The sequence below is a fragment of the Carcharodon carcharias genome, chromosome 2, assembly GCF_017639515.1.
Source record: "Carcharodon carcharias isolate sCarCar2 chromosome 2, sCarCar2.pri, whole genome shotgun sequence".
In the NCBI taxonomy this organism is placed as follows: Eukaryota; Metazoa; Chordata; class Chondrichthyes; order Lamniformes; family Lamnidae; genus Carcharodon; species Carcharodon carcharias.
This window is the reverse complement of record NC_054468.1, coordinates 133,755,048-133,827,136: the sequence shown is the minus strand read 5'-3', so window position 1 is coordinate 133,827,136 and position 72,089 is coordinate 133,755,048. Positions and strand designations below refer to the sequence as shown.

Below are 72,089 nucleotides of genomic sequence, written 5' to 3'. Positions count from 1 at the left end.
ATCAAACTGGCTTTCCAATGGTAACTCATGGGTTAAGAGTTTTAAAATAACGCTAACTTATGGCAATTTTGCATCTTTTTTGGTGGCTAGCTCAAATGGACCAGAGACGAAGATCTGGTAGCAGAATCTCGCTCTGTCTTTCGATTGGAATGGGGCATGCATTGAAGAAACCCAAGATGGGGATAAATAATCACTAAAAGGTACTAAAGTATATATATGAAAATAACAACTAGCATTTTTCTAACACCCTTAATTTAATAAAAATTTGCAAAGTGCTTCACAGCAAAACAAGCAAATTTGAAACCAACCACACGAGACAATATTAGGATAAGCAACCAAAAGGCTGGTCGAGAGGATAGAATTTAAGGAGAGTTTTGTTGCAAAGGAGAAGAGAGACACATAGGAAGGGAATTGCAGAGCTTATGGTCTGGGCAGCTGGAAGCACATGGATCGATGGAAATCAGGGATATGCAAGAGGTCAGAATTGAAGGAATGCAGATATCTTGGAGATTTGTAGGGCTGGAGGAGCTTACAGAGATAGGGAGGGATGATGTCATGAAAACAAGGAATTGAGGCATTACCAGACCAGGAGCCAGTGTAAGATGAGAAGCACAGGGGTGATAGTTGAATGGGATTCTGTGCAAATTAGGACACAGCTAACAGAATTTTGGATGAGTTAAGATATTCAAGATCAAGAAGAGTGTTGTGATAGCTTACCCAACTAAATGACGTGGAAAATCCATGAATGGAACAATTGAGACAGCTGGGATATTAACTAACTAATTAATTCGCAGCTATTTGAAAACTACAGTCGTGTTTCTATCCCAAATAAATTATACAATGCAGAGTTCTGATATTATCTTTAGGTTGTTCTTTCTTTTTCTGCATGGAGGTAAAGTCTCCTATGATCATTTAAACGGGGGAATCGGCTCAACTGAAGTTTAGTTGAAAGACTAATTTCGGGATGTTATAAAGTGATAACATTGCATGTCTGGTTCATTGCTGCAACACATGACACTGTCTCTGTCAGGTTTTTTTCCTTATTCTTTTTCCTGAACTCCTCTGACTGATTGCTAGAATTTCAATAGTAACTATCAAAAGGAAATTAGATATATACTTGAAAAGGAGAAATTTGAAGGGCTGTGGGCAAGAAGTAGGGGAATAGAACTATTTGGAAAGCCTTTTCAAAGAGTTGGCAAGGGGCAATGGACTAAATGGCCTTCCTCTGTGCTGTATGACTCTATGACTATACATCAAATGCAGCCTAAAGGGCTGGAGAGATGAAGCCCTACTCCTGGACCTTCTTCAATGCCATTCTGAATCATCTTGAACTATTCATTTGCCAAATGTCTGGTTGTCAAAACATGCAGTGGGAACATTGAGCCTCATCCCAAAATCCTCAGCCTGGTATGTTGCCTCACCTTCCTGCAATTTTGAATAATAGCATGTATGTCCACAGCTTTGGGCCATTGTATTGACAAGGCACATAGATACCAGATAGAGTGGGCAGTGCCAATGTTCCAAAACAAAAACAGAATTACCTGGAAAAACTCAGCAGGTCTGGCAGCATCGGCGGAGAAGAAAAGAGTTGACGTTTCGAGTCCTCATGACCCTTCGACAGAACTGGTTCAAGTTCTGTCGAAGGGTCATGAGGACTCGAAACGTCAACTCTTTTCTTCTCCGCCGATGCTGCCAGACCTGCTGAGTTTTTCCAGGTAATTCTGTTTTTGTTTTGGATTTCCAGCATCCGCAGTTTTTTTGTTTTTATCTCTGTGCCAATGTTCCCCCTGACTTAGGATATTCTACTGTGTTGTGTGGTGAAAAATAAATAATTGTTATTGGTAGACAGTTGGATTGTCAGCTGTTCTTTGTCACTTTATGGTAGAACAGAGTAGCTTTTGACTTTGATCCAGAATAGTCAAAGATATTATTTTAATTATTAATTTATTCTCCAACTTTCAATTAGGGAGTTGGGTATTAAATTATCCAGTGAAACTCAATTAGTTTAAATTTAAAACACAGTTATTACTTGAAGGAGTCACATTGAAATATAATAGATAAAATGTGCCAAACTTGTACTTTTACATTAGTTTTTTTTCTGTTCAAATAGTTCACAGCACAATTATTTAGAAAATATTAATTTGCACCTACCAACAATAAATAAACATTTCAATATCACCATACCTTCATTTTTTTTCTCCATTATTGATTTTTTAAATTCTCAACCCAGGCTTCCTTTTGATGGCTCCAAAATGTTCACTGATCATGGAGCTTGGCTAACAAAGGGTGGTTGATTGTCTGTTGTAAGCATCAAGAAGTTCCGATAAACCACCATTCTATGTGAGATGCAAGGTGGCTTTACATGTGCAGTGTTTTGATGTCCCTATAGATAGAATGGAAGCAGCCTAATTAGCAACATTCTTGAAATGTAGATATCTGTGCAAATTGAGCTTGAGCAAGATGTTCATTAAATGGTTAATTAATTTCTATATAATTGTTATAGACTTGATCTTCAGGCAACTTTTTTTAGTGGACACATTTAACTTTATTTACAAGACAGCAGCAGCAAATACATGTGTGCATCAAACTCCATAACTAAAGAAGAACTCTCCCTGTAGAAGTTCCCTGCTCTGCCAGCTCATTGGTTTACACAGACCATGTGATCTTACAACACAGGATTATTCTTAAAGCTACAGTCCAACGTTTCCCAAAACTATAATTACTACATTCCTCCCCCTTTAATTTTTCTGTGCATTTTGTATTTACAAGGATATTTATCTCATGACATTACAATATTTACACAGGTCATGAAATTACAAGTTCAGTCTTTCAGGTGGTTTCCTGATCTACGTGGAACGTCACAGCTCCACAACTTCAGATTCTTTTGAAGGAAACACATTCTCTGAAACCACATTAACGTCAGGTATATCATTAGGCACATGCAGTTCAGTATCTTCCACTCCAACAAAGACATCAGGCATGTCTGTACTTGGCTGAGCAACTTCAACAGGAACCACTGGTTTAGTAATGGTTACAGGTAGAACATCATTTTGTTGGGGGATCTCTCTTTTTCTTAAATGATCCATATGCTTACGGGTGATCCAGCCCTCCGCTTCCACGTGGTATGACAATAGTCCAGTCACAGAACTTACTTTACCAGGTAACCACTTCGGTCCGCCACTGAAATTCTTTATATATACTGCTTCTCCAACAATAAATTGTCGCTCACGACTACGCAAATCATGAGTTGCTTTTTGGTTCCCTTGACTTTTCTCTACCTTCCCCACCAAATTGGGAAGTATTAGGCTTAGCCTTGTCCGAAGACGTGTCTCATCAGTAATTCTGCATCATCTTTTTACGTGTCGTCTTCACTTTACCACAGAATTTTGGCCTTTTTTTTTACTTCACTGTCAGCCGGAATTCTCTCAGATGCAATCTCAACTTGTCTTACATCAGTAGTTGAGCTACCCAAGACTTTATTATCTACTGGCACCTTGGAAAGTTCTACGACTTTTGCTTTCAAAGCCTCTTTAGCTTCAGTTAGCTGATTCTTCAGCTCTTCTGTCTCCTTGTATCTGTTGGCTTCCTCTTGGAAACTTGAACATTGCTGCTTCTTCTCTGCCAATTGATTCTTCAGTTTGTTCAGAGAGATGTTAAATTCTTCCTGTTTCTCTTTGTAATTTTTCGGAGGCACAAACTTTGGCTGGAGGGATCCTTGCACAGTTTATCATTCACTTGCACAGTGACAATAATTGGTTCTATCTTCCCAATTTTCATGTTGAATAATGAATAAATGTCAGAATTGGTTGTTTCTGGCTCTTCTCCACTATACACTTCATTAGACTTTGTTGTTTGGAAACCTGTTTAAATCTCACTTTGCAATGTCTTATTATTTGTCCATTTCTGTGACAAAAATAACACTCTACTTTTTTAAATTGTCAATCGCTATAAGAATGATTGCTTCCATGCTGATGAAAATTACTTTTCGATTTAGTTGCTAAGTCTAATTTTTCGGTTAGTGCGGGTTCTTTCCTACTTCACGGTGGAGTCCCTGCTTTATGCATCCCTTTCGGCTGACTGTTCCTATCCAACTAGGAGAACGGTACCATTTTGCGCCCCTTGAATTGCTTGTGAACCCCTTATAGCACTTTCCAATGTCAGTGCTATTTCTAATGCATTCTTAAACTCAAGATTCAATTCAACCAACAACCTTCGCCGAATAGTATCGTCCTGCATGCTACATACTAAACGATCTCTGAGCATGTCATTCAGGGTTTCACCAAAATCACAATGTTCTGTTAGTTGTTTTAATTTCACCACATAAGTAGCAATTGTCTCCCCCGGGGCTCTATTCCGTGATTTGAACTTGAACCTTTGCATTGTAACTGAGGGCTTGGGTTGAAAATATCCTTTAACAAAGTCTATTAATTCACTTGAAGTCTTTGAATCTGGGGCATTGGAGGCTGACAAGTTTCAAATTAAACTGTAGGTCTTGCTCCCAAACACACTCAGGAGGGTCGCTCTCCTCTTTTCCTCCCCGATGATTTAATTGGCTTGAAAGTAGGACACAAGGCTTTCTATATATTGAGACCAATCGTCTGTGGGTGGCTCAAAGAGATCGATTCTGCTGAACTGTGGCATTTTGGATGAGTATATATTTTTATTTTTAACGAACTTAGATACTCACAATTGCTGGGTGAGGTGCAGCACCAAATCTGATTTATCCTCGTCGCCAGTTTGTTATAGAGTTGATCTTCAGACAACTTTTCTTAGTGAACGCATTTAACTTTATTTACAAGACAGCAGCTGCAACTACACTTATGCATCAAATTCCATGGACAGAATTTTTAGGTTGGTGTGCGGGTGCAATCGGTGGGCCTGGGAGCGGCCGGAGAATGGACTGCTGCCTGCGATCAGCCCCCAACCATGATTTCATGCTGGCTGGCCAACTAATGCCTAGCCAGTGTGAAACCCGCGCTGAAATGCTCAGCGCTGTTGGGTGGGAGTGGGAGGAGGGTGGGCGCTGACGTAAGCACGAGCACTGGGGAGCATGGAATGAAAGCTCCCTGAAGGCAGAGGGCTGCCTCAGGGAGCTGAAGAATTTAAAAGCAACAAATAAAGATTTTAAAATCTGGAAAAAAATGTCCACGTATCAGAATCAGTCACCTAAACATATACATGATGAAAATTCTGTCCATTCATATTTATTTTAGTTTATTTAATAATGGAAACCTCAACCTGCCCTTTGATGAGGTTTCATCAAAAACGCAAAGTCCGCTTGGCAGATTCGCCCATCTGCCAATGTAAGGTTGGACAGACCATGAAAAATCAAGGACAATTGGAACTTTTTAATGGGCTTAATTGCCCTTTTAATTGTTGGTGGGTGCAATTACGACTTATGTGCGCGTCCGCTGACCGAAATATCGCACAAGCGCAGGACGACATTGGGATGCTCGCCCAATGTCATCACACGCTATTTTATGCTCGAGCAGGCCGGGCTAAAAATTCTGCCCCATAACTAAAGAAGACTTCTCCCTCTAGAGGTATCCCATTCTGCTAGCTCATTGGCTTACACAGATCATGTGATCTTACAACAGGATTATTCTTATAGCTTCAGTCCAACATTTCCCAAAACTATAATTACCACAATAATCCAAGGCAAGATTTCAAAGGTGGGACTAAGTAGTATGATTTTTTAAATTTAGGCTTTGTTAACAGCATAAAATGTGTAAACCAAAGATAAAACAATTCATTACAATCTCCATCACTTACACAGTCTGTGCTGAGCTTGAATAGCAGCTATATTGGGCAAATGGCACAAATCATCGTCAGAGCCAATTACAATGGTGCTGCTCATAACATATTAAGGGTGCCAACTATTTTGGGCAATTCAGTAAGTACCTACTCATTTAAAAAGCTCTGCTGAAATCAGCCAAAGTCAGGCCTTCAAGCATGTTCACGTCTTAAAGCAAGTTACATCAGCTGTTCATATCAGGTTAAAGGTTGATTACCTTAGTGACGGGATTCTGAATATAACTGCTAACAATTTGGAGAGGCAGTTGCTAAATGAGATTTCCTCTTTTCAAAAAATGTCATTTATTTAGTTTTTTGGTTTACCGAACACCATCTATAGCAAATTAATTGTGTTAAAACCACAGGCCTGCCATAGCGGTGGGGACTGGACTGGAAATATAATAATGAACACAGATTTATAAAATGGCTGATCAAAATCTCCATGATGAAAGGTGCCTAAATTTATAGGGCAATACTTCTACCTTGGAGGGCGGGCATGCGCCCAACCCGCTCGAGCGTAAAATGACGTGTGTTGACATCAGGCGAGTGTCCCGACATCAGTGTGCAGTCGCATGATATTTTGGTCAGCGGGCGCGCGCTGGAGTTGGCTGCGCACCCGCCGACAATTAAAAGGCCTATTAAGGCCATTAACAAGATAATTAAAATAAATTTTTCGCTACCCGTCCAATCTTACGGTTGGCGGGCAGGTGAAAAGGCCAAGCGGCCTATGCACTTTTTAGGAAACCTCATCCACGGGTAGGATGTGGTTTCCTAAAGTAAATAAAAATAAAATTAAAAATTTTAAATTTAATTAGTAACATGTCCCTACTCATATGACAGTCACATGAGGGGACATGTTTTATAACATTTTTCATTTCTTTATTTTTTTAAAAACCCTCCATTCCCCCCGAGGCAGCTCTGTGCCCCAGGGAGATTATCAAGTGCGCATTCGTGTGCATGTGCAAAGTTTCCTCTCGCCCCGCTCGCCCTCCTCCCTCCACCCGCTGAGCGTTGCCGTTCACGTTTCATGCTGGGCGGGCCTTAATTAGCCCACCAGCGTGAAATCGCCTTCTGGCCTCAATCATGGGCAGCGGTCGGCTTCCCGCCTGCCCCTGCCAAGCCCGCCTAACCAGGGCAAAATTCTGCCCATAGAAAGGTTTGGATAAAGCCTCACAGGATGTGCTACTTTGTAAGTTTAAGGCTGTGGATATCCTGGACAGAATGTTCAGTTGATAAGGAATGGAACTGAACGCAACAGGTACGAGCTATGGGTTGTGATGTGGCACTGGGGAAATTTGCTGTATGAAATGCTGTTTCAAATTTACATAAACATCCTAGCAGTAGATTTTGACTTTCAGGTGATTGATTAGCAGAGACCCCCATCATTATGAAACTCCAGTCTCAACCACATCTGGCAGAGTGCCAAACAGGCATCATGATGCAACTTGCTAGATTCAACACTGAAAATCAGATGAGAGCTTCCGCCAGAAAGGCAAGTTGCAGGGGTGGAGGAAGGAGAGTAGGCCATGATCGTGGAGGATGAGGTTCCTGAAGTGGCAGTGCTTCTCTGGGATCCATTAAGGTAATCGAATAATTACCTCTGGGGTAGAGCCTTTTTATTTCATTGACCATGTGTACTTGTAGCATACAGGCTGTGACTAGTTCTGACCTAAAATGGTAATTGGGGGGTCCTGTTTATGTAATAGGAACTTAATTTACACATTAAAACAGGACCTATTACTTGAAAGAGATGAGTGTTTTGGCTATCCCAGTTTTGGATTCCCCTTTTCAAAATGGAGCCTACCACATCGCAATTGTTAATAGGCTTATTATGCTACTAATCGTATTATTTTTGAGATAGCTACTACACTTTTAAAGCCAAGTGAGGACAGTGAAAATCAACTCATAATCAGAAATACAATAACAATTAATTGATTTTGCAGATGAAGGTGGCGGGCAAAACCAAGCTGGATGAAGTTGAATATGGTTAAGTGCAAGGCAATACACAACCTCAGAAAGAATGGGAAGGAGACTGGGGAACGTTTTTACAAGACAGTTGATAAATTGGTGGGTTGAGACTTCCACCCACACATCTAGTATCTGAACATACCATGAGGAGTTGGGGGCGGGTGGCGGTGATGGGGTATAAAATTGATCTTGTTGAATATGCAGGGTACAATATCAGTGACAATATAGCAACTTAAAGGCTGCAGCAGCAGAAATGGGCACTAGCACAGCATTTCAGCCAGAAGAAGGACAGAGGGAGAGAAAATTGGAGCTACAATTGAACAATAATTAGTGATGGCAGGAGGAGCACTTCGGCCTGCAATGATCAAGACACAAAGATTTTCAGAAGCTTCAACAGAAATGATGCTAGCAGTGAAAAGGGTCAGAAGGCAAGGCCATTTGACATCCAGGGAGCTTTGCCCCAGGAAAGGATGCCGCATGGAGGGTGGTTGCACTGCACTGGTCGCAAAGAACAATGCAGTATTGAAAACATTTTAATGACTTCAGAAGACCAGCCAAGCTATGTGAGGACATGAGGTCCTATTAGAAATGTTGAGAAGAAGCTGGAAGAATGATCACCTTTACACCATACAGAACCACACAGGGCCTAGATGAATGAAACCCTTAGTAGCCACAGGAGCGTCCCACCCTCTTATGGGGACACTTCCTCTGCTACTATCCCACTGGTCATATAACATTTCCTACAATATTTCAATGAGAATTGAAGTAACTTCTGCATTGCCTGCACCCAATGGCATCTTCAGGGGGATGTCTGCAGGTATCTGGGTGAAAACACATTATGAATCAGTCTGTAACTTGTCTCATAAACAAGGAGGCAAAGAACCTAAGTAGATGGAGCAATGGCTAGCATCGGGTTCCTTATTAGACACACAGAGGAAGCTCTACGAATACTGGGCAGGGACACTAAAAAAGTCTGTGGGAGATGGAAAACCTGGAGGACAGCTGTCAGAGTCAGATTGGTAATGGGCAAAGAGAGAACTTGTGCAGCTCTAAATTTTTTTTACCTGTGAACAGTGTGGTGAAAAGCCAATTGTTATTGTTCAGTTAAGCTTTTCTGATTCACAAGTTAGTAGCAACTTCTGAAGATGAATGTCATCTTGTGTCCCTCTCGGAAGCTGAAATAAAAATCTGGTGAATGGTGTAACGCTTGGAGAGGGCTTCTTTCTTCAATTCATGGCACCTTAACTACTCAAGCACCAGCCCAGATTCATCCACTCCAATTTATTCACGGTTGAGGGCATTATTAATAGAGGAGAAATTGCCAAGTGGACCATGATGAACCAGGAGAAGTGAGGAATGAATGAAAAGGAAAGAAATGTGTCTCCCTAAGCTGGGATGGAGGTAAGTGGAAGCAGGCAGAAATGGATACTTAAGGATAGATATTGGCCAGGACACCAGTGAGACCTCCCCTGTTCTTCTTTAAATGGTGCCTTGGGATCTTTCAAGTTCACCTGAGAGGGTAGACAGGGCTTTGGGTTAAAGTCTCATTCAAAAGACAACATCTCTGACATTACAGTACTCAGTTAATACTACACAGGAATGTCAAACCAAACTTTGTGCTCAAATCTCTGGAATGGGGCTTATAATATAAACTTCTGATTCTGAAGTGGGAGTGCCTTCCATTGAGCTGTAGCTGACAGTTAATACAGATATTTTTAACTAGCATTTTTCAAAAATGAAATGATCTGTGCTATTATTGCTACATACGTAGGGAGTTAAATCCATCAGCTAAAATTTAATTACAGATTGTACTCAATGCAGACATTACTTTTAATTATAAATTACCAAAACTGAAAATGACGTGGGTTTTGTTTTGGGTGGATAGGGATTCTTCCTGTTTATAGTTATGCATTTGTAATGGGAGACAACCTTTCTGCAGTTAATTTCTAAATTGTGCTCACTGTTTCCAGTTACCCAATTCCAAAATAATTTTACAATAGTCCTTATAAATTTATGTGACAATCTCAGATCATTGTGAGTTATCAATCTAACGATAAGACAAAACTCCCAAATCAAAGTTGAAGTATAAAAAAGACTGCTATTAACAACCAGTCTCGTGAGTTGCAGCTAAGGAATCATTACACCAATTCATCCAAAGCAATAACAAGAACTTAACAAAAAGAAAAATATTTTAACTGACAAAACCAGGGTTTTTAGTGCCACATATTCGAAATTATTTTGTCAAATGTGTCCATGCATCAAACATTGAAAAGAGGAGTTTGAAAAAATAAAGACTTACAGGCAGTTTGGTTACTTTTTATCCTCATTGAATCTTGCAGTATGTTGCAACGATGAATCTTCTTTCAATGATCTGTTAACAAAAGACTCAGTGTTGAGTAACTGCTGGATGTTTACTGGACCTTGATCATGTCAGAAATTGGTCATGAACTTAAATAGGGAAGTTAGTATCTTCTGTATCATCATTCATGAGTCAGTACGTTGGCTCCAGAAACCAAAATGGCCACTGTAAACAGAGTGCCTTTTGTATCATAACTCTGATGCTGCTGGTCCGAAAGGCTTTAAAAGTCTTTAAAGCAACTAGCAGATCCCCTGTGGCATTGCACGTGTTAAACTAAATGATAGTGTTTTATAGAGAAAGAAAGACTCGCATTTACATAGAATCTTTCACAACCTCAGGAAGTCAGAAGGCACTTTCCAGTTAATTAAGAACTTAGGAAGTATACTGTTAGTTAATATTAGAAGGTAAGATTCCACAAACAGCAATGTGGTAATGACCAGATAATGTGATTTAGTGATGTTGGTTGAGGGATAATTAGTGCCAAGACACTGAGGAGAACTCATTTTCTATTCTTCAAAAGGCCTTGGTTAAATATCAAGGTCACAAAATCAAGCTCTGTAGCACCCATAGCTTCAGAGCTACAGGGGCAGCTTTTTTTTACCAAAATGACATCTGTGCCATGCATGCACACATTTGGCATGACACAAATATCATATTGGGGAGGGCATTAGGAGCTTGTAAGGAGTGGTAGCAGCTTTCATGTGTTGGCTCACACATTCAGTGCTGTAAAAGGATGAATGATCTCCTTCGTTCTGTTAGAGTAAGTCATTGTCCTCATCATTCTCAACTCACACAATCACAAGCCCATCACACATCCAATGGGCCCTCACTCACTGCCAGTTCAAGGGACATCACCATTCACTCTCAAACACACACCTTCATTGTCCTCATCCTGTCCATGGAACCACTCACCACCCACACACGTCAGGCATATTTATCATATGGCCTAGCAGGCATCCTGTTTACACTCTCTCCATCTCTATTCATGCAGGACAAGTTGGCACACAACAACAGGGAGAAGTCGCAGACTGGTGGAAGAATGTCTGAGATCAAGGTTTTCACCGACTTTGAAAACAGAGCCATCTAGCTGGCTGGCAAAGATCTGGACTAGTCCTGTGCTGACGGTGAGGTTGGCGGTGCTCTACCAAGTGAGGGTCCAGTAGTGCAACATACATTAGACAACCACGATGTGAGTAATGTGTCCTGTTTCACAGGCCACTGCCATGCACTAATTATCTCCCCTTGCTTCTGCAGGCACATCTGGGAAACATCAAAGAGAATCCATGGCCCAGGGCCTCCAGTCAAGCCCCAAAGACACCAAGGAAGAGGAATCTGAAGACACTCTCCTTGAAGTCTCATCACAGCGTTCACCCACACCTTCCACCAGCGCAGAGAGACACACCCAACAGTAGGGCCTAGCTTTAGAATAGCCTAAGGATCACAACCTGGTGAGCATATCGCACTGACTGATCCACAGCAGGTGGTGGCAGGGACTTCTCAGGTGTCTGGTACTCGGAGGACTGCTGGAGGCCAGAACATTGCTGAGTCCGAGTCAGATGACGAGCCTCTGGACTTAGTCATGTCACAGTTGCTGGAGCTGCAAAGGCAAGCTTGGGAATGTCAGGAATAGATGTCTGCTGCACATCTCAGATGCAAGGCACAATGGAGGAGTCCGTCCGCCTTCACTCTGAGGTGATAGCACTGGCATGCCAATGCACCAAGATCAACATTGGTAGGATGTCAGCCTCCATGGAGACCTTGGTCCAGGACGTCACTCCTGCACTGCTGCGTGGGCTGAACTCCATCGCTGAGGCCATAGTTGGCCTCCAATAGTATGTACGTGAGAGAGGCGCAGGGCAGCCTAATCTCACTCTAGCTACCCCTTCTCCTCAAGGAGTCAGCCAGGGGTCCTCGGGCACCCGTAGGGATGAGCACATTCCAGGGCCATCCACCCAGGTGACTCTGAGAGTGTCTGGCCCATCCGAATCCCCTCTTCCTGTGATCTCAAAAGATCCACTCCAGAGGCCAAGGGAGATGCCGCTGACACACAGCAGGACCCTGACCGTAGGCTGGGGCCCTCCAAGTCTCAGCCCTCCAGAGGACACCTGCCATGGTCATCACAGACAGGGCATTGCAGTCTGCCTCCACCTCAGCTGTGGACGTCCAGGGAGCACTAAGATGTAGTGGCAGGGTTAGGAAAGTTGAGGAGAATTAGTTGCACTGCCTGGGCACAGATGTTAATCACTTGTACATACTGTTTACTATTGTCCCTGCCTATAGCTCCTTGTATGATGAGCAGTGTTCTTGTCACTCAGATATGAAACCTTTCTGCACAAGATAAAGACAGGTGTCTCAGTCCAGGGCCTCTTCCCTGTGCTTTGTACAGCCTTCAGACCAAAGTGATGGTCTGGCCTCACACTTCCTGGAAACATTACTGATGCCTGCACCGTGGCGGTGCTTGTCATTGCTGCCAGAATGTAGTGGGCAGGCGCCAAAGAGTTCTCTCATTCACTCTATGTGCTCTCAGCAGCTTTAAGGTGGGGCTGGCCCCCATCTCTTCAGCATCTGTGACCACTGATGGTATGCTCCTGAAGGGCTCAGGTATTGAAGGCGGACGAAGGATCAGATGCTTCTAAAGTTTCATGGCTGCGCCTCTATGATATAGATTGAAAGAAGTGGAAATGAAAAAGTTCAATGGGAAAAAGAGGAGCACGAGAAAGAAAAACAAAGAGTGCAAGAAATGGAAATGCAAATGCAAAAGCTTGAGCTTGAATATTAGAGTGAGAAGGAGCTCAGAAAACATAGCCTGCCTAGGGAAAAACTTAGAATGAAGGAAGAAAGGAAAGATAGTGATTCAAATGGTGACTTTGATTTCTTTGAGGAATTTGATTTAACTAAGCATCTTCAGTTGGTGCCTAAGGATGGAGTTGAAAGATATTTCATCTCATTCGAAAAGATAGCTATGAAATTGAATTGGCCAAGAGATACTTGGACTATAATGTTACAAAGTGTTTTGTCAGGTACAGCAATGAATGTGTATGCTAGTTTATCAAAGGAACCTGCAGACTACAAGATAATAAAAAAGGAAATACTAAATGTTACAAGCTTGTCCCTGAAGCTTATCAGTTGAAGTTTAGGACTGTTAGAAAGAGACTTGACATTTGTAGAGTTTGAAAGAGAAAAAGAAAACTCTCTGGGATCAATGGTTTAGGGCATTAAAGTTAGACAAGACTTTTGAAAATGTAAGGGGGATTATGATTATGGAAGAATTTAGAAATAGTATTCCCAGTAACTATTAAGACATATTTAAAAGAAAGACAAAGTAAAAAGATCAGGGAAGCTGCTGCTTTAGCTGATATTTGTGGTATTTCACACAGACAGCTGAGCATAGGAAAAGGGTCAGATGGTGCTCAGCAAGGAGGTGATGATGTAGTGGTATTGTCACTGGACTAGTAATCCAGAGACCCAGGGTAATGCTCTGGGGACCTGGATTTGAATCCTGCCACAGTTACTGGTGGAATTTGAATTCAATAAAAATCTGGAGTTAAAAGTCTGCTGATGACCATGAAACCATTGTTAACTTTTTTAAAAATCCATCTGGTTCACTAAGGCAATCTGCTGTCCTTACCTGGTCTGGCCTACACGTGACTCCCACAGCAATGTGATTAACTCTTAAATGCCCTCTGAAATGGCCTAGCAAGCCACTCAGTTGTGACAAACTGCTGCAAAGTTACAAAAAAGGAATGAAACTGGACAGACCACCTGGCAGGCACCAGAAATGACACTGGCAATCTCAGTCCTGTTGACCCTGCAAAGTCCTCCTTACTAACACCTGGGGCTAGTGCCAATTTGAGAGCTGTCTAGTCAAGCAACATAGTCATCCTCACGGAATCATACCTTACAGATAATGTCCCAGACGCCACCTTCACCATCCAGCAGAGGTGGTGGCACAATGGTATACAGTTGGGAGGGAGTTGCCCTGGGAGTCCTCAACATCAACTCTGGACACATAAAGTCTCATGGCATCAGATCAAACATGGGCAAGGAAACCTCCTGCTGCTTACCATATACTGCCCTCCCTCAGCTGATGAATCAGTGCTCCTCCATGTTGAACACCACTTGGAGGAAGCACTGAGGGTGGCAAGGGCACAGAATTTACACTGGTCTTCAACATCCATCACCAAGAGTGGCTCGGTAGCACCACTACTGACCGAGCTGGCTGGGTTCTAAAAGACATAGCTGGATCTGCGGCAGGTGGTGAGGGAACCAACATGAGGGAAAAAAAAAACTTGACCTCACCCTCACCAACCTGCCTGCACCAGATGCATCTGTCCATGACAGTATCGGTAGGAGTGACCACCATACGAAGTCCAGCCTACACATTGAGGATCTCCTCCATCGTGTTGTATGGCACTACCACAGTGCTAAATGGGTTAGATTTCAAACTGATCTAGCAATTCAAGACTGGGCATCCATGAGGCACTGCGGACCATCAGCTGCAGCAGCACTGTACTCGAACACAATCTGTAACCTCATGGCCCGGCATATCCCCCATTACCATGAAGCCAGGGATCAACCCTGGTTCAATGAAGAGCGCAGGAGGGCATGCCAGGAGCAGCACCAGGCATACTTAAAAATGAGGTGTCAACCTGGTGAAGCCATAACACAGGACTACTTGCATACCAAACAGCATAAGCAGCAAGTGATAGACAGGGCTAAGCAATTCCACAATCAACACATCAGATCTAAGCTCTTCAGTCCTGTCACATCCAATCGTGAATGGTTTTGGACAATTAAACAACTCACTGGAGGAGAAGGCTCCACAAATATCCCCATCCTCAATGATGGAGGAGCCCAGCACATCAGTGCAAAAGCATTTGCCACAATCTTCAGCCAGAAGTGCCAAATGGAATAATCCATCTTGGCCTTCTCCGGCGGTCCCCAGCATCACAGATCCAAGTCTTCAGCCAATTCGATTCACTCCACATGATATCAAGAAACAGCTGAAGGCACTGGATGGTGCAAAGGCTAAAGGCCCTGACAATATTCTGGCAATAGTATATGGACACTTGTATTCCTGAACTTGCTGCACCCCTAGCCAAGCTGTTCCAGTACAGCTACAACACTGACATCTATCCAGCTATGTGAAAAATTGCCCGGGTATGCCCTGTACATAAAAAGCAGGACAAATCCAACCCGGCCAATTACTGCCCCATCAGTCTACTATCGATCATCAGTAAAATAATGGAAGGGGTCATCAACAGTGCTATCAAGCGGCACTTGCTTAGCAATAACCTGCTCACTGAAGCCCGATTTGGGTTCTGTCACAGCCACTCAATTCCTGACCTCATTACAGCCTTGGTTCAAACATGGACAAAAGACCTAAACTGTCGAGGTGAGAGTGACTGCCCTTGACATCAAGGCAGCATTTGACAGTGTGGCATCAAGGAGCCCAAGCAAAACTGGAGTCAATGGGATTCAGGGGAACACTCTGCACTGGTTGGAGCCATACCTAGAACAAAGGAAGATGGTTGTGGTTGTTACAGGTCAGTCATCTCAGTTCCAGGACATCACTGCAGGAGTTCCTCAGGGTAGTGCCCTCAGCCTAATCATCTTCAGCTGCTTCATCAATGACCTTCCTTCCATCATAAGATCAGAAGTGGAGATGTTCGCTGATGATTGCATGATGTTCACTGTCGCTGGGTCAAAATCCTGGAACTCACTTTCTAATAGCAGTGTGTGTGTACCTACACCACATGGACTGCAGTGGTTCAAGAAGGCAGCTCACCAACACCTCCTCAAGGGCAATTAGGGATGGGCAATAAATGCTGGCCCAGCCATATCCCATGAATGAATAGAAAAAAGGAAATTGGAGGCATATAAAACCTAGTGATGGTAAAAACATTAGTAACAAGGAGCCAGTTGAAGGATGCCAGTCTATTAAAGATGGAAAGTTAGAAGAAAGAGGTACTATGTTACCATTTAACAAGGCTGGAAATACAAGATCAAATTGTTGGAGGTTAAATGGGAAACTGATTCCAGTGATAGGAACTCAGATGAGTTCTATAAGTAAAAGTGCTGTGGGCTCTGAGACCCAAGTACATGTCAGACCAGTAGTCTTTGTACAGGTGAGAAAGGAAAAATCATTATTAATTGAGAGGTGGGAATGTGTTCACAATCTACCCAATAAGGTTCTGAAGGGCAAGTTACAAAGACATTTAAAGATTTTATATGTGAAGGGAAAGTATATTTATGTGTTCTGGGAAGAACGGAAAGCCTGTTAAGATCTTAAGAGATACAGGAACTAGGCAGTCATTAATGTGATGGGATAGTGCCATCTGCTGTCCAAAAGGATTATTAAAGGAGAATGTGTTAGTTAGTGGAACTCATGGGGAAGGGTTCAAGCCTATTTCATTATATTAACTAAATCTAAAAAGTGATTTGAAAACAGGAGAGATGATTTTTGGAGTGGTGGAGAAATTGCCTTTTGCAGGGTTTCAGTTTATTCTAGGAAATGATATAACTGGATTGCTAATATTGACTATGCCTGCTATTGTAGAGGAACCTGTTGCAATGCAATAACAGAGGTTTTACAGAAGAAGCATGTTGGATTATTCCACATTGTGTGGTAACAAGGTCACAGAAACACAACATCAAACAGGAAGAGGGAGAATCTAAAAGACTGGGGGAGGATATTGAACCTCAGTTGGCTGGATCAATTTTTGAAAAGATTACTTAAGAGAAGGTTGGACAGGATGAGGCTGAGGTGTTTAGTTCCTTGAAGTTAGTGGAGTTACGGCAGCAGAATCCAGACTTAAAGCAGTTATACCAGACAGCTTATTCTGAAACAGAAGCAGAATATATTCCAGAATATTATTACCTTAAAATCAATTGGTTAATGAGGAAATGGAGACCACCTCACGTTCCAGAAGATGAAAAGTAGGCAATAGTGCACCAAGTAGTGATACATCTGGGTACCAGAATGAAATTTTGAGAGTGGCTCCTAAAATTCCAATGGCTGGACATTTTGGGAATTAGGAAAACTCAAGCTAAGGTACAAAAATAAGTCTATTGGCTTAGACTACATAAAGATGTAGTTACATTCTGTCAAACACACCACACATGTCAAGTGATAAGAAAACCTTAAGCAGTGATTAAACCTGCCCCTTTAATTCCAATTTTAGCATTTGAGGAACCTTTTAACAGGGTCCTGATTAATTGTGTAGGACCCCTCCCTAACACTAAAAATAGAAATTAGTATTTACTGACAATCATAGATGTGTACACGAGATTTCCAGAAGCAATACCTCTAAGGAAAATCACAGCAAAGGTGATTGCAGAGGAGTTGACCAAATTCTTTATGAAATATGGATTGTCAAAGGAATACAGTCAGCACAGGGTTTGAATTTCATGTCACAGATGTTTAAAGAAGTAATGAACAACCTAGGAATTAAGAAATTTAGGTCATCAGCCTATCACCCTGAATCACAAGATACCTTAGAAAGTTGGTATCAAACTTTAAAGATTATGATTAGGCTACACGGTCAAGACTACCCACATGATTGGGATTGAGGGATTTCATTCTTGTTGTTTGCTATGAGGGATGCCCCTAATGAGTCAACAGGGTTTTGAGTTAATTTATAGTCATGAAGCAAGGGGACCATTCAAATTGATTCAGGAGAAATTAGTGAGTCAAAGTTCTGAAACTACTCCCCTGGACTATGTGACAAAATTCAGAGAAAGATTGAGTAGGGCATGTGAGCATGAGTAGGGCATGAGTAGGGAACATTTAAAGATATCACAACAAGTGATTAAGGCAAATGCGGATAAAAGGGCAAAGGCTCATAGCTTTGTGGCTGTGGAAAAACTTAGTATTGTTGTCAGCGTCACGAAAACAGTTAAAGGCAATGTTTAGTGGGCTTTACCAGATCGAAAAGAGACTGAGTAAATTAAACTATGTGGTGAATACCCCATGTAGAAGAAAGTCCCAGCGAGTGTGCCATGTAAACTTGCCAGAAAGGTACTTTGACAGAGAGGATAAACAGAAGGAGATACTGTAGTGGTAGTAAGGGGGAAGAAACAGAAATTGAAGATTTTGAGATTGAGCTTCCTCTGATTAAATTGGACAATGAGGAAATACTTGAGAATCTAAAAGTGATATTAAGTTACTTTCCAGGAAACTCTTGAAGTGATTCACATGAGCTGTTGCAGTCACAGAAAGCAATTTGTGGAAATAGACCAGGGGAAAAAAATTGGCTTTGCATGATGTTGATGTGAGGTGTTTAGTTTCAATAAGGCAACACTCATATAGATTAAATCTAGTAAAATTGACTCAAGTGTAGGAAGGAATTGAATTTATGCTCGAAAATGACATCATAAAGACCAGTCAAGGTAATTGGAGTTCACCCATTGTAATTTTGCCAAAACTGGATAAATCACAAAGACTATGTATTGATTACTACAAAGTAAAAGCAGTAACAAAGGCGGATTCATATCCTATTCATGATTGGTGGATTGTATCGAGAGAGTGGAACAGTGAGCATTTATCACAAAAATTTACTTGCTGCGAGGATACTAGCAAGTTCCTTTATCGGAAAGGGTAAAAGAGATATCAGCTTTTGTGACACTGGATGATTTATATCAATGCAAAGTAATGCTGCTTGGTATGAAAAATGCACCAGCAACATTTCAGAGACTAACAAACAAAGTGATTGAAGGACTGAGCAATTGTGTTGTCTGTATTGATGACTTAGTGGTATTCAGTAAAACCTGGAAGGAATGTCTTGCAACATTTAAAGAAAATGTTTGACTAATTACAGGAAGCCACTTCGGTGATAAATTTGGCTAAAAGTGAATTTGTAAAAGAGTAAGTCACATATTTAGGCCACACTATTGGACATGGTCAAGTGGTCCCATGAGATGCAAAAGGAAAAGCTGTTGTAGAGTTTCCAGTTCCTACAACAAAATGGGAAATGTTGAGATTTCTGGGCATGAGTGGATTTTATTGGAATTTCGAGCTAAATTTCAGCAGTGCGACTGCTCCACTGGCTGGATTATTGAAAAAGGGCAGGAGATTCCAATGGACACAGGAATTTCAGGCTGCATTTGACAGCTTGAAAGCTGTACTTACCACTACACCTGTTCTAGCAGCACCTGATTATACAAAGCAGTTTAAAATGGCTGTTGATGCTAGTGATGTGGGTTTTGTGCTGTGTTGCTGCAGGAAGATGAACTGGGACTTGACAAACCAATGGGGTATTTCTCATGGAAGTTGAATGTCCATCAGAAGAAATATTCAACAATAGAAAAAGACACTTTAAAGTTTGATTTTGGTGTTGCAGCATTTTGACATGTGTGTTGCAAACAATTCTTCAGAGACATTTGTATATATGGACCACAACGCTTTAAAGTTTCTGGAAAGGTTTCAAGATAAAAATGCCAGACTGTTCCGGTGGAGTTTATTATTGCAGTCTTTCAATTTCAAAATCATACATGTAGCTGGACAAGAGAATCTAATTGTAGGTGCACCGTCAAGACTTAAAAATTTAAAAGGACTTAGATGTTGGGAAATTGTGAATTGACTGAAATTAACCTTATTCTGACAAAAGAATTGTATATATTTTCATGGTTGATGCATGTACACCATAGTGCAATAGTTTTTTTGATATGTATAATAAGTAATACAAAAAGGATACAAAATATGCCGCTTCATTTTTTTCCATTGAGGGAGGTATGAAGATGGGTGTTATTTTTAAAAATATTTTTGGGAACATGGTGGTGTTCTGTAAAGAAGGCTGTGAATGGAGTGTGTGTGTTTGTGTGTGTGTGTGTATGTAATTAAACTGTGGGAAGGTTAGTAAAGGCAGCTTGTCTGTGGGAGCAGTGAAATGAAAGGTAAAGGGTTTAAATGCATGCATTTGTAATGAGAGGTTTTGGTGAAGTTGAATGTACAAGTAAATAGGTTTGAGTTTTAAAATTTGCATTAGGCGATAGGTAAGGGCTTGACTTTTCAGTTGTTAAATTTCAAAGGGAGTTTAGAAGTGATTAAGGACTTCTACAAATTACAAAGATTTCATAGGTAAACAAGGGAAGGTTATTAAATTTTATTTGACCCAAAAGTGGAGGCAATAGGAAGGCATAAAAGATTTTTATATTTTGGAAAAATTGAGTTCAAAGAGGTTCTTAGAACAATGGAGTCTAAGATCAAAGAAGAAAAGGATATCTAAAGAAAGATGTTTAGTTGAGTTGTGTTGGCTGTGTGTGGGAGATGCCCTGAGACCACCTCTGTGCTGAGAAAAGTTGCGAACTTGAAGCAGCCATCCAGTTCCAAGCCAGGGAAGTCAGTCTTCAGAAAGCAGTCTGTTCCTGATCTTATTTTGTATTTTTTTAACATCAAAGTGGAAGGGAGGGCGAGGTTGTGTGGTATACTTGATTAAAGTAGCAGCAAGTTTTGCCTTGGGTAATATTACTGGATTGTTATGGTTCAAAATCCATACCAGAGCTGTTGCCAAGGAGTTTACTTGTGTGTTTTAACCAAGTGGGTTTTTTGGCGGAAATATTTTGTATGGCTGTTTAACTATGTAATTTTAATCTAGTGTGCTTACATTTTTTTTCTTCTTGTTAATAAATCTTCTAATTTTAAAATCCCAAAACTGTTACTGTGAGTCTATGCTTCTGGAATTCGTAGTTTTCCCCTCGTTTTCAGAATACAAAAAAAAGTTATGATTAGTAAGATAAGTTTCCCTCTGGGATTTGGCTTGCACAGCAAATAACATCAGCTGTGACTGTAACACCAGTCATTAATGGAGTTAACAAAGCTATGTGCAAGCACCAACCATCTCCGGCATGTTCTATAGAGCAATAGTCCTGCCCACTCTGCTCTATGCATGTGAGACCTGGACTGTGTACCAGCGTCATGCCAAGAGCATAACTACTTTCACCTGATTTGGCTTTGGAAACTTCTGTAGATCAGATGGTAGGACAAAATACCAGACAAAAACCCAGTGTGGTTTCAGAAAAGATTGAGGAACCACTGATATGGTGCTTGCAGTTAGACAGCTCCAAGGGAAATATCAAGAACATTGACCTCTCCAACATGGTTGCTGATCTGACCAAGGCCTTTGACACAGTCAGGTCTTTGAAGCACTGAGGTACTCACTCGGGCTGGCATGCCAAGCAACCACACCATATTGAGACAGTAACAACTGAGTTTGGCTGGTCATGTGTCGAGGATGCCTGAAACACACTTACAAAAGCAAATCTTCTATGGAAAGCTTAAGTCTGGCGTGCACTTTCATGACAGTCAAAGGAAGCACTACAAGGATTCTGAAGGCATCACTTAGGAATTTTGATATCATCATTATGTCCAGGGAGAAGTTTGCCCAGGATCACTGCACCTGGCACAACCAAATAGAAGATGGTGAGGCCTCCTTTGAAAACAACTGCATTTCATGAAACAGAGAAAATGCAAGAAGAGGAATCTCGAACCAGTAACTCATCCAAGACTCAATCTTGGATCCTGTCTGGTTTGCAGCAGAACCTTCCAGATGCAGATCGCCCTTAGCAGTCATCATCCACCCGAACCCTATCAAATATCCCAGGTGATGAACTTAGTTATTTTCAACTCAAAGGACGAACAAAAAGAAGAACTTGCACCAGAAACAAGCAGAATAGGCAAATTTATTTTTAATTCATTCATGGGATGTGGCCTTCACTGGCTGAGCCAGCATTTATTGCCCATCCCTAGTTACCCTTGAGAAGGTGGTGATGAGCTGCCTTCTTGGACCACTGCAGTCCATGTAGGTACACCCACAGTGCTGTTAGGAAGTGAGTTCCAGGATTTTGACCCAGCGACAGGGAAGGAACGGCAATATATTTCCAAGTCAGGATGGTGAGTGAGTTGGAGGGGAACTTCCAGATGGTGGTGTAGCAAATACTTCAGCCTTATCTTTTGCACTGATGTGTTGGGCTCAACAAATCATTGAGGATGGGGATATTTGTGGAGCCTCCTCCCCTAGTGAGTTGTTTAATTGTCCACCACCATTCCTGACTGGATGTGACAGGACTGAAGAGCTTAGATCTGATCCGTTGGTTGTGGGATCGCTTAGCTCTGTCTACCACTTGCTGCTTACGCTGTTTAGCATGCGAGTAGTCCCATGTTACAGCTTCACCAGGTTGACAACTCATTTTTAGGTATGCCTGGTGGTGGCATACTGCACTCTTCATTGAACCAGGGTTGATCCCCTGGCTTGATGGTAATGGTAGAGTGGGGATATGCCAGGCCATGAGGTTACAGATTGTGTTTGAGTACAATTTTGCTGCTGCTGATGGCCCACAGTGCCTCATGGATGCCCAGTCTTAAGTTGCTAGATCTGTTTGAAATCTATCCCATTTAGCACGGTGATAGTGCCACAGAATACAATGGAGGGTATCCTCAAGGTGAAGGCTGAACTTAGTCTCCAGAACGACTGTGCGGTCACTCCTACCGATACTGTCATGGACAGATGCATTTGCGGCTGGCAGGTTGGTGAGGGTGAGGTCAAGTATGTTTTTCCCTCATGTTGGTTCCCTCACCACCTGTCGCAGACCCAGTCGAAGAGCTATGTCTTTTAGGACCCAGCCAGCTTGGCCAGTAGTGGTGCTACCAAGCCACTTTTGGTGATGGACATTGAAGTCCCCCACCCAGAGTACATTCTGTGCCCTTGCCACCTTCAGTGCTTTCTCCAAGTGGTGTTTCTCCAAGAGGAGCACTGATTTATCAGCTGAGGGAGGGCAGTACGTGGTAATCAGTAAGAGGTTTCCTTGCCCATTTTTGGCCTGATGCCATGAGACTTCATGGGGTCCAGAGTTGATGTTAAGGACTCCCAGGGTAACTTCTTCCCGACTGTATACTAGCTCTGCTGGGTCTGTCCTGCCGGTGGGACATATCCGGGGATAGTGATGGTGGTGTCTGGGACATTATCTGTGAGTTATAATTTCGCGAGTATGACTATGTCAGACTGTTGCTTGACTAGTCTGTGAGACAACTGTCCCAATTTTAGCCCAAGTGATAGCAAGGAGGACTTTGCAGTGTCAACAGGGCTGATTGCCGTTGTCGTTTCCGCTGTGTAGGTCTGTCCGTTTTCATTCCATTTTTGAGATTTTGTAGCGGTTTGATACAATTGAGTGGTTTGCTAGGCCAGTTCAAAGAGCATTTACGAGTACTGTGGGTCTGGAGTCACATGTAGGCCAGACCATGTGAGGATGGCAGATTTCCATCCCTAAAGGACATGAATGAACCTGATGGGTTGTTACAACAATTGAAATTAGACTTTTAATTCCAGACTTTTTTTTATTGAATTCAAATTCCAACAGCTGCCATGGTGGGATTGTCCTCAGAGCATTACTCTGGGTCGCTGGTCCGGAACCACACCACTATGCCATCACCTCCCCATAATTCATCATGTAATGCTGGTTTAATGCCAATGTAGCCACTTTGGACCTTGTTCCTTTAGGTAACACCCTCTCTTAACTTTGCATAGCTGAACATGCATTCAGCAACTGGGAAGATCCTCCACCAGTGCTATTTAAAGGGATCATCAACGGGTTAGTTGCTGGTTACTTTCTACTGACCTTGTTTGAGTTTGTGGAACTGCAGGGTGGATTGAGGAGTTGTTTATAGTTGGTGAGGTCTTTAGGAAGTTTTGTCACATGTAGAGAAGGCATTGGTTGGGCCTGTATGGGTTCTCTACTCACTCTTGCTCCCAGTCATATAGTTGCAATTTGTCTTGGGCAGCAACATGAGAGAGAGAGATGGAGCAGAGGCAACAAAGGGGTCAAGCTGCTCACAGAGAGGAGGTAGAGGCAGATAAGCAGAAGCAGATAGCCTTATCCATCTAGGATCTTCTGGCAGCATTTCTCTTGCCTCCACTTAAGCCAGGAGTAGTGTGTACATTGCCCGCCCTTAACAAAGGTGATGTTCACAGAATTCTACCATTTACTGCAATCAAACCTGCAACCTAAGAGCAGGATATGGATGGTATTGCCAGTGGCTTTGAATGTGGCAGTGGCTCTCAATTTCTTTGTGTTAGTGTTGGGATCCTTTCAGGCTGGAACAGGTTACATATTTAATTTCCCCAGTTGGCCTTCCACTGCTGCATTAGAGAGGTAACAGATGCTCTTTATGCCAGGAGATGGGAGTTCATTGTGTTCTCTCAGAAGAGAGAGAAGCAGGTGGACCATGCACACGGCTTTGCCAAGATAACCGATTTCTCCATGGTGCATGATGACATTGACTGAACACACGTGGCTTTGTGTACACCGCATCTCAACATGGAATTATACTGCAACTGCAAAGGTTACCACTCTCTGAATGTGCAGTTGGCTTGTGACAATGGTCAGCACATTATGCTGGTGAATGCCCACTATCCTGGCAACAATCACAATGCTTTCTTTCTCAGCCAGCCCACTGTTCCCTCAGTCTTTGAACCACCATGTCAAACCAGAAGGTGGCTGCTGGATGACAAGAGCTATGCACTCAACTCTTGGCTCATGACTCTGCTCCACAACCAAGCATATGTGACTAGCATACATATAATTAGACCATTGCTGCTAGGAGGTGCATTGTTGAGCCGATCATTGGGGTGCTGAAGCAATAGGTCCGCTGCTTCAGCTGCTCTGGAGAAACCCTCCATTACTCACAGGAGTGTATGTCCTGATTTGTGGTGGTCTGCTGTATTCTGTACAACCCAGCCATCATTAGGGTATGGCTCTTGCCACTAGAGATATAGGGAGGAGGAGGAAGAGGGGAAGGAAGGGAGGAATCAGCTGGCACACCCACATTCCAGCTGGGCCTTCCATGATTTTTTTGTTCATATGTAATAGTTGTCTGGCTCTCAACCAAGCATACATAATGAGGCTTGGCTGCGAGCCTAGACATCCATTAAGCTTGTTTGAAACAGCTGTGCCCCAGAGAAAACATAGTTTGATTGACAGTTCAGGCTATCTGATCTTTGCTGTCAATTTCATGATGTTTGTTTACACAATGTTAAGTGGTTTCAAGGGTTTGTGATTTTTGTTATTGATACTTTAAAGGGTTTGGATGATTTGCACTTTATTAGCTTGTAGTGAAATGACATTTTTAAAACTTAGGAGACAGTTATGAATGAATTACTTTTCTTCAAAGTTGTTTATTTACACATTCTACCATCACTAAAGGGTTCTTTGATTCTAGACAGTGTAGAGTGAGTCAATAAGTGTGCAAGTGCCATAGCTTGGCATGGAGTGCAGGAAGGGCCATATAGGGTGGGTGGAAGGGCAGAGTTTAGCATAGAGTCATGAGGGGCCATAGGGGATGGGTGGGAGGCTTGAGGTGGCATGGGTGGGAATATTTGTTTAATTTGTTCTGAAATTTTGGTTGTACATATAGGGCAGAATTTTGAAAGCCAACCAGAGAACAGAGGTGGATGGGCTTGGAACATCCTGCCACCGGCTGTCATGCCAGTTTGCCCACACGGTCTCATCTCTGGGCTATTTTTAAGGAGGTTGGGTCAGGGACAAGGCAACTACCCACCTACAAGTGGACAACTGAGGCCATTAAAGCCACTTGCGTTGACTAGAAACTGAAACAAAAGGGGGCAGTTTCACAGAGGCAAACCTGGGAGCCCGCACTCCTAAAGAACTTTAAAACTCCTTTCCCACTGCAGTAAAATGGCCCTCCACAAAGGCAGCTTTGGCTATTGTTATTCTCAAAGATTTTAAAAATTCAGTGGGCCCCTCCATTTTGAGGCATCCTCTCTCTCTCAGCAGGCTGTAACTTTCTCACTGCTGGAAGGCCTCCCATTGGCCCTACAGCATTGAGAGCCCACCTGCTATCCTTAATTGAATGTCGAGTGCACCTTCTAGCCATTTATTGGTCGGTCCAACTAAAATTGGGTTGGACATATCACACCTTGTGGCGTCAGGGCCGGCATTTGGTCCCATCTTTAAAACAAAAATCCTGCCAATAATCCCTGATTTTTATTTAAAGGCAGAGAAGGAAATCTATTAATTATACATTAATTGTGTTTGATTGTAGGTAGGTGCTCTGATAAATACAGACAGACTGCAACTGCAGTGATTGGGATAAAGTGCAAATAAATGTTTATAAAAGATTGTTTCCAGTTCTAACCTTTACCAACTGGCTTTCTTTGGTATAACACTGGTACTCTCCCTGTGTTATGCAGTGTGTGCTGGCATCGTCACAATATTAAGTATGTGACCTAATCTTTCATTTACAGCATGAGGTCATCCAACAGCACTATCAACATACATTAACCAGGGTAAGTGGTCCCAACACAACGCCATACCTACAACACATTGTGAACACCATTATTTGATCAGGGTACAACAGGAGATAATCAGAATATTCTAGTTAATGTTTTATTGTTTTATTTTTTTAATTCAAGTAAATATTTTAGAACTATCCAATTGGATGTTTTAGTGTAAACTAAACAGAATGTGTATAATGCGGATTATAATGAAAGAAAACTGTATTTCCACTCTAATATTTTAGTTGCACAAAAACACTGTGGTGATGTTTAAAAGAAAATGTCATTAAGATTACATGACAATGTTCCAAGAATCAGTCCCATCCAGATACGGATTACATATCCAGTTTCAACTTCAGCCCCGGTGCAGCTCTGTAATGAAATGTGCCAACCCATTCATATTCTTCTGCATCTATGAACTTGCCTTCCCCTTCCAATCTGCAAAGGAACAACTTATGAAGAAGTGTATCATTGAAGTAACATTTATATGTTCTTTTATTTAATTTTTACATTAAAACATATTACCTAAATAGGATGGAATGAACATTGCATAAAATAGATAAGCTTCATATGGTTTCTTAAAAGCTTGGCTATCTGCTAATTTGCTTGTTAATGAATTCTCAAAGGAATCAGTTCACTGAGATGAAACAAAATCTAATATCTGAATTCCAGTGAACGAATTTGGTGAAGTATTGGGTCACATAAAAAAATGTATTTCTTTAAATATGATGGTACTCTGCATCGAGAAAATAAGGAAATAATGAAAGCATTGCCTTTGATAGACTGGCTAGTGAAGACAGTGAGCTGCTGAGCCACACAGAATCAGATAATACAGCACAGGAAAAGACCATTCTGTCCATTGTGTCTGTGCCCACTCTTTGAAAGAGCTATCCAATTAGTTCCACTCCACTGCCCTTTCCCCATAGCCCTGCAAATTTTTCCCCTTCAGTATTTTATGCAATTCACTTTTGAAAATTAATATTAAATGTGTTTCCACCACCTTTAAGGCAGTGTATTCCAGATTATCATTGCTCATTATGTTAAAAAAAAACCTCTCCTCATCTTTGGTTCTTTTGCTTAAATCTCTGTCCTTTGGTTACTGACTCTTCTGCATTGGAAATAGTTTCTCCTTATTGACTCCATCAAAGCTCTTCATTATTTTAAACAATTCTGTTAAATTTCCTTTTAATTTTCTCTGCTCTAAGAAGCAAACCTAGCTTCTCTAGTGTCTCTAAGTAACTGAAGTTCCTCATCCCTGGTACCATTTTTATAAATCTCCCCTGCTCCCTCCTTGATGTCTTGACATCTCCCTTAAGTGTGGTGCCCAGAATTGGGCACAATGGTCAGAATCTCCCATTCTGGAGTTCAATGGCATGTGCAGAAGTGGAAGTGATTCCTGCTGGGGGGGAGGGGTGGAAACAGGAGGGCGAGACAGCTGGCCATGTGTGATCTTGCACTGTTCAGCTCATTAACTATGCATCTTCGAGGAGCTTGTTGAATCTTGCGGTGGGATGGCAGAAAGTTGCCATCCTCACCGTTACCTCATGAGGTTAAAGGTCCAGGCGCCATAGTTAAAGGGCACCTAGGCAGCCATTCATTCATTGCAGGTCAGGAGCTTCAGTCGGGCCACCCTTCAAGACTTTATCAATAAGAATGTCCCAGACAATGTGTTCAGCAAGGCCTCCCTGGAGATTCTCCTCCAGGCCATAAAGCAAAGGCAGCTGCTGTTTCCCAGATATGGCAGCACGAGGCCCTCCTGCCTGACCACGGCAGCCTGAATGGAGTTGCAGCAGAGGTTAGTGCCCGTGGGGCCCACCAAAGGAACGCCCATGCAGGAAAAGAATAAATGATCTGCTGTGCTCTGCCAGGGTAAGTGGCATTAGCTACTCACTGAAAACTGACACTCATGAGGGCATCAGACAGTCTAAATGTGCAAGTGCACAAGGATCTCACACAGGAGTTTGGGTTGCAGCACTCACTAGCAGCTAGGACATGTGCTCTGAACGTGTATCAGCCACTTCATGCCTTCACTCTTCTATCAGTTTCAGAACATCCTGCTTGTTAATCACTTACTGGGGAGAACACTGTAGCTGCCACGGGTATATATGCTCCTGAACTGCTCATGCAACCACTGGGATGACAATAAATCTTTCCGTCTTTCTACAGAATGCCCACAATAAACAGGAGTGGTCCAAGACCAAATGCAGCGTTCCAGGCACTAGAGTCCTCACCCCGTATGAGGAGCAGGCCACAGAGATAGCCCTGTGCTGAAGGGGAGATAGGACTCCCTGAGGAAGCCAGTGAGGATGCCTCCAATCTGCAGTTGTCAGCTGCACCCACAGAGTAACACTTTGGTTTCATTAAGGAGCCTGCTTGGGCACTCACTAAATATTTCTTCTCTCTATTCCAGCTACCTGCAAAAAAGAAGGGGAAGGCCCACAATGCAGGCCACACACAGAACCAGCCACAACCCTACCTCTGAGGAGGATGCCTCAGAAAGCTCAGAGGATGCACTGTTACAGTGTTCACCTGCACCCTCCACTAGCACAAATGCAGTCAACTCAGTGGATCCACGATCTAGAGTAAGCTTGGAGTCATAATCTGGTGAGCACATTACTGGCATGGAGTCCAAGCTGGTGGAGGAAGTGACAGCTGAGATCTCTGACATTTGGAGAACTGTTGGAGACAAGGCCCCTCCTCAGCCCTAAGCAGATGACAAACCTCTGGACTCAGCCTTAAGAGACCGGTTGGAGATTCAGGGACAGGCAGGGGAACATCAGTCAGAGATGCCGGAGGCCATGTGCAGACTGGACCGAAGGCTGGGGCAGTCCATCCACATTCTGTCTGTTGTCATGGCTGCAGCAGGCGAGAGCTTGGCTGTCTCCATAGAAAAGGTGGCAGCTGCCTTGGAGACCCAGGTCCAGCAGAACACACAATGACTGTCAGATATGCACTCGAACCTGCACTCCATTGCTCTAGCCATTGGTACAGTACAGTAGTGGTAAGGTAAGAGTGGGATGGGACACCTCAACCTCTCTCCAGATGCCCCTTCCCCTTATGGAGTCAGGGAGGTGCCACCAGACACTCCAGGGGTTTCATCCCAGGTCACTTCAAGGGTGCCCTGCCACTCTATGGGCTCAATTTTAAGTCCTGGGAGCAGGTGCACACCCAACCCGATCCGGCATAAAATCATGCGAGAAGATGTCAAGTAAGCGTCCCCACATCATCATGCACCCGCACGATATTTCGCTCGGCAGGCGTATGCAAAAGTCAGAAGTGCACCCCCCAAAAATTAGGAAGGCAATTAAGCCCATTAATGGTGCAATTGTCTCCGATTTTTCGTGGCCCATCCAACCTTATGGTTGGCGGATGGGTGAATCGGCCAGGCGGCCTTTACACTTTCCATCAAACCTCACCTAAGGGTGGGATGAAATTTCTGTTATGAAATAAAATAAAAATAAATCTCTGTGGACAGCATTTTTATCAGCTATATTTTCAGGTGCCTGATTGTGATGCATGAATCTTTTTTAGTTTTTTAAACTTTTATTTGATGATTTTCAGGTCTGCAGCTCCCTGAGGCAGCTGTCTACCTACAGGGAGTTTTCTCGCAGGGCTCACCTGTGCCCATGGAAATGTCATCGCCCACCCCCACCCCAGCAGCGCTGAGCTTTTCAGTGCGCGCTTCACGCTGGTTGGGCATAAGTTGGAAAGGAGGGAGGTTGAGGTATCCCGTCCCCCTCTCACCTTGCCACTGCTGTATTGTACCAATGGCTAGAGTGATGGAGTGCAGGTTCAAATGCATATCTGACAGTCGCTGTGCGTTCTGCTGGACCTGGGTCTCAAAGGCAGCGACCATCCTTTCTATGGAGGCAACCAAGCTCTCACCTGCTGTAGCTAGGACAGCAGACAATGTGGATGGATTGCTCCCGCCTTTGGTCCAATCTGCACATGGCTTCTGGCATCTCTGCCTGATATTCTCCTGCCCATTAGTTGGCTAGCCAGCATGAAATCCCGGTCAGTGGTTTCTTAACTGCTCCTGGGCCCACCGATCACGCACACCTGCCAAAGGTAAAATTCAGGCCTACGTCTCCTCTGTCAGTGATCCCATCATCTTCAGTAGGTTGAGGAGGGTGCACCTGCACCTGAGCAGGAGACCCTTGGCAGGCAGGGCCCTTTAGGCCTCAGGCCACCAGAGCATGACTGTCAAAGTCACCGTAGTCAACAGGGCATAGCAGTCAGCAGGCAGCCTCCACCTCAGCAGCAGATGCCAGGGTTGTACCTAGACATAGTGGTAGGCAAAGAAAGATTAATAAGTTTAGAAGGAACACAAGGTGCCATAGGTGTACAACCATTGTATATAGTTTTGGCACTTATAAATATATGTTCACTTGCACTGTTTGGAAATTTCCTGGATTCCATCTTGCAGCTAGTTGCTTCAATGGTCGCAGGCATTTAGAGGTTTGGAATTTGGACCCCCATCAGAGTCTGATAATGAACTCGTAAAGACTCAATAGGCTCAAATTATCAACTTGGTGATTACCAATAATCCCACAATTGCAGGATTAAGCACTAGCCATCATTTGTGAGTGTGCAGTCTGGCCATCCATCATTTAAGCCATTACTTGCAGCTCGCCATTTTCTGACCTCTGAAAATGTGATCAGCAAGGTCACTGCAGCTCCTGCTGTCAGATGTGGGAGGATGCCACGAGTACTCAAGGAGAGTAAAACCTGCTATGTGATTGGCAGGGAACACTATAGATACAGTTTCAGGGCTGAGAGAGTGAAGCTCTACACTAGTCTTTTTAACAGTAAAAAACCAGAGGCTGCTCTAAATGTCTGGAGAAAGCTGTAGTGGGCACATCCAATCGTTAATGGCCTTCCTTGGTGATATGTCATTTTGAGCTGACATGCAGATGAAGGAGGTGCAAGTAAGGAGGTAAAGGGCAAGTTCGCCTTGACTGCAAGAGGGATTTGAATGTAGGATTTAAGGGGTGTCTGTGCAGTTCATTGAAGCCTTTGTCAGGCCCCACATGGAGATTTGTTTGGCCTGCTTGTTTCCTTCTCAAGGGTTGCAGTCAGGGCCCGGGAGAGGGAGGGTGCCGACAGTGCCAAACACATGGATCCAGGGCTGGGGCTGGGGGTGGGGCTCAATGTTTTAAATAGAGTTCTCAAGTCATCCAGCCAGAGCTTCAGACCTTAAAGACCAGCTTAGAAAATTTGGAACTGTCGGTTCCAATTTTTTACATCTGGTCTGTCAGTGTCAGTGTCAATTTCATTGAGTTGCTGAGCAGCTTCAGGCAGCTTCAGGATTCTGATATTTTTTTTGAAAAGCCCACCAGAAAACCACAAAACTTCCCAAAGGTCAGCAACAGCAGTACAGGAACGGTCAAGAGAGTGTTCTCTGTTCAAAAATTGTAAATGAAATCCCTGCAAATGTTATACACAATTGTTTGGTGTATGCGTGTGTGTATGGGGCGGTGGGGAGGAGGTTGGAGAGGAGGTGGGGGGAAATTGGTGGTGTTGGGGGTGTGGGAGTTTGAAGGGATGTGTTAGGGGGTGGGTTGTGGTGAAGAGGTTGGAGGGTGGGGATGTTGGAGAAGGTTGAGGGAGGTTGGAGGGGGTGGGGGGGAGACTGGGTGGAGGTTGATATGGGGGGGGCCTTTGGAGGGGCTTGGAGGAATTTGGTGGAGGGCCGGGATGGGGAAGAGATTGGGGGTTGAAGGGAGATGGGGGAGGTTGGTGGGGGGGGGGGGCGTTGGGTGTGAGATTGGGTCGGGTGGGGGGATTGGTGGGTGAGGGGAGGTTGGATGGAGGTGAGGGGAGTGGGCAGGAGGCTGGAGGAGGTGAGGGGAGGTTGGAGGACTGGAGGATGTTTGGGGGCAGGGGGAGGTTGGAGGGGGTTGCGTGGAGGTTGGTGAGGGAGCTTGAGGGAGTTTGGAGGGGTGGATCACTTTTAAAGTTTAGTACTACAAAACTAAATACTGTAAACTTTTCAAAATTCTCTTTTGAATTTAAACTAGCATGTAAATAGCAGTCTAAATTTGTATTATGCCTTAAAAGTAGACACAATTCTGATGACATTTTGTGTTGATGACTTGAAAATCTTGGGCCTCATCAAAATAAACATAAGGCAGTGATGCATTACCCGTTTTATTGCTTTTGCAAAGTCTGGGAAAAAAATCCCTATTTGTCACTAAGAGATTGCTTAAGGAAGGTTTTGCAAATCTCTAGTCCATTCTCGGTTCATCCCACCCTGCACCATCCTAAAATCTAGCAAAAGGTGGGACTAAAATTCCTCTTGTGGGGGGGGTGGATTCCTGATTATCCATTGTAGTTATGGAAAAAAAATCCATTGAAATCCCAGAGAAACTGCAAAAACACCATTAAGGGTCTTTATAGAAACCCAATCCTATGACTTAAGTGCTTCTAGAAATGATTTTTCTCCGGATTTTGTTCACACTCTTTCTTTGTTGTTGGAGTTTCCTGTTTATTACTTACATTTTTCTACTTCATTTGTCTGTTTCTCTCATACCTCAAACAACAATTAGAATTAAAAAAAAATACTATTTGCACATTTATTTAGTACAAGTGTAATGTAACATCATGAGGAACCTGTAGATAGGCTGTAAATTCAGTGTACAACACAATTGTACCACACTGGGTTGGTACCAGATAAGTCAGAATGGTAAAGCTGCATTAGCTACAGAGTTGAATTGTTTTGTAAATGTAGTGATTTCTTTGTAGCCACTTTCACAGCATCAGTTGATTACTATGTGATTAATTATCCTTAGAGACTCAGTATTGGGCCTCCAATTTCACCATTGCTATTGTCACTCTGCCTACTGCATGCAGGTGTAATGAAAGATAAGACCTGTCTTTATACAGCACCTTTCACGATGTCCCAAATCACTTCACAGCCAAATAAGTTCTTTTGAGTTGTAGTCACTGATATAAGGCAATGTTATCAAATGGTGGCGCAAGCTCAAGGGGCTGACTGGCCTACTCCTGGTCCTAATATGTATGTCATTCTAGATGGATGAAGTGAGTTGGGCTAAATGGCCTTTGTCATCCATAATCATCTTGTGAACATAGGGTGGAGTCATGGATGAAGCTCTGTTTATTTTATTGCTAATGAAAGTTTAATGTGAGCAGACTTTGTGAGGTGAAATTATCAGGACAGGAGTGCATATGGGCTCATGTCTACTTACCTATTATCCCACTCTATCTTGGTGCTTTTTATGAGTTTTTTGAGGTATTGAAATATCGTGATAAAGTTTTGTTGCATAGTAGCTATTGAAAATATATTGTAGTGAGAAGCAGCAATTAGCAGAGTCTCTAGCCTTGCTGATCAAAAAAATACATACAATTGTGAACCATTCAGTCTTTGTCCTCTGGCTTCTCAAAACAACTTGTGTCATAAAGAGACACCTGAGGGCTCTAACGTTTCTCACTAACAGTGAAGACCTATGTTGTTTCATCATTCCACTTTGTTGCTCAGGAGTCATTTGATCTTTCTACCCTGTGAGATTACTGATAAAATAGAATCCAAATAGAATCCTTATATGAAATAATTATATTGAATAATATCATCCACCCAGGCAGGAGAAAGTCTTCTACGTCTACAGAAAGGAAAGATCTTGTGCAGTTTATTTGGGTTGCAAGTAATGAATCTTTCCCCAAATATAAATTTACTGTCACCATATCGAGTTAGTGCAATGTGCAGAACATGTTAATGAGGGCTGAGGCAGTCACCGAAATCAATGTTATCGTCTGCAAAATGTTATAAATAACTAAGTGGATATTTTCCTGCCAAATTAACAATATTGTACAATGCTATTAAAGTTAAATTTGTATTCTCTGGTTTGTTTAATAGTTGCAGTAGGATCAGCTATAGGCTGCACACAAACTAACACTGTATTGTATTGTCACTGCTCTTAATATTAATGACATATGCTGCATATATATAGGATGATTTTTGTAACCAGATGTCAACAATGGGTGTTATCACTTTACTATGACCTTTCTGTGATTGTTCGGTGAATCTTGAAAGTGGAAAAAATATTGACTGAGGGCAAGCGTTAAAGTGGGGAGGGGGGAATACACGAGACAGGACTCACACCAGGGCCCATGGTTTCTCTCTCTGGCACTGGTTGCAATAGACGTCACATAAAGGGCGGGATTTTCCACACCTGCCCGCCGCCGGGATCTTTCGGTCCCGCTGCAAGTCAATGGACTTCTGGCTGGGGCGCCACCTAACCCACGGCGGGTCCTGCCTGCAACAGGGCTGTAAAATCCCAGCCAAAGGGTCTGTAAACAAAGTGCATCATCCATAATTGACAGATCGAGGTCTTAGTCCATGAGGTGAGAAGGAGTTGAATGGACCAGTGTACTAGACTGTGCTGAGGACTGTGAGGCTATCCACCTGAAGCATCAGCAGCTCTAACAGGACATGGCAGGGTCCATACAGGAAAGATTTTATCTTGGCCGGAGTGTCCACAATGAGGGATCAAAGTCTCGCACTAATAATAAGGCTATCTAGGACTGAGACTTGTAGGAATCTCTGCGACTTTTGGGTCTGGAGCGGTTACTACTCAGTAACCCATAGTGCAGGTGAGGCATTCTCAGTGAGTGGACTCCAAAGTAGCCTCAAAACCTTCCGGCATGATAAAGATGTCAAGGGATATGGATTTATTATGGGCAAGTGCCAATCAAGGGCAGGAACACGATCTTCCTGGATCAATCTGCATGAAGCAGCGATCTCAAGGAGCCAATTGGTGTTCTCATGCTGGTCCTCCCTGTGGACCCATCTATCTGGTTCTGCCTGAAAGAGCTCTCTGTCCTTCGGGAACAGGTATGAGGGTGACATGAGTGAATCCTTGCGAGGTTAGATTTGATTTTGCTTCCAAATTGCCATGGACGCAGAACTTGTGAGGGCATGGGGAAAATCGCAATTCTACTTACAGGTGCCAGAGGCCACAAGGAACAGAGTGCTGTGCCAGTTCTAATTCTTGCATTTAGAGCCAGGGTTGTCTCTTTGCACGGTTTGGGCTATGCAAAGGATCAAACCACTGGCAGGGCAAATCATTTTAATTCAGCTATCATAAATCAAGGTGCATTAGAGCAAAGTATAATATCTGTAAACAAAAATGAGCTGAGGCATTCCAGCCAGCATAAGTTAGAAAATCAAAAACTAAAGGAAACGCCTCAGCAACTTACTCTGCCTGGAATCTGTTAGCTATCAGACTATCACGGGCCTGTCTGCCTAGTCGTACCCCTGCTATGGCCTCCACATATGGCTCAGCGACATCCTCCTTCATCAGCTCCATTCCTTTCATTGTCCTCATTATTGGAGGAGACATCTCAGTCCTCCATTTCTCCCTCAGGAAAGAACATCCCCTCTTTGTAGCACGAGGTTATGCTGGGCACAATAGACATCGATGATCCGGGTTACTGTGGTGAGTATTGGAGAGCTCTACTTCAGTGGTCCAAATATCTGGACTTCATCTTTAGGAGGTCTGCTGTCTGCTCATCATGGACCTGGCGGAGGCATGTGTGGTATTGTAGCTCTCCCTAGCAGCACTCTGCAGATGGCAAACTAGTGTCATCAGCCAGATCTTCTGGGGATATCCTGAAATCGCTGAGGTCCTTCAAAAACCTTTCGCACCTGGGAGTGGGTCAGAATGTAGGCATCTTGAAAGCTCCTTGGGAACCAAGTACTAACATGCAGGATTTGCCTTCTATGATCACATATCAACTACTTGTTCAAAGGGTAGAAGCCTTTGTTATTGATGAATGTGACTGACTATTGCCAGGGAACTCTCAAGGCCTTTTGCAGCCTGGCTTTTGGGATCCAGTCAGAATTGGACAAATTGGTGCACTCTCCTGAACAGGACATCTGTCACCTCCCAGTTGCATTTGTGCATCGCTGACTTGGAGATGCCGCACAAGTACCCAGTGGAGCCCTGGAAGGAGCCACTGGCAATGAAGTTTATGCAGTGGTGACTTTGAATGCCACCAGCATGGGATTGCCTCAAAGGCCTTGCAGCTGCAGGTTCTCATGGAGAAGCTGACAGATGTGTGCAATCCCGGGACAATCTAAGGGTTTCCAGCATTGCTTTTCATTCATCTGTAGATAGGTGCACCACCTAAGATACACCCATGGCCAGGCCAATGTTCGCCATTGCAGTGGATCCTGCTTACCAGCATTCTGACTTTCTTGAGGCTCCGCTGCCTCTTGCTGCTTAGGCTGTTGCTCCTCCTGGCTCTATACCAACCTGCAATGGGCCCTCCTTCTCCTCATCTGGATGAGAGGCAGTAGAAAGGCAGGTATGTCTGGAGCCTGCATCAATGTGTCTGTGAATGAATTGAAGTAATCAATCTAGTGAGCATTGTCTTTACAGGTTTGCCTCCATCTCAGAGCCACAAAACCAATGCTAAGCTCTGTGCTTGGCTTCTGTTCAGACATGGCATCCCCACCCCATCCCTTCCAGGTGAAGAATATTCTGGAGGATCAGAGATTGGTATTCCTCCCTTTCACACATGATTGCGCATGGACATTGTTCTATGACCAGGGTGATGAGAGCCATGTGCGAAACCCTCCCTTCTGATGCTATTCAGCTTGCCTCCACTATTCTTGAGGCGCTATAGAAAGACCATTGTCTTGGCAGCATGGAAAGACTAACACAGGAACCCTTGTCGGCCATGACCATTCACCCAGGAGCATGGGGGTTTGGAGTCGTGAGTTTGCTGTTGTCCACCAGCCATGTCCCTTGGAGGCATCCACCTTCCTCACTCCCTTCATCCTGCCTCTGACAGCAGCAGGTGGCAAATCGGACAACATGGAATGGCAGCTCTAGACCTTGCTGGGATCTCGATGTAATGAGAGCCATGAATTAGGAACAAACCTGCTGCGGTGTGGGCTTCACCATAGAGAGGAGAACGTAACTGAGCATGGTTGTCATCCAGTTGCCTCATGATTATTAGGGTGTCCCTTTAGTCAGCCAATTGTGCTGACCATGAACTCCACCCACTCAAAAGACCCTCCTCCCAGTTCGAGATATCGCAGTTTTATGTTGATTGTTTTGTATTGGTGAGAATCGTGAAATGGTGCACGTTGCATCTGAGACTCGCTCCACAACCTCTACCCTCTCCCATCACATTCCCCTCCACAATCACCCTTGACCCACCCAATATAACCATTGCTCTCCCCTCTGTAAACCACGAACCAACCCCCCCCACCCATTACCCCTGCACATATTACCATCCACTTCCCTCCACTCTGAGCCTACACCCGTTACCATCCCTGTCAGGAAGATATAATATTTCTCATAATGTTATTGGAATTTATTGTAAAATAGTGGTTTCCGTGTGTGTGTGCGTGTAAGTGACTTAAATGGATTAAAGGCAGCTGGTCTGAAGGCTTTGATGCAAACTTGGGGGAAGCTTAGAATGTAAGATGTAAAAGGACATTTGCATTTTTAAATAAACCAGACTAGATTGTTTTCAAAGGAGGGGTCAAATGTGTCACCTAGCCAGGTGAAGTTTAGAAACAGTGTGTTTATTTTTCCCAAAGCTACTGGTAAAACTTAGTGCTGAGAGGTTTTTATTATCAGAAAGGTAAAGTCCAAAGACAGTGTGAAACAATGGGAATTTGCATTCAAAGAGAAAAATATGTATTAAAGGGGCGAAGGTTGTGTATAAGGGTAGGCATTTTTAAGTGTGAAAAAGCCTTTAGCATCTATGCCTCAAGCTGCTGTTTTCAAAGAACTGAAGTTAAGAAAACTCACTTTGAATTCGACTGGTTCGGGGTATTGTGTATCACGTTGCCTGGGTCTTCTAAAATCTGTGTGTCTTATTGTTGCCTTAACGAAAGTGTAACTGGTTGTCAGATTAAGTAGGGGATTTAGGAGTTATCATAGTAGCAACTTGTAGATCTATGTATGTGGCATGTGTTTAAAATAATTTCTTTATTAATAAATGTTTAATCTAGTTTTGTCAAAACCTATAAGACTTGATGGTCTTACTACTACTGAATTCAAGGCATACATCTCAACATTTATACAAATTGCAAAATAAATTGTGGCGGTTGTTTCAAGTTTCCCTTTGGGATTTGAACAACTCAGCATTTACCATTGGCTGTGCCAAAACAATCCCTAACCTCACCCTGACCCTGACCTCTCCCTTTATCTGAGCCACCTGTTTTATCCATTTTCATGACCCCCACCCCATGAAACCTTCACCTATCTGATTATCACCCTGGACCTGCCACCTCCTGCATCCCATTTCCCCCTCTCAATGTGACTGCTCATTCCACTGCCTAGGATGCTCAGTTCAAAACCCAGGACCTAACCATCGATAGAACTGACCCTGCCCTCTAGGACTATCTCTCTCCCACCATCCCTGCCTGGAAACCCCCTCCCCATCCAGCCACAGGACCCCCTGATCCAACAATAAAGGCCCTTTCCTCCACCTCATGTTGCTGCACCCTTGCATTCCTTTGATGCCTCCCTCCCATCCCACTCTGTCCTCCTTCCCTGGACAGCCTCTCCCCATTCCATGCTTCACCTGCCTCCAATGTACAGCCTTCACTCCACCCTTCCACCCTACCCACTCCTTCCACATTTCCACCCTTTGCCTGCCTCCCAAGTCAAGCCTTCACTCCATCCTTCCACCCTAATCTCCCCCTTTCCACCCTTCGCCTGCCTCCTGTGTCCAGCCTTCACTTCACCCTTCCATCCTTCGCTTGCCTCCTGTGTCCAGCCTTTGCTCCAACCTTCCACCCTAACCTACTTTCCATCCTTTGTGCCCTCGCCTGCCTCCTGTGTCCAGCCTCCAATCCACCCTGCCCTTCCTCCTTCCGTATCCAGCTTGTTCCACCAACACCTGATATGAGTCAAGATTTAAATGATCCCAAAAAGGCCAAAGCAGCATCTACTAACCTCAAAGTCATGGAAGAAGTCAAGCTTGCCAGATGCACGCCACTTATACACAGTCATAAATGTGAATGTTATATTTTCTCATTGGTGGAGAACTTAATTCGGAGAGGAACTTAATTCCTGCGAGGTGACCTTTTAATGAGCACACATTACATGCTAATACATGCAAAAAAGCTTCCCGGCATTGTTTGTCGGGAAGCTTAACCCACCTTTAAAGTCCCATTGCTAAAGTTCATACAGTCGTCTGAAAACTGATTTTTGGCCTGCCGCCAAATTAAGTTCCTCTGCCAGCCAAGCTTCCCGTTGCTGGAACCGGAAGATTCTGCCCAATGCTTCAGCTGAAGGAATACAACCCTAGTTCATGCACTCTCTTGTAATTAGAGTCTGGGTATCATTTGAGTAAACCTATGCTGCACTTCTTTCAAGATCCCTTTATCCTTCCTAAGGTGTACTATCCAGAACTGAACACAGTTCTCCAGAAAAGCTGAATATTTTTCAAAAGGAGAGAAACTTGTAAGTGTTGATATTCAAAGTGTGCTTGTACAAGGAACGCAAAAAGTTAGCATACAGGTGCAGCAAGCAATTAGGAAGGCAAATGGCATGCTGGCCTTTATTGCAAGAGGATTGGAGTAAGGGAATAAAGAAATCGTGCTAGAGTTGTACAGGGTTTTGATGAAACTACATCTGGAGTACTGTGTGCAGTTTTGGTTTTTACATCTAAGAAAAGATACACTTGCTTTGGGGGCAGTACAGGTGAAGGTTCACTAAATTGGTCTCTGGGATGAGGGGGTTATCCTATGGTGAGAGGCTGAGCAAATTGGGTCTATTTTCTCTGGAGTTTAAAAGAATGACAGTTGACCTCTTTGAAACATACAAGATTCTGAAGGGGCTGAATAGATTAGACGCTGAGTGATTGTTTCCACTGGTCAGGAAATCTAAAACATGGGACACGGTCTCAGGCTAAGTAGCCGATCATTATGGACTGAGATGAGGAGAAATGATTTCACTCAAAGGGTTGTGAATCTTTGGAATTCTCTGTCCCAGAGGGTTGTGGATGCTCCATTATTGAATACATTTAAGGTGGGGTTAGACAGATTTTTGGTCTCTCAGGGATTTAAGGGATATGGGGAACAAGCAGTAAAGTGGAGTTGAAGCCCAAGATCAACCATGATCACATTTAGTGGCAGAGTAGGCTTGACGGGCCATATGGTCTACTCCTGCTCCTACTTCTTGTGTTCTTGTGTCTTTGCATTGTCTAACAAGGGAATTGTATAGCTGCAGCATAACTTCTAATTATTTAAGACTTATCCCTAATCATAGAGTTACAGAGCCACTTACAACAGATGGAGGTCATTCAGCACATCGAGAGCATGATGGCTCCCCATGGAACAATCCAGTCAGTCTCACTCCGCTGCTCAATACCCGTAGCCTTGTAAGTTTATTTCCTTCAAACGATTTTTCTTTACTCTTTCATGAGACATGGGCATCACTGGAAAGGTCACCATTTGTTGCCCTCTGACTGCCTTTGAACTGAGGGCAGTTAAGAGTCAACCACATTGCTGTGGGTCTGAAGTCACATGTAGGCCAGACCAGGATAGCAGATTTCCTCCCCTAAAAGTCATTAGTGAACCAGATGGGTTTTTGCAACAATCGATGATAGTTGTCACGGTCAGCATTACTGAGACTAGCTTTATATTCCAGATTTCTTAAATGTCCTTCCAATTTTAATTTGAAATCATAGATTGCTTCCGCTTCCACCACCTCGTGGGCAGTGAGTTCCAGGTCATTACCAATCACTGTGTAAAAAAGTTCTTTCTCACATTCCCCCTATATCTCTTGCCCAAAATCTTAAATCTGCCTTCTCTAGTCCTTGCACCATTAGCTAATGGGAAGAGATTTTCCTTGTTTACCTTATCTAAGACTGTCATAATATTGTATACATCTATCACATCTCCCTTACTCCAAGGTGAACAACACCAGCCTTTCCAAACCAGCCTTGTAACTAAAACCCCACGGAATCAATTTTTCTTATTTTAAAATCATTCGATACAGTGATGGTGGACTAAAGGGTCGCTCTGAAAGTACAATCTAGGGTAGATTGAACCCTTGTTCAAGGCAATATATCAGAGGTCCTTATGGAATTATACACCATTCAATTAGTTGCATTCTGCAGCTCTTCCCCATAGCCCTGTATTTTCTTTCTCTTCAAGTATTTTTCCAATTCCCTTTTGAAAATTACTATTAAATCTGCTTCACTTTCCGGCTGTGCATTTCAGATCACAACTCGCTGTGTAAAAAATCATGTTGCCTCCAATTCTTTTGCCAATCACCATAAATCTGTGTGCTCTGGTTACAAACCTTCTGCCACTGGAAACAATTTCTCCTTGCTTACTCTATTAAAATCATTAATGATTTTTTATGTTTTAGGTTATCTGCTTCACTTTGTCCAGTGAACATGAGCTGCGCCCTTGATATTAACACATTAGTTGGTGCTTGAAACAATATAGGCAGAGAGACTGATTAACTGACAAACACTGGTGGTTTATTGGAACTAAGAACAGGACACTACCACTAAGAATGTGTGCTTCTTCAATTACCTCCAGCTCTCGATTTACAGTTACCCAAGTAGCCCCTGCTGTATAGTGATACAGTCACGTGGTCAGTTAACTACATTCTCTTAAGGGTACAAAGCACTTCGCTTTACCAGATGCTTATGAAGGGCTTTTCTTCCCCTTTCATCAATCAGTCTTGGTTTTCACCGCAATTGCTGAAAAAGTGAGAAATCAAATTCCTCCTCTCTTGAAGATCATTAGATTAAAAAAACAAAAACACTATACACCAGCGAAATAATTTAAAAGTAGTGCTCTTGATATACAGGCCAACATTCCATTCGTCTGTTTGGTTATTATCTGTACCTGTTCATGACATTTTAATGATTGATGTACATGGACTCCTTAGTCTCTTAGGAGCTCCACTGTTTCTGATTTTTCTCCATTTAGGGAGTACTCTGATATATCCTTTTGGGTCCAAGGTGGACAATCTCACTCTTGCTTTTTTTGAAATCTATTTGCCACAGTTTTGCCCATTCACTTAATCTATTAATATCTCATTGTAAATGTATACTCCCATCAAGCATGCAATACCATCTATCCTTTGTGTCATCTGCAAACTTGGATGTGTGGTTCTTTATCCAATCATTTAAGCCATTATTAAAAAGAGAGTAGTTGAGGCCCCAACACAGACCCTTGTGGGACAGAAGTAGTTACATCCTGCTAATTAGAGTATTTGCCCTCCCTATACTCTGGGTGGGATTTTCAAGTCTTACCTGCTGTTGGGATCATCCGGTTCCGCCGAAAGTCAATGGACTTACAGCTAGCCCGCCACATCCCCCGCAGTGGGTCCCTCCACGGTAGGGCTAGAAAATCCCAGTCTCTGTCTTTGGCTGCTCAACGAATCTCCTAACCAACTCAATAATTTGCACTTAATTCCATAAGCTTCAGCTTAAATGCAACCGTCTTCAATGAGAGACTTTATTGAATGCCTTCTGGAAGTCCATATGAACAAATAAATTAATTAAAGAGAGACTGTGTTTATAGAGAATCCTTCCTGACTTCAGGGCATTCCAAGGTGCTTTACAGCCAATGAAGTACTATTGAAGTATAGTCACTGTTGTAATTTAAGAAATCTGACAGCAAGTGGACAGGATGCTATCACAAAAAGCAATGTGATAAATGACCAGATAATCTTTTTTAGTGATGTTGATTAAGGGAAATCATCTAGTCCTAGGAGTTTGTCACTTGAGCGCCATTATTTTCTTTATTACAGTTAATTTGCTTACACTAATTTTGGTGAAATCCTATCCCAAATTCAATATTTGTTTTTCGGAATGTCCGGCATACTATCCTCTTCCTCTACTGTAAATACTGGTGCAAAGTAACTAAAATTTCTATCATTTCCCTATTTTCATTTAGAATATCACCAATGTGAATTTTTAAGGAGATCACCTGAAGCAAAGAATCCCGTATGCTTTTTTTGTTAAAATAGCCTTCTCAGCTTGTTGTGTCATCTTCAAAGATTTGTGTACATATACCCCCAGGTCCCTGGGAGGAATTTTTCATGCCCACTGACATCGGGTGTGTTTGACGGTATGAGCAGACAATATGGTGAGAAGGCCAAATATTGGTTTCATGATATTGTGAAATCAGTTTGCAATTGTCTGCTCTGCCTGTCAATGGCGGGCTGCACTTCCTACCGTTGGACGTCGGGAACCTCATTGTAATACATCTACATACTATAAGCCCAGCCCACCAGAATCAACCCCCACGCTGGATTATCCGAGCATTATGCTGACATATATAATGCCTGCACTTCGAGGGGAACTCAGAGGTTAGTGCATAGTAATGTTGCACAGCGTCGCCAGGGTTGCCTGTTTGGCTTCAAGGTTGAGGCATTCAGAAGGGAGCACAGGCAAGTTGTTCTTTTCCGACCAACTAACAGTGTGTTGCTGGGGCGAGGGCTGCCCTGAGGTTGATGCGAGATGGGGGGGCAAAGGCTGCACTGTGGTTAAGGAAACTTGGGGCAAGTGGACAAGTGTTGCACTGCGGTTGATGGTAGTGCACAAGCATGTGCTGGAAGGCGGGGGAGAGATGTGGCCATTCATTAGGGGAACCTTGTACAAAGTGACCATTCCTCCACAGCGACCGTTCAGATGTAGCCACATTGACATGCTTGCAGTTGGGCCTCTAGCTTATCTGACCACTTAAGCAACAGAAAGGCATGAAATTGTCACCAAATGCTCTTGAGCTTTTCACCCCTCGGGCACAGACTTCAAAGTAATGAGCGTTTTAGTGGACTGCAGAACGGTTGGACGACTGGGCACGTTGTACAATCTCCTTGCAAAAGCTGGCCTTGGAACAGTCACTGGTGGTGGTGCTCACAGCCCCTTGCAATGTCATCATTCAGGTTTGGATCAGTCTTCCACACGATTCAAGCTAATAACGCAACCTTGCAGTGTGGGTTAGGAGAATGTCTGAGCTGACAGCACAGCTTGCAGTCCAGCGGGTGAAGCTGCCACCAATCAGTCAGGTGGTGCGGGGCAGAGATTGGTGGGGTCTGGGGCAGCCATACAGCGCACTAAACTCTGGCCATCCAAGTGGTGGCCAGAACTGTCCCGGATGTGTTAAGGGGCCTTCAAGAACCAAGAGAGGTTCTTAGAACACCCAAGCTAATCCACGCTTCTCTCTCTTTCATCCTGCAGGAGGAGTACATCAAGAGCATGAAGCCTGGTGATCTAGCTGTATGCCTCGTGGCATACAGAGAGTGGAGACGATGGAGAAAAGAGCAATGGAGGAGCTTGGCTGGATCAGGACCCTTAGAAAGAAGGGGCGACTGGGGCACCTGCACACGCCGAAGAGACACAGCGAGCCAGCACGGTTCGGTGCCTAGCTAGACCCAGGGTATATAGATACCGTCTTTCATTCCTGCAGTTGAAGGAGAACCAGTGTTGCTGAAGACCGTGCATGTCTAGAGAATTGTTCGGTCACGTCTGCCAGCTGCTGCATGATTTGGTGCCACGGGCAAATGAAGGGTATTCACTGCCTATGGCCGTGAAAGTGGCCGTGGCGCTCAATGTTTACACTAGTGGCTCCTTTTAGGGCTCCACAGGTGACCTCTGTGGGATATCACAAGTCTCCACTCACATGCATCCATGAGGTCACGGGAGCCAACTATACAAAGGCACAGAACTTTGTGCATTCCACCTGGGACCAGGATGCAAGAGCAATTGGATTTGCCCAAATCTTGGGTTTCCCACAGGTGCAGGGTGCCATCGACTGCACTCCTGTGGCGCTCAGATCTCCGTCGCAACAAGTGGTCAACTATGTCAACCGCAAGGGCTTCCATTCGCTGAATGTGTAGCTGGTGTGCAACCACCACAAACGCATCCTGCAGGTCTGCGCACGGTTTCCAGGGAGTGAGCATGACTCCTAAATTCTCAGTTGGCCTCAGATCCCTGACGCCTTCCAGGGTCCACAGAGGCTGCAGGGGTGGCCCCTCAGGGACAAGGGCTACCCGCAGAGGCTGTGGCTGATGACACCCTTGTGGCGGCCTCAGACTGCAGCAGAGTGAAGATATAATGAGTTTCCATGCTGCAACTCGCACCTTGGTAGAATAAACCATTGGGATGCTGAAAATGAGGTTCTGGTGCCTGGACCGGTCTGGTGGAGCTCTGCAATATAGTCCACAGAGGGCGTCATGCATCATTGTCACCTGCTATGCCCTTTACAACCTGGTGGTGCAACGGGGAGAAGAACTGGCTGAGAAGGAGATGGAGGACCTGGATGTCTCCTCCAACGAGGAGGACGTCGATGGGGATGAGGGTGAGGAAGTCCTCGAAGGCGACGATGATGGCGATGATGTCATCACACTGGCCAGATGAGGCAGGCGCACCCGGGAGGCCCTTATAGCTGTTAGATTTGTGAAGGATGATGATGACATGTAGAGAGGAGACACCATAGATCCTCAAATTGCATCTGTGAATGTTTGACTCCAGTCTGGCTGATGGCAGCGCACAGTCCTTCTGTGATAAGGCTTCTATCATGGAGACGCATTGGAGGCCCTAATAGTCACTCAATTCCAGGAAAATGATGACGACAAGCAGTTAGGACATTCCATAGATCTTCTGACTCCTGCCTGGCCAAAGACAGCTTGCTTGCGGTTTGTGATCAGTGTCATATTGTGGAGATGGAGCCATGAAACTTTAATGCACCTGTTCCTTTATCAGCCTTCAGCACCTGACACTTTCAGGAGCACAGCGTCACTGGTCACAGATGCTGACAAGATAGGGGCCAGTCCCACCTTAAAGATGCTGAGAGTACACAGAGGGAACGACAGAACACCATGACTCCTGCCATTACATTCTGGCAGCAATAACAAGCACCATCGAGGTGCAGGCATCAGTAATGTGTCCAGTGAATGTGAGGCCAGACTATCACTTTGGTCTGAAGGCTGTACAAAGCACAGGGAAGAGGCCCAGGATTGAGACACCTGCCTTTATCTTGTGCAGAATGGTTTCACATCTGGGTGACAAGAACACTGCTCATCAGAACAAGGAGCCAGATGCAGGGAGACACTCTTGGAAGTTTATTTACAATAGTGAACATTGCGTACAAATGATTAACACCCATGCCCAGGCCGTGCAACTACATCTTCTTAACTTTCCTAATCCTGCTGCTACGTCTTGGTGCTCCCCTAACATCCACAGCGGAGGTGGAGGCAGCCTGCTGACTGTTATGCCCTGTCTGTGATGGCCTTGGCGGGTGTCATCTGGAGGACCAAGCCCTGGAGGGCCCTGGCCTGCTTTTGGGGTCCTGCTGTGTGGCAGTAGCACCCTCCTCGGCCTGTGGAGCTGGAGCTGCTGGTGTCACAGGAAGAGGGGATTCAAATGGACTGGTCACTCCTGGGGTCACCTGGGTCGATGGCCCTGGGGTGTGCACCTGCTGATCCTCATCCCTATGGGTGCCCAAGGGCCCCTGGCTGACTCCTTGAGGAGGAGGAGTAGCTGAAGTGAGATCGAGCTGCCCCGCACTCCTCTCATGTACATGCTGTTGCAGGCCAACTATGGTGTTAGTGATGGAGTTCAGTCTGCGCAGTGGTGCAGGACCAATGTCCTGGACCAAGGTCACCATGGCAGCCGCCAGCCTACCAGTGTTGACCTTGGTGCATTGGCATGCCGATGCTCTCACCCCAGCCTGAAGGCAGACGGGGTCCTGCATCATGCCTTGCAATCTGAGGAGTGCAGCGTATATCCCTTCTTGATGTTCCTGAGCTTACCTTTGCAGCTCCAGCAACTGAGACATGACCAAGTCCAGAAGTTCACCATCTGACTCAGACTCGGCAAATTTCTGGCCTCCATCAGTCCTCCGAGTGCCAGAGACCTGGGAAGACCCTGCCGTCACCTGCTGTAGATCAGACAGTGCAATGTGCTCACCAGAATGTGATCCCGAGGCTACTCTAAAGCTGGGTCCCATTGAAATGTGTGTCTCTGTGTTGGTGGTGGCTGTGAGTGAGTGCTGTGATGGGTCTTCAATTAAGGTGCCTTCAAGTTCCTCTTCAGAGGTTTCTTCAGGGCTTGATTGGAGGCCCTGGATCATAGATTCTGTCGGCTGTTTCCCAGATATGCCTGTTGAAAGCAAGGGGAAATAATTAGTACATGGCAGGGGACTGCAGGACAGGACACATCACTCACAGCATGGTTGTCTGATGGATGTTGCACTGCTGGATCCTCACTTGGCAGAGCATTGCCGAACTCATGGTCAGCACAGGAATGGACCAGATCCTCGCAAGCCAGCTGGATGGCTCTATTTTCAAAGTCTGTAAGGACCTTGACTTCAGGCATTCCTCCACCAGTCCGCAACCTCTCCCTGTTGTTGTGTGTCAGTTTACCTTGCATGAATAGAGTTGGAGATAGTGTAAGCAAGACGCCTGCCAGGCCAGGTGATAAGTATGCCTGGCATGTGTGGGTGGTGAGTGGTTCCATGGATGGGATGAAGACAATGAAGGTGTGTGTGAGAGAGTGAATGGTAATGTCCCTTGAACTGGCAGTGAGTGAGATCCCTATGACTGTGTGATGGGTTTGAGAGTGTGTGAGTTGAGAGTGATGAGAAGAGCAACTTACTGTAGCGGAACAGAGGAGATCATTCATCCTTTTTGGCCTTCTTTTGAAGGATATTATGCTGATCACCACTGCCACCAACTCTCATGTTGGATTGGTGATGTTGTTGCCCCTCCTGCGGCCAGAGTGGGGTAGAGAGCATCACGGCTGGCCTCCACTGCATCCAAAAGGTACTCAAGGGACGCGTCATTAAACCGGGGTGCAGCAGTCTTATTGCCTTTTGAGACCATGTCTTCTTTGCAGCTGTCCTTGTCTGGGAGCACTGAGGTGTGTGCGTGTGGCTGCACAATATGACGCCAGGCATGATGAAGCGGCGAGGTGATGGCGTGGTGGGCAAATGAGAGCCTGCCCACCATTGTTAAGGCGTGTTTCCCAGGAATATATTATTAATGAGGCAGGATTGGGATGATATGGCTTAAAAAGCCACCATTGCAGCTGGTGGGTAAAATGTCCTTTTCCCTTCCCGCTACTGCACTTAGTGCAAATCTGGGACAATTCCACCCTCTATTTCTATATCTCCTTTGAAAGCATACCGTTTACATTGCCTCTCCACATCCTTCCTACGAAAGTGTATCACTTGATACTTCTCCTCATTGAATTTCATCTGCCATGAGCAGAATTTAATGCTCTACTTGTGATATTTGGTGGCAGGGGCATTTAATATGGCAGGAGGGTGGAGGCTGAGGACCCTGCTGCCTTCCCACCTCCATCCTGATTAAGTCCATGGTAAGAAGGCTTGTGGATGACCTTCCCTCCCCACCACAAATTGAGGCCCTTAAGTGGACATTAATGCCTACTTACGGGCCTCATCACTCCACCTCTGGGATTCAGCCAGTGGTGGCGCAGAGTAGTTGCCATGTGGAGAGCACAACAAACAAACCCGTATGGGTTGCTTGCAGGAAGCAGGGGGAAGTCCCTCATTTAAAGGTACTTGTGGCTGATCAAGGGGCTCGGCATCGGGAAGTGGAAGGTGCCCCTGCCCTTGCTACCAAATCCTCATCGTGGTACCCCGCCATTCCCCCTCCCCCTACTCTTGCTTGTGGTCTGGGATCCAGCGATGATACTAGAACTTAGGTGGATGTCATACCAGCAGCAGCCACTGCCTGTCTCGTGACGCTGCCATTCAATAGAGCTGCCAACCTCTAATTGGCCAGCAGCTTAGCAGGTGGGACTTCCTACCCCAAGGCTCTTGATGCTGAGGAAGGCCCACCACTGTCCAGTTAAGTGCCTTAATGGTACACGATGTGGCGGGCCTTCCTGAAAAGAGGCAATGCAGGATTCTTGCCTGTTCTCTCACCAGCGGGTGAGATCGTCATCGCCTCCGTTAAATCCAGCTTCATGTATCTGCTCATTTCACTAGTCTGTCCATAACCCCCTGAAGTTTGTAAAGAAAAGGCTATTTGGATGGTTTTTGATTGTCAGTCAATTGGGTAACAAAGAGTCTGTTTGTTTTCCAGTTGGCCCAAGAAGGTGTGGCACCATGACAATGGCATATTGGATGACCAATGGAGAGAGCATGGAGGGCATCCAACCTGAGTTGGCAACTTGCACGCATCTCTGTAAATCCATTTACACATATCTTCTACTCAAACTAAATAACAAAGTTATTAAAACTAAATTTTAATGTTTAGAGTCACTCACCTGTTCTCATTGAAGCTTCCAATGTATTTTAACCTATTTGGCCATGTATAGGTCCCTGTACCATGGAATTTGTTGTCTTTAAATTCTCCTTCATATATTGCACCTGATGGATGTTCCAGTTTTCCAGTGCCGTTTATCTTTGAGAAAGAAACACAAAACTGCCACGAAGGTAATGTGCTGTATTAAGTATTAAATTATAAAATTGTTATTGAATTATTTATTGAAGGAACATAGGAACAGTAGTAGGCCAATCAGCTCTTTGAGTCCTGCTAATCAAATAGCTTATGGCTAATCTGTACTTTGACTTCACTGAACCAGCCTGGTTCTTTGCCTAACAAAAATCAATCTTAATTTTGAAATTTTCAATTGGGCCAGCCTCAACTATCCTTTGGGGGAGGAGTTCCAGATTTCTAGTTCCCTTTGCATGAAGACATGCTTCCTGACATTATCAACCCATTCAATCATGTCAAACACTCTGAGCATAGAGGGTATCTCAATCATCACAAACAGAAAAAAAGGACAAATGATATAGATCAGAAAATAAATGAACTAAATTGCAAAACAAATGGTCCTTTTAATACAATTCTATGAATTAGTTGAATCCTTTGCTGCATCAGCTCCCAAACCATATGGGAGGAGGTGGCATAGCTGTATTGTCTCTGGACTAGTATTCCAGGGTCCCAAGGTAATGCAGAAGGTAAAATTTGAATTCAACAAAAATCTGGAATTTAAAGTCTGATGTGTCATAAAAACCCATCTGATTCACAAATGCCCTTTAGAGAAGGAAATCTGCTGTCCTTACTTGGTCTGGCCTACATGTAACTCCAGACCCAGAACAGTGTGATTGATTCTTAACCGGGATGGGCAATAAATGGGTTGCAATGCTCACATCCCATAAATGAATTTTAAAAAATTGAGAATGTGCATTTCTGATAACTGACTGGCAATCTTGGGGGGTGGTAGCATAGTAATATGACTGGACTAGTAATCCAGAGGCCTGGACTAATGGCCTAAAGACATGAGTTCAAATCCCACCACAGCAGCTGGGAAAATTAAATTAAATTAATAAATCTGGAATTAAAAACTAGTACCAGTAATAATGACCATGAAACTACTGGATTGTAAAAACCCAGTACTCTTTAGGGAAGGAAATCTGCAGTCCTTAATTAGTCTGGATGTGACTCCTGCATGTGACTCCAGACCCATACCAATATGATTGACTTTTAATTGCTCTCTGAAATGGCCTAGCAAGCCACTCAGTTGTAGGTGGCTCACCATCTCAAGAGCATCAAGGATGGACAATAAGCGCTGGTCTTGCCAGCGATGCCAGCATCCTCAGAATGAATGTAAGAAAAAAAATCTGGTGATTCCAGTACAGTTTATTGATTGATAAATATTATACAATTTGTACCTGTTGCTGTGTTTTACCATATTAATAAGAGCTTAGATACTATCGAAAGGCAGTTAGGGATGAACAATAAATGCTGGCCTTGCCAGTGACACTCACAATATAAGAACAAATTTTAAAAAAAAACAATCATGCTTGGGAAAATTACGAAGTGGAAACAGTACAGTTATGTAAAAGATTAATTTGCATGACCTCAATTCCAAAATAATGCTTTAAAGTTAGCAAAGTAAATAAAATTTTACTTAATGGTTTATTTGAAGGGGAACACAAGTCAAAAGGAATTCAAGGTACTCTTCCATTTTATAGGGAAAAATTATGCTGTCTCAACATTCTTTCAAAGTTTTAAAAACATACATTTTCTTATCCTTTGAGGAAATACGCAAAGCCTGGCTTCTCTCTCTGCACCATGTCATCAGCAGCAGTGAATGTCCCAGGGATGTTCCTTTGTAAACAGCATAAGCTACAATTTCAGACAGCCTGAGTAACACTCTAGAGCCACAGGACTCCTGGAAACTTAACCATCTGGGACACACAACTCCAGATCAGATCTTAGGCCTGTCAAAATCACAATAGAATAACTCCATGATGCAGGAAAATGCTTTCTATTTCAGAACCAAACTAGAAAGAAGATCCAACCTTGCATTCTACTTACCAGCTAAGGTCAACCTTTTGTTTTAAGAAAAAAACAAAATTTTAGTCAGTACACTAATTTTCTCTATAACATGGGAGTACTAGCCTTTCCCATTAACTTGAATTTAAAGCTTGTCATATGAGAAGAATCCCTAATTATTCAAAGTGAGAGTTGATAAATCAGAAGTTTAGCATTGTTACACTTACATTAACATAGCAACCATCATCTTTTCAATCTATTGTATCAGCTTATCAGTGTTTTACAAGAGAAATGGCTGTTTTTTTTTATTGGCATTGAAAGTTGTCAATATCAACCAATCATTATTTGGGATAAAAACAGAAAATGCAGAAAAAACTCAGCAGGTCTGCATCTATGGGAAGTGAAACAGAGTTAATGTTTCAAGTCTGTGATTGGGGCCGACACTGCTAAACTTGCTGAGTATTTCCAGCATTTTCTGTTTTTATTTCAGAATTCCAGTATCAGCAGTATTTCGCTTTTATATCATTTGGGAGGTGGGTCTCGAAGCAACCAGAACCAAACTGATGTCAGACTCACTCTCCAGTTTGAGATTTCACTTTCTCCCATTGTTGAACACAAACTTGAGCGAATTCCACCTTCTAACTACTCTAATTAAAGAAATTCTCTATTAAACTTATTTGTATTTATCTTATATTTTAGGCCCCAAGTTCTGGTTTCCCTGACAAGTACTTTATGTATACTTTATTAAACCTTTTCATATTGAGGCCTATCAGGTTACTCTAGAGGAGGGGTTCCCAGGTTGTTCAATCTTTAGTTATGACCTCTCAGTTCTGGCATCATTCCGGCAAATCTTTTTTGCACCTTCTATTGGCAGAATTTTGACCTCATCAGGTGGGCTTCGGTGGGGCCAAGCAGTGGTGGTCGGGAAGCCAACCGCCGCCTGTGATGAAATCGCTGGTTTCATGCTGGTGGACCAGTTAAGGCCCGCCCAGGGTGAAAACCGGCTGGAGAACCTCTGAGAAGGGGCGGGCAGGGGGCCTGTTGTCTGCCGGGTCCAATGGTGACCTGGCAGCTGGTTCAAAAGTGGCGCAGGCAGCGTCAGAGTTGCAACAGCAACATGGCTGCAGCCCAGGAAGGTGAACCCATGTGGGAGATGATGTTGGCAGGGAAATCGGCCTCGCGTTTCTCCAACAAGTGCCTCACTGCCCTCCTGGAGGACGTGGCTGCCAAGGAACCCTTGTCCCCAGAGTTGGGAGGAGGAGGCCACTGTACCTCACAAAGAAGGCACAGGAGGAAGTGGCAGCCAGGGTGAGCAGCCATGACGTGGTGCGATGCACCTGGTTCCAGTACTGGAAGCGCTTCAATGACCTGCTGCACTCAGGAAGGGTGAGTACTGTGTTGGCATGGGTCAGTGTGCTGAAGTGTTTTGGGCTGGCCATTCCCCGTGGACCTCAGGGTTGTCACAGTCTGAATGCCAACTGTCAATGACGCCACAGTTGGCCAAGGGGGTGAGACCTGGCTGCTTGGATTGAGTGCCTTGGGGCTCGAGGGCCACGACTCGGATGTGCCCTGTGAGGCGTTCCTCAGGTGGGGTTGGCCAGGCTTCAATGGCGCTGCAGGTAGAGAGTGGACTAATGAATGCTCCTCTGTCCTTTCAGGAGAAGACCCCTTAACAGTATGGAGAAGTCGTGGACTGGCAGCCGATCCCCACACCACCTCATCCTTTCCCATTATGAACAGGAACCCTTGGAGCTCGAGAAGTGCCAGGCAACTCTATCAACCGGCCACAGTGAGGTTGGCGTGTCAGACGAAGGTAAGAGAGTGAAGTGCATGGAGGGGAGAATTTCAGCTTGTGCAACCAATTTAGTGTACTCTCTTCATTGATGCAAGCCTCGAACCTGCAGTCCCCACTGATAATCGAAAGATGAGGGCACCATAATGCAGATCTCCGTTGTATCACCAGGGTGCCTGGCATGCACAGTGACAGTGTGGTGGCTTTAACTAATGATACGTTGTTTTTCTCCCTTTTAGGTTCGCTAGCAGACATTCGCACTCTGGAGCCTGAAAGGCCACTCCTGACCCCAGAGGACCATCATGCTCCCCATGCACCTGCGTCAAACCTGCTCTCTGAAACAGGCACTAGCACAGATACCAGCACCTTGGTGGGCATTAGATCGCCGTCTAGTATCTCAACGCACATTGGTGAGGGCACTTCACACTCGCTTGAGGTTCAGGCGGAGGTAAAGAGTGCCCAGGATGCCGGCAGTCGGAGGACTGTTGATGACCAGATGAAGGCTGATGATGGGCCTCTGGATGTCAGGATGCTGGACGTCCAGCAGGGTGGGCGGGAGGATCTGGCGGATATCCATGAAGGTATGCATGCCAGGGTCTCCATTTTGGCGCAGTCCCTGTGGACCATGAGCATTGCGTTGACCGTCATGGCAGAGCACACTGTCTCCTCCATGGAGAGAATGGCGACTTTCATGGAGAGGCTACTCCAGGAACAGAATCAGAAGTCCCTAGGGTTGCACTGGACCTGTAAGCCCACACAGGCAATGACTGGTCAGTGTCCATGTGTGAGATGGGTGGGGCATCCAGTATCCCAGCTAAGTGCCCATCCATCAATCCAGCAGGGAGGTCCAGAGCAACCTCACGTTGGTGCACAAGCTGCCTGTTGTCTCTGTAGGCTCCTCTCAGGGCGCTCTGGATGACAGCAGCAGCTCCTCCACCCCTCTGCCAGTGACCATGGCATCTGATAAGGCTGTGGTGACTGGGGAGATGCCAGCCGTGGCACTGGCCACTCCCTCCCAGGTGGGGCCAGCATGGGCTCCACTGGCCAGAGGATGACCATCAAGGCCAAAAAGACAGCAGAGTCAGCAGGCTGTCTCCAATGCCGATGCCAGCGAAAGGGGAGCACCTAGATGTAGCACCCAAAACCCTGTGTTTAGGCACCTTATGCACAATAAGCACTGGTCACGGGTGATCTCTTGTTCCCCTATTTAGCTTTCCATTTTTTAATGGTGTGTCGACCAAGACCGGATATTGTTTAGTTCAAGAATCTGAGAGTTCCAACATTAAATGACATTTGGATTTTGTCTTATTGGCCTGAGTATGCTTCATTTGTTCTGCAGGGTAGGCCAGTATTTAATGCTGGACATGGGTCTCTTGAAACTTTATTGCATAGGCACTGAGTGTATCTTGGGAGCCAAGGAAAGAGTCGTTTTTGGGATCTAGGATGGAGGCGGCAGCCTTGGCATGAGGTCATAGTTCTTTTTGGTAGCCTAGCTCAAGGAGCATTGGATCAATGCGAGCCTGGTGTCCCTGCCTCCCTGGAGGTTACCGAAGTCTGGCTCCATGCCTTCAGCGTTCTCCTCGCTGTGCTCATCTTTGGGCTCACTACTGGGCTCATCAACTGTTGCCTGTGGAGCTGTGTCAACATCCTCTTCCTCCACTGGATCCCCCCTTGCAAGTGCTAGATTGTGGAGAACACAGCATGCAACCACCATCAGTGACACCTGCTCTGGGGTGGTATTGCAGTGTGCCCTCTGAACGGTCCAGGCATGGGAAGCGCATCTTGAGAAGACCAATGGTCCTCTCTACCACCGCCCTTGTGGAGGTGTGACTCCTGTTGTACTGCTGCTCTTCCTCTTCTTGGGTGGCAGACAGATGTCATGAGCCACCTTTTCTCAGGATAATCCTTGTCACCCAGCAGCCATCCATCCAGTCGGGCTGGAGCACTGAAGAGCCTCGGCACCTGGGACTGTCTCGGGATGTACGCGTCATGTGAGCTGCCAGGGTACCTTGCACAGACTTGCAGAATCTGCATCTTGTGCTCACACAGTATCTGCATGTTCAAGGAGTGGAATCCTGTCCTGTTGACGAAGGCACTCAGCTCACCTACTGCGCCTTCATGGTCATGTGTGCTGTCAATGGCACCCTGGATGCGGGGGAACGCAGCAATTGCCGCAAAGCCTCTGGTTCTCTCAGCCTGGTTGGCCTCGTCCATGCGGAAATGAATGAAAATCAATCCACGCCTGAACAGAGCTTCTGTCACCAGCTTGTCACAACTGTGGACAGCTGATTGGGGGATCTGTGTGGATTCTCCCAATGAGCCCTGGAAAGAGCCAGAGGCATAGAAGTTGAGGGCCGCTGTGACCTTCAGAGCCACTGGGATGGGGAGTCCACCCACACAGTCAGAGCTGATCTCAGGCCCAATCATCTGACAAATGGAGTTCACGGTCTCCTTGGAGAGGCAGAGCCTCCTTCGGCATTGCACCTCAGACATATTGAGGGAGCTGGCGGCAGGATAGTGTCATCTTCTGCGGCCCTTTCTGCCCTGGGCTGTCAGCTGGCCCTGTGGCCCTTGTGCCTTCGCCTCTCCTCCCACAGGCCCCTCCCCAGAAGCTGCATTGGGACATCTGGCCTCCTCTCCCTTCTGACCCTCTCTTCCTCCTCAGAGGAGGTGCCATCAGCAGAGACCACAATCCCCATTACTAGGGTAAGGGAAGGCCGAATTATATCTGGAAGGGCCCACACAGTCTGAATCCTCCAGGAGCCTGGAAGACACCAACGAGCCCTGGAACAAAGCCTAGAAATGCTCAGAATGAAGCTCAGAACTGAGATGAAGATGTCCAGTTCAAATAAGCAACCAGCAGCACACTACCTCCAAAACTCCTCATTACTCACATTGACAATGCTGTTGACCCTTCTCATCTCACCCGTGGATGAGCTCTTGCAAATTGTAGGCTGCCTGCCTGCCCATGCAACGGGTGAGAAATCGCATAGGCAACGTTAAATTGCCGACAATTGGGTTGTCAAGGGCCTTAACTAGCCTCTTAATTAATGGCAGGCACGGCTCCAACTCCTGCACACACCCACCTATCGAAATATTGCGCATGCTTGCGTTGATGTTGGATGCTCGCCTGACATCAACACGCATCATTTTACGCTTGAGCGGGTCGGGTGCACGCCCACCTGCCGAGGTAAAAATTCTGCCCTATTTTTTTTATAATATGGAGAACGGTTAACAGTACTCTAAATGTGGTCTAACCAAGGTTTTAAACAAGCTATTTTTAAAAAAAATTCTTTCATGGGATGTGAGTGTCGCCGGCAAGGCCAGCATTTGTTGCTCTCGTCGTATGAGAACTAGTATATTTGTGGAGCTTCCTCCTTCAATAGTTGTTTAATTGTCCATCACCATTCACAGCTGGAAGTGGCAGGAATGATCCACTGGTTGTGGGATTGCATAGCTCTATCTATCGCATGCTGCTTCCATTGTTTGGCATGTTGTTGTAGCTTCTCCAGGTTGACATCTTATTTTTAGGCATGCCTGTTGCTGTTCTTGGCATGCCCTCCTGCACTCTTCATTGAATCAGAATGATCCCCAGCTTGGTGGTAATGGATTGGCGATATGCCGAGCCATGAAGTTACAGACAATTCTATTGCTGCTGTCTGTCCACAGCGTCTCAAGGATGTCGGGTTTTGAGTTGCTAGGTCTGTTCAAAATCTATCCCATGAAATGAAACAAGTCATTTGGGAAAACAAATTAAATCTTGAAAAAAGTGTTTTGAAGTCATTGACATGAAGTGACTACTGAAGTGGAGATTCAAATATATTTTAAAATTTAAACTTTTTCCTACGGCTATTGGTTTCCACCAACAGTGTGTTTAATTATTCCTGAAATTTCTGTTACTTAATTAAAGTTGCTATGTTCCAATTTAGCAGTGATTCTTCCATGGTAAAATAATCAACTGATGTTCCTGCATTGAACAAGGGCTGCCTGCAGTTCAAGGTCTGTTTTGTTCTGTTATGACTGTGTGAATTAGATAATATGTCTTTATTGAGGCTCAGGATTAGGATCTGATGGCTAGTTTACATTTGGGCCATGCAATGCCAGATTAATTGAGTCAATAGTCCCCAGAAGCCTGAGGCATCTAGCAGTTCTGAAAATGTGATGGTTTGCTCAGTCAGCTGTCTGGGAGTGCTGTTAAGTTATATAAAATGAGCTGTCCTGGCAAAGAAGTAACTTGACTTTGCTTATAGAGGAGCTCACAGTAAATTGGCTGATCTTTTAAAAAGTCCTCTGTGGTTCTCCAGAATGAGTTTGTGGCATAAATGTTGAGGGCTATTGTTAGGAAAAAGAGATGGTTTAAGTAAGTTATATTGGTATTTGTAAGTATTAATTTTTTAGTTTTAGCTTTAAAGTTTAAGTTTGATTTGTATTTCTGTATGTGTGTGTTAAGAAAGGTCAAATTGAGTTTTAGTTTTTTTTTACAACTGTTGCAGCTGGATTAAACAAACAAGAATTTGGCTGTTGCCTAGCAACAATAGTACAAAGAGGCAGGTCCCTCCCACAGACACACACAGAAAAACTAAAGAAACAGCAGTTTTAAGTTCAGTTTGAAGCCAGACTCCAGAGAGACTGAACACTTGGAGAGGGAGATGCAGATTTCCCAAAAGAACCAAAAGGTCTCAAGGCCAAAGGAGTGAGACACAAACAGGGGAAAGTCCCAAGAAGAACTTCTAGTCAAAGGAAGGACAGGAACCTGGAAAAGGTCCTGTTAAGTGAAGTTAAGAGTGAGGGGCAGAGAGAAAGGCTCCAAACTTGAGATTTAAAGAGACAAAAGCTGTAGAAAGCAGATTTAAAGCAAGAACAGCTTGCAAGAGGGTGGAAGGTCCAAAGAGTCTATAACTCTGCTATGGGCATGTGAAGCATTGGTACTGTTGACGGCTGAGTCGGTGAGAGACAGAGAGTGTGTAAGACAGCTTAAATGCATGTAGTGACCCTGGGGAGAGGAAAATTAGGAGAGCTCAAAACCCTGGAGGTGAACTCTTGCAGAAGGCATCTGAGAGAAAGTTTTGGTTTGGGAGGAGATTCCAAAGCAAGGTCTTAGAGAGTGGAGATTAGAAACCCTCGTGTGAAGGATGGAGTGCAGTGACACCAGTTGGCTCACGGTGTGACAAGCGTCCGGGGGAGTTGCATCTGGTTGAAGTGGCATCTGTCACTTGGTTTCAGTGTGGTGAGTCTGACCACAGGGTGCCACAGATTTACATGGACTGTGTACTTACTGTGAACATTAAAGTATAAGATAGCTTTTGTAACTTGTGTTAGCCTTACAAATCTGTATATATCTGTAAAGGTATAGTTGTGGATAAAGGAGTATTGTAATATAGTTCATCTTTTCTTGTTTAATAAATGTTTTCTTCTTTTGTCAAAAGTTCATCAGCTGACTTCTGTGCCTCTGTTCAGTTGCTACTCTCCACGTATTTAAACAAACAAATAAAAGTTAGGATCTATCAAGCTGGGTTTCATCCTGGAATCAGGCTTGTCCAGGGGTAACCTCAGCTGAGATCATAATACTATGATCATTTTCTCTGTGCTTTAATAACTGTCCATGCTGTGGCCCTGGTTGCAGATCCAGCTGCAGAAACCTCCAAAGTTTCATGGCTGGAGTCTAGCCTTCTAGCGTCTGGATAAGGTCTTAGAAAGTGTGCCTGAATGTTATATATATCCCACTAGATGGGGTGGTACTGTAATGGTCTATCACTCCTTTGGTACTACCTAACTTAGCCTCCCTTAGAGTTTCCTGGCTCCTCTTCTTCCCCCTGCATTTATGTCATGCAAAGTGTGATTCCCACTGGGAAGCCTATTGTTCAGTCCTCAAGTATGAGCTCAGCAACTGTGTCAAAGTACTGTACTCTCCAAAGATATTGCAAAATATAGGGGAAGGCTTCCTCAGTACAACAATAAACATTTCAGTATCTGCAGTAAGTCCCAAGATATGGCCAAAAGTATCGACAAGCAATTTAAGTGTGTCTTTAGCTATATGGTTCTGCCCTGGTGAACAGGCCCTGACAAACTGCGACTTTTAAACTGTGGTTTAAAGGGCACTTGGGAAAGCAGATGTAACAAGATTTAAAACGTGTGATGTCATCCCAGCCTTATTCTGTTGTTCACACATGGCTGGGTGGACCTTCAGTCTCGCTGAAACTCTGTGGAATTTATGCCATGCCAAGGCACTTCAGCAGCAGGAACCTCAGCGTACATTAGCCTGGTCAGAGATTTTGGATTAGATCGGGATGCAATACTGGCCTCATCCACTCTCAGATTATTTGCAATTTCCAAATAGGGTGGCAATAAGGTGTAGAAACACTAGCAGATTTTTGTTGAGCTTGAGGTACTGAGGCCAACTTAAGTAGTCCAATCGTAAGCCCCATGAAGAATAACTAATTCACCACCAACTAGTGATATAACTCATGATCTGTTAGTTACTTACCCAGTGAATTATCAGGGTAGGATTCCTGATGTATATTTCTAAAGCTTTTGAAACAAGCATAAATAACTATGGGATGCTGCTTTTTTAAACACTTCCTATGTGATTCTATTTGGCAAAGACATAATTTAAAAATAAATTTGCTTTTTGAGAGGCCTATTATAAACTAATTACCAATATGGTTGCAGGTGTGGGCACTTATTGTAAGTTTATTCTTACAATACCAAAACACAAAGTTTAAGTGGCTGTCATGATTCATAGAAAGGTTCTCAGGAACGTGGAGCCCCTTTGCTGTTTCCTTTGTTTGTTGGAGCCAAGATTTGACTTATTCTTTGATTGATAAGAAAAAAAAGGACTGGTCACGGTTTCAAACAGGATGGAAAACAACCCAAAACAATAAAGACTAATGTATTTTTGCAGAACAGATTGCTGGTGCACGTAATCTTGAGCAAATTGTTGGGGTAATAGCTTTCTAAACCTATATTCAAACACCAGTCTTGCTCCTAATGGACAGTAAATCCTTTCCTTATGTCATATGTCTTTTAGCCCTAATTCCTATGCTCTGGGTCAAAGGTCTCTGTTGAAGTGAAAATGTTTGATATTTTTTACAAACAGTTCCTATATTTTTAATCAATTGGTTTGAATAGACAAATGGAGTAATTGGAAGAAAAGTATTCATCTAAGATTCCTCTTCCCCTTTAAGGAGATCCACTTAAGAAAAATTTTTTCAAAATATTTAAGCATTAGTAGCAAACATTTTGATAATATAAAGCAGCTAGTAGTCACACACCTCCCATTCATGCTAGCTATTGTTTGTTTTTTCAAATATTGACACTGGATTGTTTGAGTACATTCCTTACCTTGTCATTTTTCCATTGCCCTGTGTAGATTATACCATTGCGTGTTGTATGAGTTCCAAATCCATTTCTCTCCAGTGCACCATCTTCAGTTCTTGTACATTCCCCTTCTATAAAATTCATGTTGAACACAGCTGATTTGGGCAACGTTCCAAGGCTGGACAAAATAAGTAGCTCATATAATGTAATAAACCTTATATAATGTAATAAACCTTGAGAGTGACACTCCAGCATATAATATCAATGAATCTTACATGTTGAAATATGCAATCCACCTTGCCTGGTGATTCAGTTGGTTAAGGTGGTGAGTAGCTGAATCAGAGTTCAGGGGCAGAAGTTTAACATGCAAAAGAGCAAGGGGGGTGGTGGTTAAATCAGCAAAAAGGCTAGCGTGTCAAAAACCCATCATGATCTAACTCACTTACACCTTTAATCGGCATGTGTTTGGAGATGTATAGGAAACCCTAGATTTTTAAATATGTTAAGAGGGAATTAAATTAAAATTTAACCCAGCATTCTGGCTTTAATAGCCTGTCTCTGGATTCCCTGAGCTGTGTGAATCTTGTCAGGGTCAAAAAGATGGGAGCAAGCAGGAATTGATGGCTTTGTGAAACTTGTGGAAAACCTTTAGATACTAAAATAGCACAGCTGCTCCCTTGTCTAAATGAAAGGCTTTTGCTCACAAGACTTGTTCTGAAAGTCTGCCCATTACAGGCAGAGTATGGAGAATTTATAATGGGTAATAAGGAAATGGCAGAGAAACTAAACAAATACTTTGAGTCTGCCTTCATGGAGTAAGATACAAAAGAACTTCCCTGAAATATTGCAGAGCCAAGGGACTAGTGGGATTGAGGATCTGAAAGAAATTAGTGTTAGTAAAAAACTAGTACTGGAGAAATTAATGGGACTGAAAGTTGGTAAATCCCCTGGACCTGATGATCTACATCCCAGAGTGTTGAAAGAGGGTGGCCATAGAGGTAGTGGGTTCATTAGTGGTCATCTTTCAAAATTCTATAGATTCTGAAATGGTGCCTATGGATTGGAAGATAGCAAATGTAACCCCACTATTTAAGAAAGGAGAAAACAGGAAACTACAGACCTGTTAGCCTGACATCAGTAGTAGGGAAAATGCTAGAATCTATTACATAAGATATGATAACTGGGCACTTTGAAATAATGGTAGGATTGGGAAGAGTCCATTTGGATTTATGAAAGGGAAATCATGTTTGACAAAGCTGTTGGAGTTTTTTGAGGATGTTACTAGTGCGATAGATAAGGGAGAACCAGTGGATATGGTATATTTGGGTCTTCAGAAGGCTTTCAATAAGGTCCCGCACGAGCAAAATTAGAGCACATGGAATTAGAGGTAATATACTGACATAGATTGAGGATTGGTTAACAGACAGAAAACAGAGAGTAGGGATAAATAGATAAGAAAGGGAAAGTAGGCACTTGGATAAGAAATTGGCTAAGTGATAGGAAACAGAGTAATGATAAATGGTTGTTCTTCAGTTTGGAGGAAGATCTGTAGTGGAGTTCCCCAGGGGGTCAGCGTTGGGACCCTTGCTCATCCTGATGGATATTAAAACCTAGACAGTGGTGTTCAGGGCATGATTTAAAAATTTGGAAATGATACAAAGATTTGAAACTTTGTCAACTGTGATGAGGATAGTCTTGAACTTCAAAAGGACATAGACAGGTTGGTGGATTGGGCAGACAAGTGGCAGATGAAGTTCAATGCAGAGTTGTGTGAGGTGATTCATTTTGGCAGGATGCATATGGAGGGACAGTATAAAATAAAGGGAGAAACTCTGAAGGGAGTGCAGGAACAGAGGGACCTCAATGTATATGTACATGAGTTATTGAAGATAGCAGGGCATGTTGAGAGAGCAGTTAATAAAGCATATAGTATCTTAGGCTTTATTAATAGGGGCACTGAGTACAAGAGTAAGGAAGTTACACTAAACTTGTATAAGAGACTTATTAGTCCTCATCTGGAGTACTGTGTCCAGTTCTGGGCACCATGCCTGAGGAAGGATGTGAAAGCATTGGAGAGAGTACAGAGGAGATTCACAAGAATGATTCCAGGATTAAAGAACTATTGCTATGAGGATCTATTAGGGAGGTTGGTATTGTTCCATTGGAGAAAAGAAGGCTGAGAAGAGACTTAATAGAGGTTATGGACAGGGTAAATAGAGAGAAACTGTTCCCACTCAAGGGAGCATCAAGAACTAGAGGGCACAGATTCAAAATAATTGGCAAAAGGAGTAAAAGTGATGTGAGGAAAATTTTTTCACCCAGAGGGTAGTTGAAGTTTGGAACGAACTTCCTGAGAAGGTGATGGAGGCCGGTTCGATCAAGGCGTTCAAAAGGAAATTGGATTGTTATTGGAAAGAAAGAATGTGCAAGGTTACAGGGATAAGGGGGGAGTGGGACTAGGTAGAATGATCTTTCAGAGAGCCAGTACCTACTTGATGGGCTGAATGGCCTCCTTCTGCACTGTAAAGATTCTGGATCACTCTCAGGTTGGCAGCCTGTGATTGGTGAGGTGCCACAAAGATCAGTGCTTGGGCCCCAGCTATTCACAATCTATATCAGTGATTTCCAACCCTGCTCCTGGAGAGCCTCAGTCCAGCAGGTTTTTTGGTCACCAATTTAAGACTTGAATCAATTTCATTGTGATCAATTAAGCAGACAATTTGTTAAATTAAGTAATTTAAAGATCGTTTGGGACCAAAATCTGACTGGGAATACCTGTAAATTCAGCTGTCAAGGACCTGAGTTCTCTTAATTGAACAGATTACTTGCTTCATTGATCAATAACTGACAGATGTTCCCAGTCTTTAAAAACAGTTAAGCTAACTGGATTGGGGCTCTCCAGGACCAAGGTTGGAGACCCCTGATCAATAATCAATGATTTGGGTATGGGGCCCAAATGTAATATTTCCAAGTTTGCTGATGACACAAAAATTGGTGGGAACGTGAGATGTGAGGAGGATGCAAAGAGGCTTCAAGGGATTAGACAGGCTAAGTGAGTGGGCAAGGACATGACAGATGGAATATAATGTGGAAAAGTGTGAAGTTATCCATTTTGATATGAAAACAGAAATGCAGAGTATTTATTAAATTGGGAGAGACTGGGAAGCGTTGATGTCCAAAAGGAGCCAGGAGTTCTTGTTCATAAGTCACTGAAAGCCAACAGCCAGGTGAACAAGCAATTAGGAAGGCAAATGGTATGGTAACCTTAATTGCAAGGGGATTTAAGTACAGGAGTAAGAAAGTCTTGCTGCAGTTAAAATAGGGCTCTGTTAAGATCACACCTGGAGCATTTTATGCAGTTTTGGTCTCCTTACCTAAGGAAAGATATACTGGCCATAGAAGAAGTGCAGTGAAGGTTCACCAGACTAATCCCTGGGATGGTGGGATTGTCCTATGAGGAGACTGGGCCTGTATTCTCAAGAGTTTAAAAGAATGAGAGGTGATCTCATTGAAGTGTACAAAATTCTTACAGGGCGAATGCTGGATGGGTGTTTCCCCTGGTTTGGCGGGGTGGTGGAGCGGTTAGAACCAGGGGACACAGTCTCAGAATAAGAAGCAGGTCGTAAGGACCAAGCTGAAGAGGGATTTCTTCACTCAGATGGTGATGAATCTTTGGAATTCTCTACTTCAGAGGGCTGTAGTAGCCCAGTTATTGTGTATGTTCAAAGCAGAGATTGATAGATTTCTAGATACCAATGACATCAAGGGACATGAGGATAATGCAGGAAGATGGCGTTGAGGTAGGGGATCAGCCATGATCTCGTTAAATGGTGGTGCATGCTCGAGGGGCTGAATGATTCACTCCTGCTCCTTTGTTCCTAACACCAATTCTGAACCCACTGAGATCCTAGCCTCCAACACAAGTTCATCTCTCTCACAGGCACCCATTGCTTGTTATTAACTCCAGTCATACCATTCTTCAATAAGGCCATTTGGCAGACAACAGGCAAAAATGGGGAGGACAAAGTAATGGAGTTCTGAAATAGATTTTATGGTTCATAAACATGAATCATAAATGTGACAATGCAACACAGTGTTAAACTGGGTGAATGTGTGTAAACACCTGAGTGAATACCCTGGTGCAACTACAAATAATTTATCTTCCTTTTCCTATTACTTCTACATGGTGCAACACAAAGGGCTTCAGTAGAGCTAGAGGCAGGCTGCTCATATCCCTGCTTTGACAGCTGAGATGCTCTTAGCCAACTTCCTCTGGGTTTTGGAGCCTGTGAGGCCCTTGTCAAATACTGCCTCACTTTCACTTGTGCAACGGCAGGGTTTGCCATCAGGATGGGAGGCAACAGGCGGGGATCTGAATGGTGGGGAAGGCAAGGAAAAGAAGTAGAAACACTTTTAGCAAAGTTCCACTTCCATCTCCATCTTCCCCCTCATGGCCCACCTGCACTTCCCTGTTAACCAAGAGCTGGAGAGCAATTTTCTGGGTTTCATTGAGGTGATGAATGGCCAATGTGAGGCTTTTCCCATTCCTCAATAAGATAGTTTACTGAGAGTGCAGACATTGGTGAAGGCTAGCATGCACTCAGTTGCCTGTTGTGTCTGATGCTCACTCAGGTGATCACTCTTTCCATGGATGTGGACATCAATACAAGTGCCTAAGACATTATGGCGCTTGTACTAGAAACAGACTCCTCAATCTCTCTCCAATTGTATGTACCACATCTGGAAAAGCTGACAGAACCTCCCACATTTTCTAATGCTGCTCCAGAATAGTCTTCTTCAACGAAGGCCCCAAGGCTCAACAACAGTGTCTAGCTGAGCTCTGCTTGATGTGTCCTGCACCCTCTGAAGGGGACTCTCCACAGATGTATCTGTTTCCACTGCTATATCTGTCTCCACTAGCTGCTCCTTCTCAGATGTGATGTGTGCTTCACCATTTGACAATCCAACTATCTGTCTTGGCCATTCCCAAGGCCTGTGTATCTGAGCTTGTGGAGGGTGCACATTAGCCCCGTGATAGTGCATTCTCAGAGTGACCTCCTCTAAGAAGTTTTTGTCCTACTCCCGTACCATTTCCTGAGGTGTTTAGGACCTGCAAGAGATGAAAGAATCCTCTCACCTTGTCTGTTCTAAGTCATCATTGCGCAGATCATCATATTTCAATGGCTGCTGATATCAAGCCAATATGTGTAAGCATTATATGCATGTAGCTGCGTTATATTCAATTCTATCATCAGGTAGCTGAGATACTCCCACCCCTCCATTTCCAATGGCCAGGATGCCAATACCTAACTTACCTTCATCACCACCTACTCTGCACCAGTCAAGGTGGAGATGACAGAAGGGCCACCTCAGGTTCTCTGCCTCTCCCTGATGTCTGTGCTCCCGTCTCCTGCAAGGTGAGAAAGAAGAGACCTGTAAGTATAAGCAGTGAAATGTAGTGAGAAAATGAAAGAACAACATATGTGGAGGGATGAGTGAGACATTGTTATAGGATGAGGGTGAGCGTCACTGGTGGATGGTCAACTGGGGACGCGAGGAGGTGCTTCGACAGAGGAATGGGTGCAGCTGCAAGTTGTGCTGGTATTAGAAGTGAAGTGCAGGAGAAGGCAGGGGAATGCAGAGTGAGGGGCCTTGTACTTTAATGTGCCATGCATACACCTTTCCTGCCCTGATCAGGTTACCAAAGCTTTTGTGGCACTGTATCCAGAAGAGAAGTAACCTCCTGCTGCTGACCTCCTCTTTCAGCCACTCTTGCTTGTTTTTCTGATGTTGCCTTCTTTCTCCCATCTGTAAGGAACACAATCTTCCTGTGGGTCCTTACAGGCCACAGCATTACCTCCAGGGATGTATCACTGAAAGGTGGTGCTGCCTTGCCATCTGTGCAGGTTCTGGCTCCATCAAAACATATCTACAATGCTTCAATTCTGATACTCGCAGATTCCCTTTAAATACTGGAGCTGAAATAGACTGATGCAGGCTGTCATCACACCCACTCATTCTAATTGGTCAGGAAACTTAGAAGTCAGAAGCAAATGCATTGGCTCGGTTACAAAGTCACTGACAAATACGCTGCTGAAACTTCCATGTTCTTATGTGCTATCGACCTCCCCCACTGCGAGTGAATCTGAAAGTTAAGATTCAGGCCCTCATTTAATTTGTGAATAAATGTTGAACAATAGTTTAGCCTGTATGCAATTTGTTAGCAACTAGGCATTTTCTGGTATCCCATGTGACATGAGAATATCCTATGTGTATTTCAGTCAGCAACTTACCAAGATTTAGGGTTAATAATTATATCTGAACTACACTAACCAAAATATGGCAAAAAATAAAGACACAAGTTTCAATTCATAGTCAATTATAGAAACTATAATTTAGTTTAGAGATATGAACAAAACATTTTCATAAACGCCTATGGGTACATGCTTGGTGAATTACAGAGCTTTTCTTTTACTTTCTCTAACATTCTAAATGGTGCAACCTCTATAATTGTAGCAGAGGCAGTGACAGACTGTTCTAATCCCTGTTTTAACTTTGAGATGCTAATGGCTGACAGCCACTGGATTTTGATGCCTGTGAGGGCCCCACCAAAGACTGTCCCACCTGCACCTGTGCAGGGAAAAATTAGGCTATTAGGAGAGAAGACAGCATGGGAGATACTGATTTGAAGGGATGGTGGGTGCAACAGTTGAGAAGCAGCAGTGCTTTGAGTGGAGTTCCCACTTCCATGTCCTTTTTCACGATCATCCCTCTCCTAACTGGTGGCATGTCACTCCTGTCTCTGCAGGAAAACAGCTTAGAGCTGATCTTGTAAGATCACCGGGAAGGTATCTGTCATCCTGTTTAAGGTGGCAGAAATGTGGCATCCATATTTGGTATGGGTTGTTATCAGGGCCTGCAGGGATTGATTAAAGTTCCACAGAGAACCACAGAACCATAGAAAAGTTACAGCACAGAAGGATCTTGTCCATGCCAGCCTGAGGACACCCAGATGCCCTTTCTAATCCCACCTTCTTGCACCCGGCCCATAGCCCTGCAGCTTACAGCACTTAAGGTGCAGTCCAGGTACTTTTTAAAAGAATTTAACGTTTCTGCCTCTACCACCAACTTGGGCAGCGAATTCCAGACACCCACTACCCTCTGCCTAAAAAAGTTCTTCATGACCCCCTACACCTTCTGCCACTTATCTTGGATCTATGTCCCTGGTTCTAGAATTCTCCATCAAGGGAAACAATTTTATCCTGTCTACTTTATCTATTCCCTTCATAATTTTATATGCCTCAATCAAGTCACCTCTCGGCCTTCTTTGTTCTAAGGAAAATAACCCCAACCTATCCAATCTCTCCTCATTGCTACTCTTTCCTAACCCTGGCAACATTCTTGTAAACCTCCTCTGCACTCTCTCCAGAGCTATTATGTCCGTGGAAGCCATCCTTGCAACGGGCTTGCAACCTCAATCCCCATCAATGTTTTACTGAACTTTCCATCCTCTCTGATATTATGAAGTGTGTGACTGGCAGGAATGTTAGTACCTTGCACATTTGTTGCTGATCCTCTGTCATTTTTCTTTTCATTGATGCCTCCCCATGTTCAATATTTCTGTCCAGCTGGGCAGAGCTTAAAAAGAACTGTTTCCTCTGACAAGGACAACCACCACCCTACTTGTGCTCATTTGTGAACTGTGATTGTTGTTTTAAATACAGCTACTTTATAGCAGCAGTCCTCCATCACTGGGAGCTGAGTTAAACTGAAGACTTAAAAATGACCCCTATTCTAGGCATCAACAAATTTATTTTGTAAATATTTTTTAAAAATGTGTCTTTGTGTTCAATCAACAGCTAAATTTTCACACTGTATACTTAGATGACTCCAACCTCATGATTTCTATACTTAATTTCCGCCTGGAATATGAACAATCATCTTTGGAAAGAAATGAAAAGCAGCTCATGTGACAGTGAGAGCACTGGTGCTTAAATCAATTACAAATATTTTTAAATTATCCTCAAGCATGTATGTGCAGAATACATAATAGAGAATGGTGACCTTTCAGGTTAATCAATTTAGGAAGAAGAACTACGTAACACTTACGTCATAATTGTCAGTCATGTTACCTTCCCTGCCTAGCTGATGAAATCGACTGCCTATCACACTTTTCCCCATTCTGTATCATGTGCTCTTTTTTCCAGGGGTGCATAAAGCTTAAAAAAAGACTAAATTCACTGCTTGTAAAGGAAATGGGATAAATAGGTTGAACAGTTAGAGTTTAATCTCCTACTTAAATGATTCATTTCTAGCACCAAACACATCAAGTGCAACTGCATCACTTTTGAAAATGTGTAAAGTTCAATAGTTTGTGGTGAGATAACATCCTCTGGTAAGTATTCTGAATCTGATATAGCTCCAACCTAACTTAGATTAAAACAACATTGTGAGTATATTCCATGCAGAAATTCAGGAGAATCTTTGCAAGCAGTTTGCAGCAAAATAACAAGTTAGCAAAAGGCACAAACAAACATGCGGATTTCAGCAGGCCCAAACCAGATGCCAGTATTTGGGGAAGGGAATCTGAAAAACATTTCAACCCAGGAAAAAAACATTTTTGCAATAGAATTGTGCTTTATTACTGTCAACTACCATTTGGAGCACAACTTATTAACTTACCATATCTATCTTCATTGGGGAAGATGACATGAACATTTAAAACTTCAACTGCTTAAAGGAAGATAAAGAGAATTGTGATTTTGTTTAACATTTGTACTTGCATAGCTGCGAAGATAAAGAGAATTGTGATTTTGTTTAACATTTGTACTTGCATAGCTGCAGAAGCATCAAAAACTTTTTGTTTAGTCTCCAGGTTTTGATATTACAATAATAAAAGATATAACTGCATTTTGTGAATCAACCATCCACGTTTTGCACTGATATCACCATTTCAACCCATATTTCTATTTGCCTGTGTTGCACATCGAAAATCTTCATTTTCCATATAAATAGTTTAGGTTTGTATGGATGAGGAGGAGGATATTTCCTCTGTACGTTGTGCGTAATAAAACCATAAATCGGTTTTTTTTATAAACATGTTTACCAGGGATTGAGCTTGTGTCTTTCATAGTCTGCATAAAGCACATTTACTCGCTGGTTAAATTTAACAAGTCTTTTGTTTGGGGTAACAGCCAGAAACAAAAATGCTATAACTTTACATAGTGCTGGTCACAGTTTGTACAATTTGTACCCACACTAATTACACTGTACCATGGAGTGACATGGCTCAAGCTTGTGAATTTGCTGGCAGAGGGAAGTGCCAAATGGAAGTTATTTGTTTCTACAAAGAAGTGGCAAGATGGGATTGAAGCTACAGAGGGATTTGGATATAAGACAAAGGCCAGAATTTTCCAGCCTTGTTGGCATTGGGCATCATGGCGGGTAGGAGAGAACAACAAGACTGCCAAAAATCGGTTTCACGCTGTCATGAAACCAATTGGTGATCATCTGGTCCACCCGTCAATGGCAGACTGAGTTTTCCATTGCCACATGTCGGGAACCTAATTTCAATACTTTAGCATCTCTTTATAAGCCCTGTTCGCTGGAATCATTCGGCCACTTTGGATCATCCAACATGTTTCGCAACTGCACATAAGCTACGTGCACCTGGCAAGCTGCACTTCACTCAGGACTTTGAGGTTTGTTTGCCTATCTTGCTTCAGGCAGCACTCATGGTTATCAACACCAGGCTTCGCAGGCAGCACCACATCACTTTTAAGGGGGCTCATGGGCAGGTCTCCACCTACCAGACCAGCCGTAAGGTGGGTGTGGCTTTTCAATGGCTGCAGGACTGGGGCTTGTTAGTGGAAGGGGGTTAAGTGGCCTCAGACTAGGGGAGAGGCTGCAGGGCGAGGGTTGTACTGGGGAAGGGGGGTATCCAGGGTGTCTGCGGGGGCACACGTTGATCTGTGCAAGTGGCCTCAAGATTGTGAGGGCTGAGGAGGCAGTTTCCAGAGGAGATGGGGCCAGATGGAGATGTGAGGGTGTGTGTGAGAGTGTGAGTGAGAATGTCCCTTAAGCTGTCAGTGAGGGAGAGGCCAGTTAAAGTGGGTTGGCCTTGTGAATGTGTGTTTAGAGTGATGAGATCATTCATCAGTTTTCTGCACTGGATGGCTGACCTCTTGGGCTCAGCATTGGCACTGACCACCTCTGCCACCACCTCCCAAGCGGGAGTGGTGAGACTGATGGGCTTCATGTGACCAGGGCTGGGGTAGAGGACATTGCAGCGGGCCTCCATGGCATCCAGAAAGCATCTCAGGGATGGGTCACTGAATCGGGGAGGAGGGGGGGGATTGGGAGGCTGCACTCTTCTTGACTTTTGGGGCCATGTCTTCACTGTAGCAGTCCTGGGCTGCAAGCATTGAGAAGTGTGTGTGCAGCTGAAGTTTAAATATGGCACCCTGCGTAAGGAAGCAGTGAGGTAATGGCATGGCAAGCAAATCAGCGGCCGTCTGCCAGTGAGACGGTGTGTTTCCTGTGGCTGTATAATTCATGAGGTCGGAATGGAACAATACGGCACGAAAACCCACCATTACGGCTGGTGGGTAAAACTACTTTTTTCCTGCCCGCTACTGCACTTTGTGCAAATTTGGGATGATTCTGCCCAAAGAATTTTGAATTTGGATCAATGAGAGACAGGATGACCAGTGAAGGTTGGCAAGTTAAAGGTGATGGGTTAGTGGGGCTTGGTGTAGGACAGAATGTGGGTGGTGAGACTTTGGATTAGATAGACATTTATACATAAAAGAGCTTGGGAAGCAGCTAATGAGGGTGCTTCAGAAATAAAGATTAGATAATGAAAGTATGAATAATGTGATGTGGATGAGGTCAGGGTGAACACGGACAATATTATGGAGGTAGAAGTTTGATAAAGAATTTGAAGTTTGTATAAGGTCAGGATAAACCAATGCGGTCTTCTGGCCACTTCAGTGCGTCAAACAGGGAAGTAAAATTGAGCACTGTCCAGTTCAACCTGAGTGAGCAGATAACAAAGAGAATGGCATTAGGAGCCAAGGGCAGGAAGCTTTTAGCAGTAGCCCAATAAGATGGCTTTGGTTTTCCTGATGTTCAACTGCAGAAAGTTGAATAATAGTTACAAAGTAACTAAACATCTTCATCTAAATTTTTATTGTTGCACTGATCAAGATGTGGATGTCAGTGTAAAAGAATGGAATGCTTTCCTACTTTTGCACAAGTGTCAGTATTGAGCATCATCAGATCAAGTGTAGCATCTTCCAGCGCAAAGA

At 43.9% G+C, this 72,089-nt stretch overlaps 1 protein-coding gene across 1 annotated transcript; it reads right to left on the bottom strand.

Moving 5' to 3' along the window:
- Positions 1 to 26,665: 26,665 nt before the first annotated feature.
- On the bottom strand, positions 26,666 to 69,929 carry morn2 (MORN repeat containing 2). Its single transcript, XM_041206755.1, has 5 exons — positions 69,887 to 69,929; positions 69,463 to 69,513; positions 60,805 to 60,911; positions 49,654 to 49,790; positions 26,666 to 26,844 (listed from the first exon to the last, which is right to left on the bottom strand). Exons 1-5 carry the CDS (start codon positions 69,927 to 69,929, stop codon positions 26,742 to 26,744), a joined length of 441 nt encoding a protein of 146 aa, XP_041062689.1. The 3' UTR covers positions 26,666 to 26,741.
- Between the last annotated feature and the right edge of the window lie 2,160 nt (positions 69,930 to 72,089).

Coding starts and splice junctions, on each gene's coding strand:
- morn2 (XM_041206755.1), bottom strand. CDS start 69,929: ATGTGCTTTATGCAGACTATGAAAGACACAAGCTCAATCCCTG. Junction 69,514..69,886: donor AGACACAAGCTCAATCCCTG/GTAAACATGTTT, acceptor TCTTCCTTTAAG/CAGTTGAAGTTTTAAATGTT. Junction 49,791..60,804: donor GGCAATGGAAAAATGACAAG/GTAAGGAATGTA, acceptor TCTTTCTCAAAG/ATAAACGGCACTGGAAAACT.